The sequence below is a fragment of the Benincasa hispida genome, chromosome 1 (genome assembly GCF_009727055.1).
Source record: "Benincasa hispida cultivar B227 chromosome 1, ASM972705v1, whole genome shotgun sequence".
NCBI classification, from domain to species: Eukaryota; Viridiplantae; Streptophyta; class Magnoliopsida; order Cucurbitales; family Cucurbitaceae; genus Benincasa; species Benincasa hispida.
This window is the reverse complement of record NC_052349.1, coordinates 44,892,584-44,964,535: the sequence shown is the minus strand read 5'-3', so window position 1 is coordinate 44,964,535 and position 71,952 is coordinate 44,892,584. Positions and strand designations below refer to the sequence as shown.

General features: G+C 36.1%; 3 protein-coding genes across 4 annotated transcripts; 2 read left to right on the top strand and 1 right to left on the bottom strand.

Moving 5' to 3' along the window:
- Positions 1-11,554: 11,554 nt before the first annotated feature.
- Positions 11,555-37,068, top strand: LOC120067213. The gene is made up of 16 exons (XM_039018726.1): positions 11,555-11,807; positions 11,966-12,092; positions 12,462-12,556; positions 12,646-12,759; positions 18,588-18,692; positions 18,944-19,015; positions 32,280-32,392; positions 32,706-32,840; positions 33,154-33,222; positions 33,648-33,735; positions 33,827-33,898; positions 33,991-34,091; positions 34,596-34,713; positions 36,240-36,299; positions 36,413-36,523; positions 36,700-37,068. The coding sequence occupies exons 2-16, from the start codon at positions 11,999-12,001 to the stop codon at positions 36,805-36,807; spliced, it is 1,455 nt and encodes a 484-aa protein (XP_038874654.1). The 5' UTR covers positions 11,555-11,807; positions 11,966-11,998; the 3' UTR covers positions 36,808-37,068.
- Positions 37,069-54,279: 17,211 nt separating this feature from the next.
- On the top strand, positions 54,280-58,937 carry LOC120081846. Its single transcript, XM_039037024.1, has 15 exons — positions 54,280-54,670; positions 54,748-54,839; positions 54,928-55,041; positions 55,348-55,452; positions 55,632-55,703; positions 56,323-56,435; positions 56,517-56,651; positions 56,821-56,889; positions 57,094-57,181; positions 57,315-57,386; positions 57,466-57,566; positions 57,725-57,842; positions 58,232-58,291; positions 58,442-58,552; positions 58,639-58,937. Exons 1-15 carry the CDS (start codon positions 54,469-54,471, stop codon positions 58,750-58,752), a joined length of 1,566 nt encoding a protein of 521 aa, XP_038892952.1. The 5' UTR covers positions 54,280-54,468; the 3' UTR covers positions 58,753-58,937.
- A 24-nt stretch (positions 58,938-58,961) lies between these two features.
- LOC120081857 (UPF0496 protein At3g19330-like) lies at positions 58,962-60,498 on the bottom strand. 2 transcript variants are annotated; one of them, XM_039037042.1, is made up of 2 exons: positions 60,201-60,498; positions 58,962-60,112 (listed from the first exon to the last, which is right to left on the bottom strand). In XM_039037042.1, the coding sequence occupies exon 2, from the start codon at positions 60,100-60,102 to the stop codon at positions 59,110-59,112; it is 993 nt and encodes a 330-aa protein (XP_038892970.1). In that variant the 5' UTR covers positions 60,103-60,112; positions 60,201-60,498; the 3' UTR covers positions 58,962-59,109. The 2 variants fall into 2 exon arrangements, with proteins under 2 accessions (XP_038892970.1, XP_038892963.1); XM_039037035.1 differs by having other exon boundaries at positions 58,962-60,107.
- Positions 60,499-71,952: the final 11,454 nt, after the last annotated feature.

Below are 71,952 nucleotides of genomic sequence, written 5' to 3'. Positions count from 1 at the left end.
GGAGACCATTTATATGGTGCCGCCCGAGGGATTCATAGCCCAAGGTCCAAGAGAAAGTTACAACTGAAATCGTCCATTTATGGGACTGAAACAGGCTCGCGATCTTAAATATACGGTTTGATACTGTGATCAGTTCGTATGGCTTTGAACTAAAATGTGATGAAAACTTGTCTCTACAAGAGATCAATCAATGCTTTAGTATAACACCGTTCATGACAGAGACTTCACTTCACTAGGATGACCATAGGTAATATGACCTCAATCCTGAGTGAGTTGGGAGCTCCTGCCATTGAGGGCGGTCCTTTGATTTGTATGGATGCGAGTGGCCAGGTCGCCGACTCAAACTAACCATTTTGGGGATTCGTCTAATTTGGGAGCTAGGAACTCAGCTACACAAGATGAAATTCACTCCTTCCCCGAGGCAGAGGTAAATAGATAGATAGATCCCTTAAGGACTGATTCCAGGGCTTGAACGATGTGGCGCCAAATACTTTCTCTTGGCCCGAGAGGTGTTCACACATAGTTGGACTATGTTGTATTGTTCATTAAAGGAATAAATGGTACTTAAGGAGTGAGATGTAACTACAGGGGTAAACGGTAATTTGGCCCAACTATACTTACGAGCATCTGTGAAGGGTCATCGTACTCATGATTGGTTATATCCGATGGATACATAAATATATCTGTGGTAAGAAGAGTTCAGCTATTGGTCTTTAGTGGAATGCCTGACAGTTAACGGATGGTGGATCTCGTGGCTAAAGAGTTTAGTCAGCTATTCACGAACCATTAGAGCTTCGAGCCACAGGTCCATTAGGTCCCCTAGGTAGCTTGAATAAAGTCGAGAACCAATGTTTAGGTTAATTTGAAATGTTTAAATTGACAAGAGGAAGTTTGATTATATATGATATAATTGGACTAGTTAATTATACATGATATAATTAGCTAAATGTATGAGATACATTGTTTTGGAGGAAATTGGATATAAATATGATTTATATCAAGTAGAGGAGAAAATACTATAGTAGATATGTGATATCAAACTATAGGATAAAAATATAATATGATTATATTTATTAATATTTTAGTTGGAAATTATATGATAATTAACCCAAAAATCACGTTTGGACGTGGGTTAGTGGGAATGAGTCGGTTATTGTAACCGATGAAATAAAAATGAAATTGTTTCATTTTTTAATGGTTCATCAATCGTCCAAAAGAAAAAGTGAAGCACGTGTTGGTAGAATAGAAAACGATCACTTAAGAAAATCGAGAGCCTATACGATAGTTGCTCTGCGTCTAAACGATCGTCCACCTCGTGCCTAAACGATCGTTTAAGCATTTCGAGAGCCTATACGATAGTTCCTCTCCGCCTAAACGATCGTCCACCTTGCACCTCAACGATCACACACTATTTCCTACACGATCGCATAGCTTTTCTAAACGATCGTATAGTGTGCCGATTTTGTTAAACGATCGTATACCATTTCCTAAATGATCGTTCAGTAAAACCTACACGATCGTGTAGCTTATCCTAAACGATAAGCATTTTGCTATACGATAGCGTCTTTTTCCCTCCCACTTGTTTATCGCCTACACGATCCGTGTTTCCTTCTTCCTCTACCAAATTCACCAAAGACCACGCTTTGGGTTTTCACTCCGATAATACCTGGGGCTCTTTTCTAGTGGTGTTGTCCCCGCAACGTTCATGTTCGTGTGGTTGTTTGTAGTGTTGTTGTTGACGCTGCTGCTGGGTGTTGGTAGATCGCTTGGAGGGTTTCGCTGCGTTGAGTTCCGAAAATTAAAGATTGTCTTCAACTGGTATGGCAACTTATCTCTCTTGTTTATCTTGTTCATAGCATGCCGTTAATTAAGATTTGTTTGCATAAATGTATGTTTTGAATGTATATTATTGTATTTCGGTCACTGTGAGATCAAAGTGATCCGAACGTGCTCATGGAACTCTTCGGTAAGAGATCCTTCAATTTCATGTAATTTAAACATGTAGATACATATAAGTGGATCTTGTTTAAAAAATAACCTAAATGGTCTGTAGTAGATGGATAAGGCTGGGTACCTTATCCTAGTGACATTATAGATACGACTCACTTTATAGGTGTTATAAGTATTGTAAAGTGCTACAAATGATTTGATCCTGATCATTCATATGGAGACATGTGAGCGTGGGAATCCTATACAAAAGAGTTTGTATAAGACCAGACCATGAAATGATTAGTCTCTTTATATAATGTCGTTAATAATAAAGACTTACATTTCACTAGGATGACCATAGGTGATATGACCTGAATCCTGAGTGAATTGCGAACTCTGCTCATGAAGGCGTTTCTTTGATTTGTATGGGTGAGAGTGGTTAGATTGCTAACTCAACAAGCCTACCATTTGGGGATTGTCTGACTGGGGAGCTGAGAACACAACTACACGAGACGAAATTCACTCTTTCCCCGATGTAGGGGCAAGTAGATAAATTGCTCTATTAAAGGCTGATTCTGGGGCTTGAACATAGTGGCCACACCCTCTCCTGGCCCAGGAGAGACTTGTTCATAGTTGGACTATACTATTGTTCATTAGAGAGATCAATGGTACTTAAAGAGTTAATGTTAACTATAGAGGAAAAACGGTATTTTTGCTCAACTATACTTACAAGCAATTTGTGAAAGGGTCATCGTACTGTTGATTGGCTTATATCCAATGGACACAGAAATTATTTGAGTGCGAAGAGAGTGCAGTTGTCGTCTTTAGTGGAATGATCGGACAGTTAACGAATGTTAGGAATTTAATTAAAGAGTTAGTTGATTATCCGAGTACCCGTGGAGCTTCAAATCTAACAGGTCCATAAGGTCCCCTTTGTAACTCAACAGGGATTTAATTAAGAATTAATTTTGGATTAATTTGAAAGTGTTCAAGTTAATTGAAGGAATTAATATATATGATATTAATAATTTAAAATTAATTATATATGTGATATAATTAGTATAATGTGTTTGATACATTATAATATAAGGTAATATGAAGGAATTTGAATATGATTCAAAATACTAATTATATGAATGAGATTCATGTAATTAAAGTTTAATTAAATATGATTATATTAAATACCCATAAATAAGTTGAGATGAAATTAAAATATTTGGTAATGATCCAAATATCAATTATATGAATGAAAGATTCATATTAACGTGAATTTATAATTAAATGATGATTTATAATTAAAAGTCATGTATTGTGTTAAGAGAAAATACATTTAAGTTATATTGTATATTTGATAACAGAATATAACTATATAGATCATGTGTTTATATGAGATATATAAATATAGTTATAATACATATATATAAGGGTTATTTATATGTATATAAAATTATTATTAAATATTAATTAAATAAAGGGCAGGGCAGTTAACAAACTCCCCCCCCCCCCCCCCCTCTATTTACTCTCAATCAAGTACGTATGAGGGGGTTAGAGAGATGATGTTGTTGGATTCATCTTCCTCCTTGGATGACTGATAGAATGGTTTCTCTCTGAAAGAAACACATAGAAGATAAAATTCTCTGAAAAATCCCCATCTTCCTCTCTATCTCCTTTCCTCTTCCAAGGATTCAAGCAAAGCCCACAACTCTTGCTTGAATTCTTTGTCCTAAGAGAATACGGAGGGTTCTCAAATGGTGGTGTCCTTTTTGGACAAGGAGACCCGTTCATGATTTGTTTGAGGATCTTTAAGAAAGTGTTCTTTAAAGGTAAGGGTTTCTGACACCCTAAGTTTTTCCTTTATTAAAGCATGCTATAATTTAGTAAATGCAATATCTTGTTCTTGTTATATGTAGAACTTAACATTCAAAATGAAAAATGGAAATTAAGTCGATCTTGGCTTCCATTCAAGGATCTCTCCTCAGTTAGAGTTCCTTCATTAGCTAGAGTTTAATAAGTAAAATAAAAACCCCTAAATAAATTAGTAGATATACTATAGTGGGATATATCAAATTTTAGCTCTCATGCTCCTTAAGAGTTCAACCCGTGAAGATTCTATGCTCGGCTTCGTTTCGTCTGGGTGTTGGTCTCCTTTCAAAAAGTGTTGCATGGTCGATGCTAGGTGAATAGGGAAAATGTTCATAGTAAGTGGGAGAAGGACTAATGTCAACGTATCCTACGGTCTCCTTCTAGGTTGCATCGTGAGAGTCATATGGTCTACCTGCATGTTGTCTTGGAGAGACCATCCCTCCGGAGGGCCTGATCATAGAATTCGAAACAACGTGAACTCCATTAATGGATAGAGTTTCTTAGGTTAATGTTCAACAATTGTCTTTCCTTATGGTATCTTGTTCAAGCATGCCTCTGGGATCTGAAAATGGTAGGATCACACTTACGGGATGAATTAAACCAGTTAATTAATCCTTGACCGAACAACGGTAGCTAAGAACTATAGGAATATGAGTTATTTTGATATTAGTAATTAGCTGAAAATGTCTCAATTCAGGGGAGAGGTAGTTGATCACCATTCGGTGACTGTTGCTCTAAACCTCTAAAGTATCATAGCAAAAACCAAATCAATAGTTTAATTAGGGTTCTTTGATTACTTGTTTTTGCTAAATTTATTGGATACTTGTTTTTGAAATGGGTTAAGATAGATATGACTAATACGGTCAATTGTTCGTTATTTGTTTCAACATGTCTTCCACAATCATTTCCTTGCTTAAGAACGAAAAATTAACTGGAGAAAATTATTCGATGTGGAAATCTAACTTGTATACGATTTTAGTTATAGATAATCTACGGTTCGTCTTAACGGAAGAATATCCTCTAATCCACGCACTTAATTCATTCCAAACATTAAAGGATGCTTATGACCATTGGACGAAGGCCAATGACAAGGCCTAAGCATATATCTCGGTAAGTCTATTTAGCATTCTTACCAAGAAGCATGAGGCTATGATCACTGCACGTCAGATCATGGTGTCCCTTCAGGAGATGTTTGGGCAACCGTCCTCTCAGATCTGGCACGAGGCCCTCAAATATGTTTATAACGCATGCACGAAGGAATGCCAATCAGTTAGGGAACATGTTCTTGATCTGATGGTCCACTTCAGTGTCGTTGAGACGAACGGTACGATCATCGACGAGCTGAGTCAGGTGTCCTTTATTTTAGAATCTCTTCCGAATTTCAATTTTACAGTAATGTGGGTATGAATAAAATAAAGTACACCATAATTACCCTATTGTATGAGTTACAAACTTATTAGTCTCTTATCAAAAATAAGCGACCAGCAAAAGAAGAGACAAATGTTGCCCATTCCAAGAACTTCCATAAGGATTTATCCTCTGGAACTAAGTCTATTCTATTATCTTCTGATTCTAAGAAGATCCAGAAAAAAAAATGAGTGAAGGGGAAGGCTCCCACTGCTGTAAAAGGCAAGGGCAAGGGCAAGGTAGCTGACAAGGGAAAATGCCTCCACTGCAATGTGGATGGTTACTAAAAACGCAATTGCCCTAAGTACTTCATCGAGAAGAAGAAAGAGAAGAAAGACAAATATGAATTGCTGGTCTTAAAAACTTGTTTACTAGAATAGATCATAATGCTTGGATACTTGATTCGGGAGCCACTAATCACGTTTGTTCCTTTTTACAGGGAATTAGTTCCTTCCAACAGCTCAAGGAGGGTGAAATGACGCTCAAGATTGGAATGTGAGATGCCATTTCAACTCGTGCAGTGGGAGCTACTAAGTTATTTTTTTTGAAATAGATACCTGTGTTTTGGAAAACTATATACAGTTTCTAAAATTAAGAGGAACCTTGTATCTATTTCTTGTTTAATTGAACAATCATATTTTGTTTCTTTTTCAATCAATGAAACGTTCATTATGAAAAATTGAGTCATGATTTGTTCAGACTAAACTAAAAGACAACTTATATGTGTTAAGACCAATTGAATAAAAAATACTTTTAAATCGTGAGATGTTTAAAACTACGAATACTCAAACTAAAAGGCAAAAAAAATTTCCAAGTAACAATAATACCTATCTTTGGCCTTTGAGATTAGGTCACATAAATTTCGATAGGATCGAGAGACTGGCAAAGAATGGACTTCAAAGCGAGTTAGAAGATGATTCATTACCTCTATGTGAATCTTGTCTTGAAGGAAAAATGACTAAAATACCTTTTAGTGGAAAAGGTTATATAGCCAAAAGCCCTTAAAGCTCATACATTTAGATCTTTGTCGTTTGATGAATGTAAAAGCTCGAGGAGGGTACAGATACTTCATCTCTTTCATAGATGATTATTCGAGGTATGGATACTTATACCTAATGGGACATAAGTTTGAAGCCTTTGAAAATTTCAAGGAGTACAAGGTTGAAGTTGAAAACCTGTTAGGTAAAATGATTAAAACACTTCGATTTGATTGAGTTAGAAAGTACACGAATTTAGAATTTCAGGACTATATGATAGAACATGGAATTCAATCCCAACTTTCAGCACCTGGTACACCTTAGCAGAATGGTGTATTATAAAGGAGAAATAAAACCTTGTTAAACATGGTTCGTTCTATGATGAACTATGCTCAATTGCCTAACTCGTTTTGGGGGTATGCAATAGAGACTACAGTATACATCTTGAATAATGTTCCCTTAAAGAGTGTTTCTGAAACATCTTTTGAGTTATGGAGGGGGTGTAAACCAAGTTTACGTTACTTCAGAATCTGGGGTTGTCCTACACACGTGCTGGTGACAAATCCTAAGAAGTTGGAACTGTGTTCAAGGTTATGCCAATTTGTTGGTTACCCTAAGGAAATGAGAGTACTACGATCCTCAAGAAAATAAGATATTTGTATCGACAGATGCTACATTCTTGGAGGAAGACCACATGAGAGATCATAAACCACGAAGAAAATTAGTATTAAATGAAGTTACTAAAGAATCAATAAGGGTTGTTGATGCAACTGATCCTTCATAAAGAGTTAATGAAGAAACCAACACTTTAGGTCAGTCTCGTCCTTCTCAATCATTGAGAGTGCCTCGACGCAGTGGGAGAGTTGCATCATAACCTGACTGTTACTTGGATTTAACTAAAACTCAGGTTGTCATACCAGATGATGGCATTGAGGATCCATTGTCCTGTAAACAAGCAATGGATGACGTAGACAAACACCAATGGGTCAAAGCCATGAACATTAAAATGGAGTTTATATACTTCAATTCAATATGAGAACTTGTAGATCTACATAAAGGGGTTAAATCCATAGGGTATAAATGGATTTATAAAAGAAAGAGAGATGTTGCTGGGAAGGTACAAACCTTCAAAGCTAGACTTGTAGCAAAGGGTTATACATAGAGGGAAGGGGTTGACTATGAGGAAACTTTTTCCCTTGTTGCTATGCTTAAGTTTATAAGAAGTCTTTTATCCATAACCACATATTATGACTATAATATATGGCAAATAGATGTCAAGACTATCTTTTTGAATGACAATTTTGAAGAGGATATCTTTATGTCTCAACCCGAGAGGTTCGTAGCCCAAAGTTAAGAGCAAAAGGTTTGCAAGCTGAATCGATCCATTTATGAGTTGAAGCAAGCGTCCATATCTTGGAACATTAGATTTGATACTGCGATCAAATCTTTTGGTTTTGATCAAAATATTTATGAACCTTATGTCTACAAGAAAATCATCAACGGTAAAGTAGCTTTCTTAGTACTTTATGTTGACGATATCCTACTCAGTGGGAATGATGTAGGGTACCTCATTGATATTAAAAAATGGTTGGCGACCCAATTTCAAATGAAAGATTTGGGATAGGTACAGTATGTACTTGGGATTCGAATTATTAGGGATCACAATAATAGAACATTGACTTTATCTTAAGCAACTTATATCGAAAAAATGTCGACTCGATATTCAATTCAAAACTCGAAGAAGGGTTTATTACCTTTCAGCCATATGGTTCACTTATCTAAAGAACAGTGTTTTAAGACACCTCAAAAAGTTGAGGATATGAGATGTATTCCCTATGCCTTAATTGTGGCACCTTAATGTATACTATGCTCTATACTGGGCTAGACATTTGTTATGTAGTGGGAGTAGTCAGTAGGTATTAGTCCAATCCAGGGTTAGACTACTGGACAACGGGTAAAAATATCCTCAAGCATTGTATGAGAACGAGGGACTGCAAGCTGGTCTATAGGTATAAGGATTTGATCCTTACGGAATACACCGACTCTGATTTCCAAACTGACAAGGATTCTAGAATATCTATGTCAGGATCAATGTTTATCCTGAATAGGGGAGTTGTAGTATGGTGTAGTATCAAACAAGAATGCATTGCAGACTCCACTATGCAGGTGGAATATGTAGCTGCTTGTGAAGCAGCAAAGGAAGCAATTTGGCTTTGAAAGTTCCTAAGTGATTCGGAAGTGGTCCAAATATGGACTTGTCTATCACTTTATGCTATGACAATAGTGGGCAGTAACCAACTCTAAAGCACTCCGTAGCCACAAACGAGGAAAACATATTGAAAAGAAGTATCATCTGATATGGGAGATTGTACAACGAGGAGATGTGATCGTCACGAGGGATTGTCCTTTGATTTGTATGGGTAAGAGTGGATAATTCACCGACTCAATAAGCCTACCATGTTAGGGATAAGACCGAGTAGGGAGCTGTGAACATAATAATACAAGATGAAATTCACTCCTCCCCAATTTTAGGGTAAGCAGATGAGTATTCCCTTAAGTGGTGTCTCGGGGACTTGAACAAAGGGCTCTACCCTTTCACTGGCCTGAAATGGATTTTTGTTTAATGGTTGGACGATAAACAGGTTATTCATTAGAGGAGCATTGGTACTTAAGAATATAGAGGTAACTCAAGGGTACAACGGTAATTTGATCCAGTTGGTGTTATGAACATTCGTGAAGGACTAACTTGCTGTCATTGGTCTATATCCTGGACACAGGAATATATCTGTAGTGAGAAGAGTGCAGTTGTGGGTCTTTAGTTGAGTATACCCATAGTTAACGAATATTGATTAATTTGGTTAATGAGTTTAGCCAATTAATCTCATATCGTTGGAGCTTTTGATTTGTAGGTCCACCAGGTCCCTTGTTAGCTCACTATAGGATATTAATGAGGAATGATTTGAATTGTTCAAATCAATTGAGAAAATTGTATATTGATGTGATTAATATATAATTAATTATAGATGTAATCTATTATTCAAATTATGTAAGAGAGATATATTCAAATGAGATTCAAATATTAGATTTATATGAATTGAATTCCTAAAGAGATGTATACATATAAATATGTGATATTTATATGTTAATTAACTCTATATTTAATATGATTTAATATAGTTACTTAATTGATTAATTAATAGTTAATTAATTAATTAAGAAATGATGAGAGGGGAATAATATAAACATGTGATGTTATATATATATATATATATATATATTATATATAAATCAACTATATTTAAATTAGTATTAAACATGGTTATTAATGTTTAATTGATAATTAAAAAGGAGTTATTTAATTAATTGTGTTGCATCAAGGGCGAAAAAGGGGAAATGTTGGAGAGGGGTAAACCCTGCTCCAGTAGTATAATCATCTTATTAGCCCATTTAGCCGGCAGTTAGGTTATCCGGCTGAAACAACATACCTTGAGTCTCCACAAATCAAAATTCCTCTCTGTACACCATACTCTCATACTACAATCTCATTCTAGCCTATTCCCATTTCTCTAACATAGGTTGGAGACCACTCATCCAACTCATTGGTTACCTAGAGAATAAACAAGGATTATCTGTGGGTAAGTATTCGATGCGATTACTTGACGGGACACTCGCTTCCGTGCCGGAAAAGAACCCAGAGACTGGACCATTTAGAAGTGAAGCTTGGAGATCAATCTGAATTTGAAGTTAATGCAACGGGTTCATTCCGCTTTCGTTCTCCTCTTCTAAAGCAGTTGTAACTACATAAATGTTGCTTCTTTTTATCTTTTCATAATGTGTGTAGCTTGTGTGCTTTGTCCTTCATTTAAATGGATAAATCAGAATACAAGACAATTCCTGAAAACTCCGCTCGAGATTCGATCCTACAATATCATCCTTATGGTTTTGGTCTATAAACTGCCTTACCAGACCTAAACACTTGGAATACTACTTGAAACGAACCCATCAGACATCCCTTTAATACTAATGACTACTTGACAATTATTTTATCCCAATATCTCACTTCTTCGACAATCGCTTTAGCAAATGGAATAATAATTTCCACATTATTTTCCAAAAGACTTTTTTTTTTTTTGGATCCCCTAATTCGGGCGTAGGGTGCGATCTCATCTGCGCAGCTGGGTCGCCAGGGCCAATCGCCGACATGGGGGGGGATGAGTGAGATTTCCCCGCGCCTTTGAAAATTGAGAATTTTTACTCTTGCGCCCGATGGAATGAGCTCTTTGCGTCTCTCACCCACTTTCCCCTCTCACATATCGTTATTCTCTTTCTCATTATCTTGCTCTCTCGCACTTTGGCTCGCTCTCCAATGAGCAGTCTTGCTCTTGCAACACAAATTGAAACGAGGGAGTAAAGGGAAGACTGGAAGTTGGTCGCATAGACTTACCAAAGGAAGTTGGTCGCTTGCCGAATCTAGTTTGATTTGGTCGCTCGCCAGATAAGAAGTGGAAGAAGAATAAGAAAAAAGAAATAAAGAAAGAAAGAGAGTGTGAAGATGGAGGAAGAGAGAAAAAAGAAAGTAAGGATAATTTTGTAAAATTGCTTGAGAATGATGTAAGTAAGAGGTCAAAAAACTTAGGGAGAGTTTGACCTACTGAGTTAGATTAATAAGTCTGGGGGTTAATATGTTGAAGTTAGTAAATTTGAGTTTGGGGTATAGAGTTGTAAGATGAAGTTTCATGATAATTATAAAAAGTAGATTAGAAGGAAAAGATAGAATTACTCGATAAATGTGAAAAGTAGAGTTATAGGAAACGACGAAATTACTTGATAAATGTGAAAAAGTAAAAAATGATGAAAAGATAGAGTTATTCGATAAATGTACAAATTTCAAAAGTATCTACTATTGAAGTTAAGTTGTTTATACGAACTTAAAAAATTATCGTACCAAACAACCCTTAAATTAAAAAAAAAAAAAGAAGTAGAAAATCATTTTCGACTTGAGAAATGATCTTTTAAGCAATTTCCTGTATTTTCAAGTAGTCATGGAGACAATAAAAGGATGGCTAGGACATACAAGTCATTTCACGATAAAACGTTCAAATAATTAAAAATCGGGAAATTGGAGAATTTTATTCGGCCCTCCGACCTCGATTGTGTCGGTCGGCATGTCAGCCTGACCCACTAATCCACTCATAAAAGAAAATTGCATTATTCGAATTTATGGCTAAGCAAAATCCACGCATTTCTTACTCTGGAAGCATTAGAATGAAACAAAAAGGAAAAAAAATAAAAAATAAAAAAACCGAAAATGAAAAGGGGCGTGGGAGCGTACCACTTGGCACGTGGCGATAAATTCTATAAATAAATAAAAAACTTAGGAAATTGTCCGACAGGTGTGAACAATACAAAACAGCATTTCCCTCCGGAGCGGGGATCGGTCAGTTTCAAGAGAATTTTTTCTGGTTGAGGGAGAGACAAATTTTGTAGATTCAAAACCTAAATTACAGTGTGTAATTGTATTCATAGAGAAGATAATTGCGTCTGTTCATCCTAATTATGATTTGATTTGTTTTGGAATCGACTCGGGACTGTTCTCCACACTTTCAGACGTTACAGTTTGCTGATTTGGAGGTTTCTTCTTTCCTTTTTTGGCTGCCTTGTTTTCGAAGGCATAAATCCAACATTCTCATCTCAAAAACCTCTGTTCTATATCAACGAATCTTACTGTATTTTGCTTCTGTAATTGGTCATTCCCTCGGGTACTATTGTCTCGGCTCCCCCTTTCTTAGGCCAGTGGCGTACACTCGTTGAGCTTCTGAACAATGGGGAAGAACAAGGAAGTAATTCGGCTGGAGCGTGAATCTGTCATTCCGGTGTTGAAGCCGAAGCTGATAATGACCTTGGCGAATCTAATTGGTTCGAACACTTCTCGCTTTGTGATTTACGAATTTTGGGGTTCTTTCTTTTTACGAATTTGATGGGTTGTATGAGTTTCTAGGATTGTGGTATTCATAATGGTTGTCCATGTAAATCATCATTATATCAGATAGTCTGCTGTGCCGTAGTGTGATTCACTGCCTGCGTTTCTCCGCACTCTAAACTACCCGTTTCTGTCAAATTTGTAAAATCCATTTTGAATAGGCTGAGTATCCCCTAGTAGAGGTATAAGAATGGTCACTATTGATTAAATTTTTTCCTTACCTGAGTGCTAAACTGAGATGATTGATCCTTGAGAATTATGTTCTATTTATAATTGGGGTTGCTGATTATTTCCTCGTTTTCTAGAACATAGTTCTGATCGGGCTGAGTTCTTAAAACTTTGCAAGAGAGTCGAGTACACAATTCGAGCTTGGTACCTTCTACAATTTGAGGATTTGATGGTACATTTCTCCATGGATGAAAGACCTTAATTTCACTGTTACCATTCTGCTTGTTAACCTCAATTGACACATATCTGTTTTTATTTCAGCAACTCTACTCTCTCTTTGATCCTGTTCATGGAGCCCAGAAGCTGGAGCAGCAGCATCTATCCTCTGATGAAATTGAAGTGCTTGAACAAAATTTTCTTTCTTACTTGTTTCAGGTTTGTATAAAGTCGGTGCTTCTTTCATTTTGTTTGTGGTGATAATTAGTTTCTCAAAAACTTTCCAACCGTCATGGATTGAACTAAAAAAAAGGCAAAAAGACTTTGGGGAATAAGTTTGAACCTTGTGTGACCACCTACATTGGTTATTAAATTCCTACAAGCTTTATGACAACTGAATGCCGAAGATCAAATCTTGTCCGGATTGAAATCAGTAATACGAGGAATGGGAAATGTATGTTTGTCAAATACTGTGAAGGGGAATAAAAGTGAACTAGTGAGTGGAATATACCCCACCAGCAAGTGGGGTTTTCTCCGATAGTTAACTGGGACAAATATGGCATTTTGACTTATGATTGAAGATGTTCACAAATACATTGTTTTTGTTAGAAAACACATTGACCTGTTACTTTGGTTCTTGCTTCACTCAATTGATATTTTTGGCATCAGCTTTTGGTATAAATCACACCGTCATTTAACTTAATGAGTTGAGATCACTGCTTCTAAATGTTGATGTCTATAGCTTTTAAGTTTTAACAATTAACTTATTTTGTCCTGATTCATCGAGGAAGATCTATGTGGTTCTTCTTCTGAGCATTTATCCTTTGTTGTTTTCAAATTTGTAAATATGACGTTCTGCATGACTTTGTACAAAGTACAGGGCTTTATATTTTGCTCGTTTCACCAATGAGATATGTTTTGCAAAAGTGATGGAGAAATGTGCAAGGATTCCTCCTTACCATTTGATTGAAATTTAAAACCAAACAAGAGTTCCAAACAAGAACGATACATTACCCAATCAATTCAAGAGGGTTGGTAAGTTCTTCATTCAAAAACACTGTACGATTGGCAAAATAGAACCCAAACCTCCCTTACTTATCAACATACTACCGATACACCCCTTTTCTCCCTAGCTCTGCTACCCTTACAACATTCACCACTAACAAACCCACTAAATAACTACCATATGGTCTTTTCCCTTATTACTCTTCCTTACCTACACTTCCACCGTAGGAGGCCTAACAAAATTTTGAATAATCTGTTTTTCTATTTCAATTGTGCATGGTTGATTTGGTTTAAGATTCTAGGGAGCTTGAATTAGTATTTGGTATTTCTATAACATGTTGCTTTATCGTGCAAGGATGATTTTGGAGTGAAGCGGTCAGTGAGTAGACTTTGAAAAATGTTGCTTTCCCATATTGTTCGTTGAAAAAGCTTTTTATAATTTTATTTACTGGGGTTTCCCCATCTCTTGTGATTTCATCATATAAATGAAATTAGATAAAAAGGGGTTTGGGTACAAATTGAGGATGTGGATGTGGAGTTAGGTGAAAAATGTGAGTTATTCTTTCCTATTTAATGGGAGCCGTGGGCCTCGGGGAAAAGTTTAGGCTTCTAGAGGTCTTAGACAGGGAGACTCTTTATCCCCTTCCACTTCATGGCTTTTGTGGGCGTCCTAAGTTGACTTTTACTAAGAGGGTCGCAGGTAAGATCATTGAGTCCTTTGATGTTGGTAAAGAGAATGTTGCTCTTTCTCACCTTCAATTTGATGCTGACACTATTTTCCTTTGCTCTAGGAATGAGGTTTCGTTCTTAATCTTGAATCATTTCCTCACTTTGAAAAATTTTTGGGGCTTAGCTAGATTATGGGTCTTAATTGTGAAGAAGAGAAGCTTAGGAGGTGGGTAGAAGTGGTGGGTGGCGAAATTGGCTCCTTTCCCCCTTCTTATCTGGTCCCCACTCTTGGAAGTAATTCCATATCCATTTCCTTTTGGAATTCGGTGGTGGACAAAATTAGGAAAAGATTGGCCTCTTGAAAGAATCGTTTTCTCCAAAGCTGGAAGGCTAACTTTGTTTTGCTCGATTTTGAGTGGTATCCAAATTTATTATGCCGTTTTAGAGTCTTTTGTGCGGTTTTTAAGAATATTGAGAAGCTTACGGACAACATCCTTTGGAAAGGAGGGGAAGAACTAGGAAGGAAAATGGTTGCACTTGGTTAGAATGAGAGGTTGTTGAGAGGCCAGTTTCCTTGGAGGGTTATAAATTGAGACTTTAAGGACTCGTAATAATGCTTTGTTAGCCAAATGGCTTTGGGCTAGTTATGAATTGAGACTTTAAGGACTCGTAATAATGCTTTGTTAGCCAAATGGCTTTGGTGCTTGAGCCCAATGCTCTTTAGCACAAGATTATTGCTAGCAAGTTTGGTCCTTATCCTTTTGAGTGCTTATCAGGTGGGGCTAACGACACTTCTTGGAACATATGGAAGGGTATTTATAACAAGCTCCCTTTTTTCCCACTTGGTTCATTGTGTGGTGAGGTATGGAAAGGATCTATATTTTTGGGAAGATCGGTGAGTATAGACCCCTTTGTGTTCCCCATCTTCATCATTTGTCTTCATTTAAAAATTGTGGTGTATTCTTTTGATTTGGTCGAGGATCTTGTTTCCTTTCTTCTTTAGGTTTCGTTGATCATTATCTGATAGGGAAATGATGAATGTTCTCTCTTTTGGCTTTGATTGGGGAGTGTGCTTTTAGGCTTGGGAGAAGGGATGTCCGTGTGTGGGGTCCCAACCTATCTCTCTTGTAAAGCTTTTTTTCATAGCTTGGTGGACCATTAACCCTTGCATGAGTCTATTTTTCTGATCTTTGGAGAATTAAGATTTGAGGAAAGTGAAATTCTTTACTTGACAACGTTTACACAGAAGAGCTAATTATATGGATCAATTTGAATGGAAGTTGTCGTTAGTTGGCCCATTTTGTTGTATTCTCTGTTGGAAGGTGGAGGACTTGGATCACATTCTTTGGCGATGTGAATTTGTGACGTTTGTGAGGAATCATTTCTTTTAGGTTTTTGGCTTCTTGCTTGCTCGGCATAGGGATACTAGTGGTATGATTGAAGAGTTCCTCCTCCATTTGTCCTCTTGCGAAGAGGACAAGTTTTAATGGCTTGTTGGGGGGTGTGTTATATTGGGGAATCTTTGAGGTGAGTTGAACAACAGGGTGTTTAGAGGGTTGGAGGGAACTCCTAGCGATGCTTGGACTTTGACTTCGAAGTTCTGTTATAACTGTTCTGTAGGCACCATTTTGTATGGTTGTAGCCCATTTCTCTAGTTGAGCTACCTTTTTGTTTTTTTTTTTTTTTTTTTTTTTTTTTTTTTTTGTATTTCCTTATATTCTTTCATTTTTTTTCTTAGTGAAAGGTAGTTGTTATAAAAGAAGTCACATAAATGAACTTTGTATCTTATTCACAAAAGATGCCTTATTTATTTATTTAATATTTGTTAAAGGAAATTAGGGCTTATTCCTAATTATTTTCCATTATTATTTTCCTTATGGGTATTTTTCATTTATGTATTTTTCTTTAGTGGCCTCTTGATGTCTATTTATTCACCTTGTAAAAGGTCGATTATGTAATCTGATTTATTCAATAATATACAAAATTAACATGGTATTAGAGCATTAGGTTTTGTCTCATTGAACCCTAGCCACCAAAGCCCCATCTGTTCTCTGCCTCCATCGATCGACTTCGACGGAGGCATATCGTCGCCTTTTTTCTGCTTGTTTTCTCTCTGCCCATATACTAGGGTTTTGTCTTCTTCCTAAAAGCATGCTGTTCGTGCAGATCCATGCATAGATCCGCTGCCCAAATCCATCTCCAATCCGTTTATGCTCTGCCGTATACACAAATCTGAAGTCCTCCATAAATCCCAGCCGCCGCCTCTGATCCGCACTCAACTACCCAACACCAGGTGCAAGTCGTGCCGACCCCACCTAGATCCGCGTCGGGACACTCCTTCAAACCCAGACCCACAGATTCACGTCATTTGTCTCAAATCGCATTCGTGCCCTCTATCGTCGAAGTCGCTGCTCACTTTTCCCTGATGTTGAAGCCACGAACGCTCGTATTGCATGGTTATCTATTTTTCTTTGAGGGGCTGGTTCACTATTTCCGATTTGGTCCATTTATGGTTTGGTTTGGTTCAATTCAGCATCTTGCCCAACCCATTTTTTGGTTCAGCAACGGGTCAGTTTAGTTAGTCCGGTTTAGAAATTTTACTTTGGTTCAGTTTAATTAGTTTGGTTCACACCGTTTGGTTTGGTTCAAGTTGGTCTAATTTAGTTTATTTGCAATTATGGCAAATCCGCTATTAAAAAAAGAAGAAACAAACTTTTGTGGGTCTTTGTACTGTTTTCAAATCGGCTGTTCGTGGGTTTTGTTTTAGATCTCTCTATGAGGATCTTTGTTTTCATCCCAAAAGTTCTTCTTAAGTTCTAATATCGATCTCTTTATGAGGATCTTTGTTGCCAACCCAGAAGTTTGTTTCCGTTCTTCTTGGGTTTGTGTTTCTAACTTACTTTGTATTTTCATTCTTCGTGGGTTTTTGTTTCCCTCCCAGATTTGCTGATTTGACTTCGGCAGTTTTCTTCACAAACTCAAGTTGTTCTTCATTTTACCACCTTGAGTTTGAGGGAGGGTGTGAAAGGAAATTACGATTGATTCCTAATTATTATTTTTCTTTTTGGGTATTTTCCATTTATGTATTTTCCTTTAGTGGTTTCTTGATGTCTATTTATTCACCATGTAAAAGGTCGATTATGTAATCTGATTTATTAAATAATATACAACTTTTTTTTCTTGGAAAAAGTTGTGTTAAGGACAATCAATCTCCCACCTATCATTACAATGATGTGATATTGTCCACTTTGGACATAAGCCATGACCTTACTTTTGGTTTCACCTAAAAAGCCTCATACCAAAGGAAATAATTGTCCACAATTTGTAGACCATGAATTTCTCCCCTCTTTAGCCAATATGGTGCTTTTTTTGCACTCTTAAGAATCATCGCTCTGAACGAAGTACCAGTTGAGCCTCCCCTCAAACAAAGAATAAGGAATGTTCAATGTCTGTTCTACTTCTTTCTTAATCTTGAAGTTTGAACGTCTCAAGTTTTTCATAATTGATGCTTTTCCTATGGCTTCTGACTATATGTGGGTATATCTTTCTACTGGAATTTTACTGCTGCTCTTAGACAGAAGGAAGCATTTTGTTGTCAGACAATAGATTGAGCTTGTCTTGCTGGTTTTTATAAGGATGTTTTCTTATCGTTTAACCTTGGGATAGGATAGATTTTGCACGAGTTGGGTGTATATGCTTTATGGCTTAGGGTTTGAGACCTTAGGTTGTATTGTGAAATTATTTTCATGTGTTATCCACCAAGTTGGCCTAGTGGCATTGAGACATGTGAACAAAGTAAAGGGGATAGGATATTAAAATCCTATTAATTTTTTGATGATCAAATGTTAATGAATGGTTGTTTCATATGATTTATCAAGGCGTGCAGAAGCTAGCCTAAGATACTAAACAGATATAAAAAGGAAGATTTCTTTATCATGTTTGGTATATGTATTATTAGACATCTTTACATCGCATGTTTAACAATAATTTAATATGACCAAAACTACTAGTCCTCAACCCAAATATGTTTGAACTTTAAAAAAAATTTAGTGTATTTACTAATCATCCAAGTACGACGGAGACTTGTTCTCAATCTGGGTTCCTAAACTTGGTACTTTTTAATGTACCTTGAGTATTAGACTCATTTCATTATATCAATGAAAAGGTCTTGTTTCCTTTAAAAAAATCTGGGTTCCTAAACTTGGTGATTTTTCTCATTTGAAAAGTACCTCTTCTAGGGTTAAGTACAAGGGGTACGGGTCACAAAGGAGATCAGCAGGTTGAGTGAGTCTTATAATTATATGTGCATACATGTTGAATAAAGAGACAGTAGTACCCAATGATCATTTTGGAAAGCCTTCAATTTTATACAGGTTATGGAAAAGAGCAATTTCAAAATAGCAAGTGATGAGGAGATTGAAATTGCACTTTCAGGGCAGTATCTCCTGAATCTTCCTATTACAGTTGATGAGTCCAAGGTTTGTATTTAATCATGCATGTTTTAAGATCTCAAATGGGAAATGTATGTGTAAAAAATGCAAAAATTTATTTCCTGATTTGAGCATCATATTCTTGTACTTCGTTCTTTCTTCAAGATTTATATTTTTATTAGTTTTTGTGGTAGACAAAAAATTTAGAAAAATATCTTGGTTGAAACATTTAATTCATATGTGAGTAATATACTTCATATTATCTTCTTTGATCTCATGTTTATCTTTTTACTTTGTAGCTCGACAAGGTTCTTTTAAAGAAATATTTCGCTACACATCCTCAAGGCAACCTACCAGACTTTGTTGACAAGGTATATACTTTATTTGCACATAACTTTTGAAACTTCAAAGTTTCTTCAACTCGTTAAAAGATTGTTTCTCGACTCCAGAGTTCTCCACTTATTAGGTTTATGATTTATGATTCAGGTATAGTTCTCTCTCTAACTTTTCTCTCAAAATGTGAGGAAATTCAAGAGATGGGGAAGGTCATTTTAGATAGGAAATTTTTTTCTGGTAGCCAAGGCAAGGAAAGGGAGGAATATTTGCATTGAGGGAAGGCACGACAAGAAATCAGGTAAATTGGACTTGGAGTTAGGCATCGCAACATGGGTGACGGATTGTCTAGTGGCTGCAGCGGAGCTAAGTAACCCTTTGGGTTTCTGGCGAAGAAGAAGGCTTGAGAATGCGATCATCTTCTTTCAAGTACTTGAAAACTCGAGGGGGAGATTCGCTTTATTATCATTGGAATTCTTTAAGGGGAGGCGAGGAGGGTTTCATTCCCGAAGGCAAAAGAGGAAGTGGGTGGAGATTATTGGTGGGGGAGGTCTCTGAGCTTCTTCCTTCTGCAACTCTTGATAAACAACCAGTGAAGGCAATGAAAGGCGTAGGTAGTAAGGCACCATGCCGAGTAGCTAAGGGTAAGTCTGGAAGGGAAAGTGCTGGCAAGAAAGGACAAAGACCTTGTGATCGAGGTTGTTGTGAAAGAGGATGTAGAGGAACGTTTGAGGGAGTTTGATTTTGTGGTTGATTGTGATTCGACGGTGATCATTAAGAAGAGTAATGCGACAGTTGATTGGAAGATTATTGAGAGGGTCTTTGATTGACCGTCGTTTCTTAACTATGGTCTTAGAATCTTATGTGCAAATTTAGCAGTGGGGATTTGCAGTTTGGCTCATTATTGCCGAGATAATGGTCTACTTCTTCACATTCACCGTGCAATGCAGAGGTCCTTATCCGAACAGGTTTGACTCTTAGCTCTCAAAACTTTATCTTCCAAGCCTGAGATTTTCGAACGGTGGAAGAAGAGAGAAAACAGGAATTCAAAGGCGGTTGGGTTGTGGCATTAGACGTTCCCCCTTCCTTAGAAACAATAGAGTTTATTGCTTCCATGGCTGAGTGGTGTGGAGGGCTTCTTGAGGAAAAGAGTTCTTACAGTGGTGCGAGTTGGTTGAAGCAAGTATGCTTCAAGGAAAAAGGAAATGATGATGGCTTTATTCCGGTGGGTTGTAACGTTAACCACCTAGATTTCACTTTTCCGGTGAGATTTTGTGTCGATCGATACGAGGAAGGTGGTGATCAGACTTGGCCAGAAGGGTCTTCGATTAAAGTTGGTGCCGTCAGTCTATCGCTAGGGCATAAAGGAAATTAAAAAAGAAATCATGTGAGTGACTTTGAGAAGAAGAAGAGTGATAGGGCTATTGAGGCTGTTGGGCCGGATAGTAAAAGCCTTCAAAGGCCCATTTTGGCCGTTAAGTCTGCTTGAGGTGTTGAAATGAGTAGTCTTGTTTAATGATATTAGTGGGTGTGAAGCTTTGAATTCAAAAGGAAAGGAGAATTGTGTTGTTCGACCTTCATGAAGTGTAGGGCCTTCGTTTAATTCTCTTCATTTGGAGGAGCCGAAGAAGAGTGGTAGGAAAGTGGAGCTGAAACAAACTAGCCCACCTTATGAAGCACAGATACTTCATGTGAGGCAAAGAATCCGTATCAGACACGTATCGGATACCGATACTTCCAGATACTTCTCAGATACGTATCTGACACACGATTTGACGTATCTATTTCTACGCGTACCTTTTTTCAGAAAAAAAAGACAAGCAACGACTCATCTAATCTTTCTCAATCTAAAACTAGGCAACCTATTTAAAAAGCTCACTACTCGAGTCCAAAACTGAAAGGAAAAAATAAATAAAAGATCAAACTTAGAATCATCTAATCTTCATCTTCACATTTGAGTCTCCACAAAGTCCACCAAAATATAAACCATTTGAATATCTTCAACAATTCAATGAAGTTCTTTGTTTATCTTCATACTTCTCCCTCTAATCTTCTTATTCTTCTTTGTAATATGAGTCACTTTTCTATTGCATTTTATTAACTATTGTACTTCAATATCTTAGATGTTTTTTTGTGTTGTATTTCAGTATTTGTATTCTATGTTGTGCTATTGTTATTAACTTGTATGTTAAATTTATCTATATCCTAGATTTTTTTAAGAAAAAGAAAATGTATCTTCAATGTATCAGTATCCTCGTTTTTTGGAAATATATATATTAAAAAAATATATAAAAAAGACGTATCTTTAGATGTATCCGTATCTTAGTTTTTTAGAAATTGACGAATCGTCATATCCGATCGTATCCGTATCGTGTAACCGTATTTGTGTCTGTGCTTCATAGAGCCCACCCAAAGAAGTGGAAAAAGGGGAAGCTACGTAGGTAAAGGCAAGGCCCAAGTGTTTGATGCTGTCAGGTTTGATCCGATTTCGGGTGAAGCGGGTGATCCAGATTTGGAGTTAGTGACGACCCATGTTGAAACGGGTTATGATCCGTCCGACGTGTCTTTAATGAGTTATTCCAATGAAAATTTGTTCCTCTCACAGCGTTCATTCTAGAAAATAGTCTGCCGTAGGAATGGGGAAAGTTTCTGGTAATCAAAGGAGCTCTGAGTGCGAAAGGAAGGGAGAGAGTTGTAATATTCCAATCGATGAGCAACAATCTAGGTTGCAGATTATCGAAGGTTTGGAAGTTAGGCCCACGTTAAGTCCTATTTCTGAAGGAGAGCTTCAGCTGGGTCTCTTCACGGGGCAGAATCCTCAGTCTTTCCAGCAGTCCGAGGCGGCTGAGCCTACCGACTAGGTAAGTTTCCCTTATCTTTCTTTGGGCCTTAATCCTGGCGTGGTAAAGGAAAGGGGAGAGTCTTCAAATTTATCTGAGAAGGGGAATCATGTGCCTTTGGCCGTGGGTGAGTTTTCTGAGTTGGTTGTGAGGGGTAGAGAAGGTTTTCCTCTTCGTGTTCCTTCTTCGAGCTATTTCCCTGATTCCGGGGGTGCATTTTCTCTTTTGCCAGTCTATTCTTTAGGTGAAGGAGGTCTAGAGGTTGCTTCTTGGTCTAACGCCGTAGGAATGGGACAAGGAAATGCTCTTTGTTGTTGTCTAACGAGGTTTTGCTTGGGGATTCTTACTCCTTTTCTAACCCTCTTCTGGTTTCGTATCCGATGCCTAGCGGGGAGTTTTTTGGCAGTTGGCCTTTTGGTTGGGGGGCGTTGGCATCTGTGGGAGTTAAGAGAGTGGAAACGGAAGAAACAAAAGCGTTAATGTCTCCTAAAAGGAAGATTATGGGAGGGAGAAAGGCTTGTGGGGAAGGTTTAAACAAGGTTGATAGAGAGCTTCGAAAGCTATAGAGCTCGGTTAACTATGAAAGGAAAAAGGCTTCTAAGGAAGCGGGTGTGCCCTATCCTCAATGTTGAAAATTATTTCTTGCAATGTGGAGGGGTGGGGAGTCAGGATAAGAGAAGGCTTATTAAGGACATTTTGAGGCAAGAGAATCCTGATATTGTCGTGTTGATGGAGACTAAATGGAGTGATTTTGACCTTCTTCTCGTTGGCAGTTTGTGGAAATTCAGAAGAGTGGAGTGGGAGAGCATTGATGCGGTGGGGAAGTCAAGAGGTATTTAATGATGTGGAATAGCCGTACGCTTGATGCTTTAGAGGTGATTAAGGGTGTCTTCTTGTTGTTGGTGTCTTTTGGAAGGAGAGATGGAGTGCTTTTGGGTCACTGGAGTGTATAGTCCTCCTAGAGTTAGAGAAAGAGATCAATTCTTGAATGAGTTGGGGGATCTTTTTGGTCTTCGTGGGTTGATTTGGTGCCGTGTGGGCGATTTTAATATGACGAGGTCTTAAGCTGAGAGAGCTTCTTTGGGGAGAGGCGATAGATCGATGAGGATGTTTAATGATCTTATCGAAGGTGGGCAGTGAGTTGATCCTCCTCTTTTGAATGGGTCGTTCATTTGGGCTAATAGGAGAGCTAGAAGTAGGATTGATAGAGTCTAGCTTTCTTTGGATTAGATCCGTCTGTTCGGGGAGTATAGGCAGGTGGTGGGGCCTAGAGTCACTTCAAATCACTAGCCTGTTATCCTAACGTCAGGTTGTTAGAATTAGGGGCCGTGTCCTTTTAGGTTTGAGAACATGTGGCTGCAACACCCTTTTGTTAAGTCCCAGGTTCCTAGCTAGTGGCGAGAGACGACTGTGGGGTGTTGGGAGGGATACAAATTTATGGGTAAGTTGACGGCGTTACAAGGGATGCTAAGAAAGTGGAACGGAGAGGTTTCTGGTGACGTTAGAGTTCAGATATAGGAGCTTTTGGCTAAGATTAAGGGGTTTGATGACTTGGAGCTGGAGGGCCTCTTGGATGAGTCCATGAAAACGGAAAGGGGGCTCTTTAAAGGTCCTTTTTGTGGAGGTGATTCGAAAGGAGACTTGTAGTTGGAGGCAAAAAGTGAAGTCAGCGTGGGCTAAGGATGGGGATTGCAACTCCGCTCTTTTCCATACGGTGGCGAGTGGCGGAAAGAGTAGGAATGGGATTGGCCTTTTGGTCTTTGATTCAGGGGTGGTCATTATAGAGGATGAGAAGATCGAGGAGGAAGTTGTTAGCTTCTTCTCTAGGTTATACGGTTCGGAGGTTTCAACCAAACCCTCTGTTCAAAGGATGGAGTGGAACCCTATTTCTGAGGAGGATAAGGAAAGTTTGTCTGAGCCTTTTACTGTTCAGGAGATCCAAAGGGCAGTTTTTGGAAGCGATAGTTCGAAATCCCTAGGGTCGGACAGGTTTACAATTCTTTTCATCAAGAGAATTGGTCCCTTGTGCAGGAGGGCATGGTCAAAGTTTTTCCAAGAGTTTTACGAAAGAGGATTTTAAATAGATCTATGTCGGAAACTTACATCTGTTTGATCCCAAAGGAGGAGTCTGTGACAAGATTTAAGGACTTTTGTCCAATTAGTCTCATCACAAGTGTACAAAATTTTGATGAAAGTTTTGGTGAATCATCTGAAGAGGGTGCTCCTGTCAACTATTTCTGATGAGCAAAAGGCCTTTGTGGCAGGGAGGCGAACTCTGGATCAAATCCTTGTTGCCAATGAGGCAATCGAGGACTATAGAGCTAGAAAGAAGAAAGGGGTGTTGTTTAAGATCGATTTTGAAAATGCTTATGACCACATGGATTGGAACTTTCTGGATAAGGTTTTAGATAGGAAAGACTTTGGTTTTAAATGGTGTATGGCGTATGTGGATGTGGGGTTGCCTGAGGAAAGTGAGCTATTCCTTTCTTATCAATGGGAGCCCTAGGGGTAATGTGACGGCGTCGAGAGGTTCGAGGCAGGGAAACCCTCTCTCCCTTTTTCGTTTCCTCCTTGTTGTGGATGTGCTTAGCAGATTGGTGACAAAGTGTGTCGAAGGTAACCTAATTGAGCCCTTTGAGGTGGGTAAGGATAGGGTTCCCCTCTCCCATATTCAATTTGCGGATGACACCCTTTTCTTCTGCTTTGAAGTGTTGATTCCTTCTCAATGCTAAATCACGTTCTTGCTTTCTTTGAGGAGATGTCAGGCTTGAAGATAAACAGGGGTAAGTGTTGTGTCATGGGTATCAATAGCGAGGAAGATAAGATTAAAAGGTGGGTAGAGTGGACTAGATGTGAGGTGGGAAGCCTACCCTTTTTTTACCTTGGTCTCCCTCTTAGGAATTGTCCAAAGTGTGTTTCTTTATGGGACCCTGTGATTGACAAAGTTCGAAGTAGGTTGGCTTCTTGGAAAAAGAGTTTCTTTTCTAAAATGGGTCGTCTTACTCTCACTAAGTCCGTCCTAAGTGGCATTCCGGTTTATTTCTTCTCTTTTTAGAGCTCCGAGGTGTGTAAGTGTTTGGAGAGGTTGATGCGTGACTTCCTCTGGGAAGGGGTTGATGAAGGGAGAGAAATCGGCTCACATCTTATTAGATTGGAGATTATGGAGAAACCGTTGTCTTTTGCGGGTCTTGAATTTGGGATCCTTAGGACTCGAAACAAAGCCCTTTTAGCCAAATGGCGTTGGCACTTTTCCTCTGAGCCCAATTCTCTGTGGCATAGGGTTATTGCTAGTTGTTAAAAAAGAGAAGAGGGAAGAGAAAACAACAAGATTACGTGGAAACCCTAGTGCAAGGAGAAAAACCATGATATAAAGTCTTTTCTTATTAAAACTGATACACTAAATACACAGGGACTCACTGTATAAATAGACAGTAGGAAGCCCTAGGGGTCTTACACAATTACATAAATGTTCCTAGGTTAAAAACCCTATTTCTAACACTCCTCTTCAAGTTGGTGCATAGATATCAACAAGCCCCAACTTGCTTACACAATAATTAAAATTTTGTCTCAATAACCCTTTTGTAAGAACATCAGCAACTTGTTGATTCGAAGGAATATAAGGGATACAGATGTTTCCACTGTCCAACCTCTCCTTAATGTAGTGTCTGTCTATCTCCACGTGTTTAGTTCTATCATGTTGAACTGGGTTGTTTGCAATATTGATGGCAGCTTTATTATCACAAAATAATTTCATTGGAAGCTCATTATCTTGCTGGAGATCTGAAAATACTTTCTTCAACTAGATTTCTTCACAAATTCCTAGACTCATGGTCCGATACTCTGCCTTAACACTACTTCTAGCAACAACTCCTTGTTTTTTACTTCTCCAGGTGACTAGATTTCCCCAGACAAACGTACAATATCCAGACATAGATCTTCTGTCAACAACAGACTTTGCCCAATCAGAATCAGTGTAAGCTTCAACAGATCGTTTATCAGTTTTCCTGAACATTAGACCTTTACCAAGAGTTCCTTTCAGATACCGAAGAATACGTTCAACTGCTATCATATGATCTTCACAAGGAGCTTGCATGAACTGACTCATAACACTTACTGCATAAGAAATATTTGGTCTTGTGTGAGACAAGTATATCAACTTCCCAACTAACTGCTGATATCTTTCTTTATTAACAGGAATTCCATCATTCTTATCACCGATTTTTGCATTGTATTCTACTGGCGTGTCAACAGGTTTACACCTAGTCATACTTGTTTCCTTTAGCAAGTCCAGTATATATTTTCGTTGAGAAACTGATATACCCTCTTTTGAGCGAGCCACTTCCATTCCCAGAAAGTATCTTAGCTTCCCGAGGTCTTTAATTTCAAATTCTTTGGCCATCTCTGTTTTTAGTCTTGTGACTTCTACATCATCATCCCTAGATAAAACAATATCATCAACATAGACAATAAGAACAACAATTTTCCCTGATGTTGATCTTCTTACAAAAAGAGTGTGATTAGAATGTCCTTGAACATATCCCCGTGCTTTCACAAACGTTGCGAACCTGTCAAACCAGGCCCTTGGAGACTGTTTCAGTCCGTATAGTGATTTCCTCAATCTATACACTTTATTTTTAAATTGACTCTCGAACCCGGGAGGGGGACTCATATAGACTTCCTCCTTAAGTTCCTCATTCAAAAAAGCATTTTTAACATCAAGTTGGTGTAGGGGCCAATCTTTATTCACAGCTACTAACAGAAGCACTCGGATCGTGTTAAGTTTAGCCACAGGTGAAAACGTCTCAGAATAATTCACTCCATATGTTTAGGTGAAACCTCTTGCAACAAGTCTAGCCTTGTATCGGTCAATCGTCCCATATGACTTGTACTTTATAGTAAACACCAATTTACATCCTACTGTTTTGTGCCCTTCAGGCAAAGTCACCGGTTCCCAGGTTTTATTCTTTTCCAGAGCTCTTATTTCTTCCATAATAGTAGACCGCCATTCTGGTTTTTTCATTGCAACATTTATGTTATCTGGAACCACTTCAGTGTCCAAGCTAGTAGTAAAAGCCTTGAACTCGGATGTCAGATTACTATACGTCGTGTAACTATGCATAGGATATTTAGTACATGAACGGGTACCTTTCCTCAGGACTATAGGAAGATCAAGTGACGCATCACGTTCTTTCACCTCTTCAGGCTTCTCACCATGATTTACTATCTGTGTATCAGAAACTTCAGTAGTAACTTCCACATCATCATTAGCACGGACTATTTCATCCTCCGTAACTTCGATCATTCCATCCTCTACAGTTTCCCTTTCTATTACTCTCTTAGTATCACTGCTTCCTTCCCCCTTGTCATACCTGCCTTCATCATCCTCCATACATAAATCAACATCATTAGGAATACACGTGCCTGGACCTGATGACAGGTCTGACTCCTGCACTGGAGCCGACAGTTCTGGTTCAGCAGGTGACACTGCTTCCTTCCTGAGATTCTTCCTGTAGTACGTTTTCCAAGGAACTTGATTGGTAGGAAGAACCAGACTATCATGATCAGGATTAGGTTTAGACAAGGTTTGAATAGGCGCTGACTCTAAAGGAATAGCATAAGAGGACCAGTTAGTCTCTTCTTCATTTATGTTCTCCCCTTGAAGATGACTAATGGGAAAGAACGACTGATCCTCAAGAAAGGTGACATCCATAGAGACATAGTACTTTTGAGATGACGGATGATAGCACTTATATCCACGTTGATGGAGTGGATATCCAACAAAGACACACTTCTGAGCACGAGGAGAAAATTTCGTGCAGTTTGGACCATGGGAGTGAACAAACGCAACACAACCAAAAACCCGAAGAGAAACATCAGAGATCAACCGAGTAGTAGGAAAAGACTCTTTAAGCAACTCTAAAGGGGTATGAAGATTAAGAATACGAGAGGGCATCCGATTAATGAGATGAGCAGTAGTAAGAACTGCATCTCCCCAAAGGTATGACGGAAGGGTGGCAGATAACATAAGAGATCGGGCTACTTCAACCAGATGCCGATTTTTACGCTCAGCTACTCCATTTTGTTATGGAGTGTAAGCACACGAACTCTGGTGAACAATACCTTTAGAGTCGAGAAATTTTCTGAAAGAGGCATTAAAGAACTCTCGCCCATTATCACTTCTTAAAATCCCAATCTTTGTTTTAAATTGAGTTTCGACAGTTGTGTAAAACTGTTGGAAAACAGAGGACACTTCAGATTTATCAGTGAGCAGGAAAACCCAGGTGAGCCGGGTGTGATCATCTATAAATGTGACAAACCACCATTTTCCCGTGGAAGTAGTAACCGGTGAGGGACCCCATACATCACTATGAACAAGAGAAAAAGGACTCGAGGGTTTATAAGGCTGAGAATGAAAAGAAACACGATGTTGCTTGGCATGAATATAAACATCACAATTAAAAGAAGTACTAGCATTACGAACTAAATGAGGAAATAAGTATTTCATATATTGAAAATTTGAATGTCCCAAGTGAAAATGCCATAACATAACATCATTTTCAGAAATAGAGAAATTTAAAGACATAAACCCCGATTGGTGATCATTCCTAGAGGAAGCCTCGACAGAAAGGAAGTAGAGTCCCCTATTGTGTCGGGCAGTGCCAATCGTCATCCCCGATTTCAGGTCCTGAAATAAAACTGGATCAGGTGAGAAAATCGCCTTACACCTCAAATCTCTTGTTAGTTTACTGACAGATAACAGATTATATGATATTTTAGGCACATGTAAGGTATCACGTAGAATTAAACCATGAAATGGAGAGATATTGCCCTTTTCTGCAATAGGGGCAAAAGACTCGTCTGCAATTCGAATCCTCTCATTACCAGCACACGGATTATATGACATAAATAACTCTGAGGAACTCGTAAGATGATCAGTAGTCCCTGAATCCACAATCCATGGTTTCTTACCATTCACACTAATTAGGCCAAAGGAAGGAAAATTACCTGACTGTGCAATTGCACTAACCCCAATAGTACTTGAACTGTGTTTACCGTCACCAGGAGATTTCTTCTGAGTTTGACCATCTACTGAATCACTTGCTAGGGCACGACTAGTATTAAATTTTTCGTGAGACTGTCGTCGTCTACTATTTGGGGGCTTCCCGTGTAATTTCCAACATTGATCCTTCGTATGCCAAAGCTTTTTACAATGTTCACAAATGGGAGGAGGTTTCTTATCACCATCAGTACCGGATGGCTTGGCAACAAAAGCTGCTGCATCAGTAGTTGAGGTGGCATTATTCATGGTACACGACCGATCTTCTTCCAGCCTTATTTCATTAGTAGTCGAAGTGAAGGAATCGGACGCTGGCCCAAGATCCGACTACGAACCCCATCAAACTTTGGATTTAATCCAGCCAAAAACACATAAACATGATTTGCTTCCTCAATCTTCAAATATTGGGCCCCATTCTGTGGACAATTCCAAACAATTTCTCTACACAAGTCCATTTCCTGGCACAGCATCAACAGTTTGTTAAAATAAGAGGTAACATCCATAGACCCTTGTTTGGATTCATGAACCTGTTTATGGAGTGTATATAGCCGAGAGGCATTCCGTCGTTTAGAATATAGATCTTGCGCCGCCTCCTAGATATCCTTGGCTGTGGTAGCATACAGTAACGGTCTTCCTATCTGGGGTTCCATACTGTTCACCAAGACAGAACGTAGCAACGAATCTTCTCCTTTCCAAATTCGTTCTTGTGGATCACTTGGGGCCGACTTTGGAATTTCACCTGTCAAATATCCAAACTTGTGGCGCCCTTTCAAGGCCATCCGGATCGATTGAGACCAAGAAAAATAGTTCTGGCCATTTAATTTTTCTCCGACGATAAATCCTGCAGAATTACCCATCGAACCAGGTAAGTAGGAAACGTTAGGCACTATAGGTAATGAGTTTACCAGATTTTCTGAATAAACCGGTTGAGGATTTGCACCAAACATTGTATCCAGATCAGAAATCTGCTGTTGCAGGTAAGCCAACCGTTGTCTTACATCGTCTGGGTAACGAGCTAAACCACAATTTATCGGAACAGGTACTGGTTGCTCGAGACCTCGGTTGTTGGATGTGAAAAAACCATTCGTTGAGCTAATTGAAGGAAACCGGATCACCGGGTCGGGCTGGATGGGCTGAAAGTGGATCGGCTGGTGCAAAAAACTGGGTAGAAGAGCTTTCGGGTCAGACAGATGAGCTCTCAGGTCGCGGGTCGGATCGCGGGTTAAAATGAAGGGATTGCGGGTCGGACTGAAACACAACGTTCTGCCTTGGGTCGGATTGGTTCGGGTCGGAATTAAAATCAAAATACTGGTGACTAGCCTGCCCTGGTTCAACCCGAACCGATCCGGTTTGCTCCAGACCGGTACTAACCCTAATTTGATCCTCGCCCCCGATACTGCTTCCTCTGCCTTGATAATTCCGATCGATGGTCAACACCTCCTCGCGGTCAGCTTGTTCCTCACGTCCGAGACCGCCGAATCTGCCGTGACCGCCGCCGACTCTGCCCTGGTCATGATAGCTCCGATCGGGAATCGAAGGTTCCTCGCGGCCGGCTCCAACTCCGATCGGATTCTGACTTGTTCTGGAATAGTGATACCCGGTTGCCTGAGGACGATTTTCCAAGGATTGTATCTGAACGGCAGATATTAATTCCGGTAGGGCGTCCTGAAAACATTCCTTTACCGCTGCCCGGATTGCCGTTCTCATGTTGAAACTTGAAGACCCATCAACAGAGGAGGATTGAGGTTGATTTTCTTCCATAACAACTAGGTTTTCGTCACGACGCTTTGATACCATGTAAAAAAAGAGAAGAGGGAAGAGAAAACAAGTTTACGTGGAAACCCTAGTGCAGGGAGAAAAACCACGATATAAAGTCTTTTCTTATTAAAACTGATACACTAAATACACAGGGACTCACTGTATAAATAGACAGTAGGAAGCCCTAGGGGTCTTACACAATTACATAAATGCCCCTAGGTTAAAAACCCTATTTACATGGCCTCCATCATTTCGAGTGGCTAACTAAGAGGATTAATGGCACTTACCAGAATTTTTGGAAGAAAGAGCTCCTCGCTTTTGTTCCTTGAGTCCGTCGTGTGGTGAGGGATGAGAGAGAGACGTATTTATGAGAAGATCATTGGGTGGGGGAGAGACCTCTTTGTGATTCTTTCCCCTAGTTGTATCATTTGTCTTTTAAAGATCATTTTGTTACCGATTTTCTCGTATGGACAGGGAGCTCTTGCTCATTCTCCCTCGGTTTTCGTCATGGCCTTTTCGATAGGGAAATGATGGATGTGGTTGTCCTCCTTTCTTTTCTTGAGAATCAACCCTTTCACCTTGGGAGGAGAGATGTGAGAGTTTGGAGCCCTAATCCTTTGGAAGTTTGGTTAACCCTTCTCCTGTGGGTGAGTTTGTCTTGTTGTTGTGGAGGATTAAGATTCCTAGAAAGGTAAGATTTTTTACCTGGCAGGTTCTCCATAGCAGTGTTAGTACGTTGGATAGGCTTGTTAAGAAATGTAGCCGTTGGTTGGTCTTTTTTGTTGCATTCTTTGCCGGAAGGCGGAGGAAGACTTGGACCATATTCTTTGACAATGTGATTTTGCGAGCTTTGTCTGGGATTCTTTTTTCTAGATGTTCGGTTTGATGTGTGCTTGTCAAAGAGACATTAGAGATATGATCGAGGAGTCCTCAATCCGCCATTTGGGGAGAGAAGCCGTATTCTTTGATTGGCTAGTGTTTGTGCTATTGTTTGAGTGTTGTGGGATGAGAGGAATAGAAGGGTGTTTAGGAGAGTTGAGAGGGAGGCTAGAGATAGTTGGTCTCTCATTCGTTTTCACGTTTCTCATTGGGCTTCGATTTCAAAAGTTTTTTGTAATTATCCTATGAACATGATTTTGTGTAGTTAGAGTCCCTTTCTTGTAAAGGGATTCTCCTTTTTGTGGGCTTGGTTTTTGTATGCCCGTGTATTCTTTCCTTTTTTCTGAATGAAATTGTTTTTCTTATATAAAAAAAAAAAAATTGATTTATGACTCAGGTGCCAAAGTCTGGCTCTATTTCCTCCTTTCAACCCCCTCAGTTTCTTAGGTTGAAGTATCCATGCAGAGATTCACAGACAGAAATTTGGCTAGGATCGTAGTTTTAAACTACTTTGCTGTTCTTTTATCATGTTCACAAGGTCGGCCACAAAGGTTCTTGTCGTGTGTTACACGAGTCGGCCATTGGTATTAAAAATGGAGTTTCTTCGAGAAACTAGAGATATTTGGTGGTAGGGAATGTTGTTTCTAGTTTTGTGCATGGGATATTCATGAGTGGTATAATCCTTTGCAACTTCGTAACCTTATAATCACTGTAAATGGGTACAGGCCTCTCTGTTTCTCTCTCATCTGTACCATTTTTTTCTGTCAGTATGTTATTTTCAGGCGAGGAACTGGAATTGACCGAACGAGTGATTTCTTTTACATGGAGAAAGTAGACATGCTTATTGGAAGATTTTGGGCATATCTCTTAAGTTTAACGAGGTAAGTTAGTGCTTGAAATCAGTGAACATTTTATTTCATTTACCATCAATTGTAGACCTGTGAATAATTTTTTTATTTGAGCTATTTTAATTTTGCTAGTCAAACACTGAATCACAGAATTATGTTGCATAAGCTTGTTATAGACCAAATATTTTGCCATCATTGGCAGTTCCTAGTTGGGATCATGAAAAGGAGATTTCTGAGCGCATGACATTGATTTTTACCATTTGAGCACCATTCAGAAGTATGAAACTGCGTCTGTTTGAGCACCATTCAAACTATGTTTTTTCTCCCTTTGGTTTGGTGGTTGCAGGTTAGAAAAGATTTTCTCCAGACGGCCAAGTACACGACTTACGGAAGATAGGAAGAAGAATGATGAGATTTCCCCTGATGCTGAACAAGATGACCTAAATGTTGAAAGAGTTCGTCTGGAGAATATGGAACTGAGGTTGTGCATAGTTTCTTACCATTGATGCCTGACTGCAGTTGGATCATGGTTACACAATTTTTACGTTGATGGAATGAAGAAAAAAGAAAACAACGAAGCAAAAGATTCATCATATGTTATTCTGGGGACTAATAAGAAAAATGCAGTTCACTCATTGTATTTCCTAGTTCTTTTCAATAGCTACTTACTTGAGATCAGACGTCATAATTTCTTCATTTTATGGATGGTCAGGATTAGTTGATTTAGAAAAGCAAAAAAAGTAAATGTTCTTTTGGAAGATTAACCTCTCGATTTTTTTTTCTTGTCTTCACAGTGCTCGCAATTTGCTGGGCAAGGTTACTATTCAAGAACCAACCTTTGATAGGATTATTGTAGTTTACAGGTACTGCTCTATTTCTTGGAGTTGGAACTATGGGTGCCTCATTATATTTCGAAGTTTCATTTTAGATTATGTAGGATCTGATTACAATGCTTGATTCTTTTTTGGCTAAATGGATTGGAAGTCTTGGTTTGAGGTTAGACTGAGAGGTCTATTTAATTACATCGTGTAGTTTGTAGTCTTTAATGACAGGAAGGCTATATATCAATGATTTTGCATTACTATTGTAGCTATGGCCTATGTTATTATCTGTGCATATTAGTGGAAATTTTATTGTACTTTTACTACTAATATTCAACAAGCTTTTCAGATTTTCTTGTCAAAGTGTATCTATTGCCATTTCAGCTGATTGTGCAGTAGAAAATGTGTTTTTCCAATTATTCTGAAATACAGTTCGTTGACATGTAAAAGGAATGGTAATTCTTCAGGCGAGCAAGTACAAAGTCGAAACCTGAACGTGGAATATATGTCAAGCATTTTAAAAACATTCCAATGGCTGATATGGAAATAGTACTTGTAAGTTAATTTTCTCCTTTTTAATCACCGTTTCCCTTTTGCTCCTTGAAAAGTTTGAACCAGAAGATTGATGATAAATTTTTTGTGACAGCCTGAAAAGAAAAATCCAGGACTGACTCCAATGGACTGGGTTAAGTTCCTTGTATCTGCTATAGTTGGGCTGGTTAGTTTTAAGTATGTTTATGCAATGTACTATTGTTGTCATTAAATTCTTAATATTTTGCTTACTTGTTTTTACTGTGTATGTATTTATAGGTTGCTGTTGTGGGTTCAGTTGAAATGCCCAAGGCTGATTTTTGGGTCATTTTCGCTGTTCTCTCTACAGTTATTGGTTACTGTGCAAAGACATATTTCACGTTAAGTATCTCTCTCTGTTAGATGCATTTTTAAAATTAATCATTAATTTCTGTAAACCCTCGTATTGCACTTACTTGCTTATTATTGGTTTAGATGTCTGATTGACTGTTTTTTGGACGGTTCCAGGAAGATAGTTTCTCCTTTGTATTAATATGGTTAATATTGTGTACCTCAATCATGTTATAGCTTGTTCTCAATGCTAAACGTAGCTGCAGAGATAATTGAGTCCTCACTGCCCCCTTATTTTTTTTTTTTTAATTTTATGTTTAAATTTTTTGACTTCAATAAGGGGTGATGAGAGAATTCAAAATTTTGACCTCGTGGTATAGCACTTAACAAGTTGAACTATGCTCAAATTGGCACCCTCGTTATGTGTTTCACTTATATAACTTGCAACTGGGGAGGTGATCATAAATAGGTAGCTTCCTTTGATTGTCAGTTTGGTATTCTCTTGATTTCTCTAATGCATGTATAGTCTCTGGCCATTCTTTTTCAATCTATAGGTTTCAGCAAAACATGGCTACATACCAGAACTTAATTACACAATCTATGTATGACAAACAGCTAGATAGTGGAAGGGGCACACTTCTTCATTTGTGTGATGATGTGATCCAACAGGAAGTAAGTATATTATGTATTTCTTGTCTGTCAAATGTGAACATTGTATCCAGATATAAATTTCTACATTTGAGAAAAAAAGAGTAAAATGCATGCTATATTTGTAATTGGACTATTTTTTTACTTGTCTATCTCTGAATCTCTGAAAGGAGTCGGCACTCTAGAATGATGGAATGCTTCCCTCGTCATTTTCCAGCTGGGACCTTCTGGAAAGCCAATGGCTTCCAGTCATTCTCATGAAATTACCCTCTAGTTTGGGGCATTTGTTGGTTTTGTAGGGGAATTACACTGAAAGCCAATCATTTAATCAACTATTATGTTGTCTGAGTAGGAGCCTTGTTAGTTTGTAATTGAATCATTGGAAGCTATGTTTCTATAGGGCAGTGCTTTGCTCATTTTTCAAGAAGCTCGGTTTTCTGAGGGATTTTTCCTGTACTGTATGTATCATTTTGTCCGCCTGATAGCCTGATTGATAGATAGAAAAGTGGAACACATGGAAAAATGGAACTCCAAAAGCCAATCTTTGAGTCAACTACTGTTTTGTTTAAGTACGAGGCATGGTAAATTGAAGGGGATGTTTTCTTAGAGGCTAGTGCTTATGTTGCAAGTAGCTCACGTGTCTGTCTGAGGGATTTCTTCCCGTACTGTTTTGTATGGTTCAATCCTTCTGTGAATTGAAAAATGGGATAATTCATGGGAAAATAGGGAATGCTTATTATTATTATTATGAGAAACTTTTAATCCTAATTTCATTGATAATATGAAATTACAAAAGGGCAAACATGGCAGAGAGATTACATGTTGGTATTTCCCTGCTATAAGGGAAGTAAGATTGTAACCACAAAAAAGGGGTACGATAGATGATCTATGAATTGTGAGAATTCAGTTTCTATACAGTGATTCCGTTCATTCCATATGAGCTAAAAGAAGTCTTTGATGATGAAGTCCCACATAATTACCTTCTCTTTCTTGAGTGGATGACCATAGTGAATGCGTATTATGACTCACTGTTTTAGCTTCTGTTGTAGTCATTACTTCGGTTGCTTTTGCTTTGACCATTCAATGGTGAATGTTGAGCAACAAATAGAGAAAACGATGAATGTGCATGTACAATAGTTGCATTTCTGAAATCAAGATGCAGAGGCCTATTGATTTAGTCTTTCTTTGGGTTTGCTTTAAGCCACAAATTGTCGGATCCTACGTTTGAGGTAATATAGTTGAAGATGAAAACCCTTCCTACTGCTGATAAACGATGACAATCATAATGTTGCCCTTCTCTTGATTAAGAGCGACATTCTGTTAAGAAACATGAAAGGATTCCTAAGGCGCTTGGACATGGTGGTAAAATTAAATGTTAGCTTGTTGCTCTATTTTTCTAGCTCTTTTCTGGAGGTTCATTTTTACATTATATCTGTATAAACTATGCTGGATTGTGTTCTGGGGAATGCAAGTGGTATTTGCAAGTGGCATACCTTTATGCATATACTGTTAGTCAATACTTATAATGCCTTTTTCCCCTTGGTGTGAAGGTCAAAGAGGTGATCATTTCCTTCTTTATACTGATGGAGCAAGGCAAATCTACTTTAGAAGTATTTACTCCCGTCTCTTCTCTGTTTTCATGCTTTCTTTGATTATAATTGAAAACATTGATGTGGATTATCTGAAATTCACGGTGAAAAGTGATTTTCTGATGGGCAAGTAGGATCTCGATCTACGGTGTGAGGAGTTGATCAAAGAAGAGTTTGGTGAGCACTGCAACTTTGAAGTGGACGATGCAGTTCAAAAGTTGGAGAAATTAGGAATCATTTCTCGGGTAAGTCATAAGCGTTATCCTTGCTGATGAAAATTGGCTTTAAAAAATAGCTTCTTAACCTTTAAAACTACTTTATTTATATATACAGCATTTAATGTTAAGTTGATAGTGTATGGTGCATGTGGAAGGTGTCCATCATCTTCATCTGATTCTTTCTCCATTGACTTGAAATTTAGGATACAATTGGACGTTATTATTGTGTCGGATTAAAACGTGCCAATGAGATCATAGGACCGACTACAGAGGAGCTTGTCCTGAAAGCAAGGCAGGGTGTCAATACTTGAGAAATGAAAATGGCCAAACCTCTTCCTGCCTTTTTTTTTTTTTGGGAATGGATCTTAGCTTTCAAATTAAATGCAACTGTAGATAGTGTTGGCGGGGTAAATGAAGAAAAAATGATGGTGTAGAAAGTTTTCCACTTCAACAGTTTAGTGATGAGAGCTTGCTTCATGTATTTACCTCTTCTGAATTCATAATTTTCAAACTTGATTCGGATCTGGAATGCAGTTATAAATATAATGTACTTGCAAGGTTTGCTTTTATAAGTTATTTTCTTATTTTGGAGATCTCACCGAGGATTAGGATATTATACTAACATGGTTGTTTTTCTCATGATTATTGTGTGGTTCAAATATGAAGAAATGGCATTCATGTTATGCCGATTATATTATGACCTTTTGTGCCAGTTGTGTCACACAGATGGGTTTAAAAAGTTCAAATTGAGAGATCTTATCCTTTTTTTTTCTCTCCTTTTTGACCTTTCAACTTGTGGCGCTTTGTTCGGAGCATATACTCTTGTAACTTTTGGTCGTATTTTCAGTTAAATTTATGATCAATAGGTCTAGGGTATGCATAGTCGTATTAATTGAGCTATAACCAGGTTACTCATTTCATATTTATATTTTTTAATTTTAATTTTTTATAATTATTATATAATACATATGAGCATCTCTTGAGACTTTAGACTTTGCCCAAGTGTTTTCTCGTGTTTTGTGAAGTTAATGGTTAAGGTTCCATTTGTAGTGATGAGGAGAAAATCTTAATTGTTTACTTTGTTTAGTAAAATAATTGATTTATTAATTCACTTTTTAATTTTAATTAACATGTAAAAATGGAGAGATACTAACTTCTAGGTTTAGTTTCCCTAAAATTTGCTAACTTCTTAATTATATAAATAAATATATTATAATAAGGGGTCTTTTTAAATATAATAAAAAAGTCCAAAATATTTACATGCAATTTATGAATCTAACCCAAAAGAACTAAATAAGGAATTTTTACATAAAACTCCTCTTTAGGCCATACTTTTAAAAGATGTCTTCAAGTTTGAATGTTTCCAAAAAGACTTTTAGTATTATTTTTGGACAAGTTTATCATTTTTATCATTTTTATTTTTGATTTATTTATATATAGAAGTTTTCTTAATGATGAAGAAAAAAATTGCATTTATTGTGGAAAGAGAAAATGCATTTAATATGATTTCTTAACATTTTTAAATGGGGTGAAAATTTGATATTTTTCCTTTATTTATTTTAATTGGAGAGTGAAAATGTATTTCCTATTGAGATTAATGTGGTCGAGTCTTAAGTGTCAAAGATAAGCATTAGGAGAAATTTTTCGCTTTTTATTTTGAGTTTCAATTGTTTTAAATATCTCTATATTAAAAACAGTTTTTGTTTCAGTTGGTTTTAATATATATAAATTATTTTTCAATTTTGTAGAACATGTTTTAATGCCCTTTGAAATAATGAACATTTCATTAACTTCAAAATAAAATGTATACTTTCGTTCCAGCAAGCATGAGATAGATATTAAAATTCTCCTCGTGGTCAGAACATAATAAACATTTTCAAGTAAAATGAATCTATCTTCAATAAATAACTTTATATCTCCCACTGCTTCAGTTAAGACAACATCTTCAGTCCCTACCTTAAAAGTTGTCTTGCCTTCTATAAGATGTCTCCGGGAACTAGTTTCCTGAGCGAGTGCACAAGTATGATTAGCAGCACCTGAATCAAGTATCCAAGTTAATTTATCATTTTCCACTAAACATGTTTCAACAACCAGTAAATCATATTTACATTATTGTGCTTTCTTAGTTTTCTCGTTTATGACATTTCTGTTTATTACTTTTAACATATCTAGAACATGTTCAATAACATAGGTTTTGTCATTTATGTTTAGTTGTAACATCTTCGACAAATTCTCCAAACAACATCTGTAACGAATCCATGATTTCTCTAGCGAAAACTGGATTCTCGAATTTCTTAGCTGGTATATCAGATACGCTTGCTAATAGAGAGCTCGATGGTAGAGCGGTCAGTATATAGATTTGAACCTTATTATTTGCTCTAATCTATCTGTCATAAGCATTTCAAACTATTTGGTTTGTAGATGAGCTGGGAGTTAAAAGACATCCTCGGTTAAAACAAACCTTAAATCATCATCTGTTAGTATTGCATTTATATTCGATTTCCATGTTGAATAATCTAAACCGTTAAATTTATCAGAAGCAAGTGTTTTAGAAGAATTCAACATGCTGGAAACATAAACAAATTCTAATCAGTAAATTGCTTTTCAAATCCAATCAAATTTTAGCAAAAGTAATAATGTACACAAATTTGACTATTTATTTGCAACGATACTTTAGTGAATCAAAATAGATGCTACCGAGGGGTAGTCAAATACTCCTTCACTGAAGTAAGACATTTTTGAATAAATACTAATTCCAGAATAACTCTTTATTCCTTTAGATATTTAGTTACCGTTTTCGGTTAAGAACTTACTAACACTTAGTAATTCTTGTAAGCGTAACTCTCTATTTTCAGATCTTAGAAGTCGGCTCCAACGATGCAACCGAATTGGAGAGTCAAGGTTGGGAATGAACTTAAGAGATCCTTTCCATTTCTGGAGTTTGAGTTGTTACAAATCTCATGTTACAACCCTCCGAGAGGATAGTCCCTGAAAAGACGACTAGCTAATGTTGCCTAAAAACGACAAACAGGCGTAACATAAAAATCTCACGGTCCAAACTAATGGAAGAGACTGCAAGGTATGTTGACAGACATCCTTTACCCACTTACTACGAACAACTTCCCCCTATTCACCTTGCTATTGACCCATGCAAATACTTTTCGAAAGGAGGTCACTCCTAGGATGACTTATGCTGAGCATGAATCTCACGGTGTGAACTTTTAGGGATGTAAGAGCTAGAAACAATGTATCGTATATATTATTAATCTCCCACTAAAGTATTCTATTTATTTCCAGTAAATATTTACTTAGGTATATTCTGACTAAAAACAAACCTAAGTCTAGGTAACTGTCCAAGTATAACGACTATATTTAGATTTAACCTACGATATCTAAGTGATAAACCAATTTATTACCTCACATTGCTCACGCATGCTCAGAAGATCGAGTTAACAACACTCAAGAACTGGTTAAAATCCCCAGGTAGCATGTGTTCCGTAAACCGTCAACTTAAGTATCTCCAGCCTTAGACAGGATTTTAACTCGGGTGAGTTTGTAACCAAAGTTTTACAAGATAACAACCTATTTTAACTGTTTAAAACAAGTTGTTATTTGTTAACCCTAGATGAGCATGCATCTTATCTTTGTTATAGATTTTAAATGTCTAATCCATTTTATAATACTTTATAAAATATAGACATGCTTCCAATCTACAACTTTCATCAGGTCATTCCACAATTTAATATAACACTTTATATTAAACACATGGAACCCTAACACATGCATACTATATATTATAACCATTTATAACATACTTTTAATGCATGCTACATGCTTCATATGGTGAGATTTTAAATCTACATGACATATATTATGCACATACAAGATTTAATTTAATTATAACATACACCAGATGCATAAATAATTAAACATACTGAAATGGACTGGTTTTGACATCCTCATCATGCAATAAACTAAATTTTACAAAAACAAATTAAAAAACAACTTTGGACCACTGTTGGACTACCCGAATTAATCTGAACAGGCTTCAAACCACTCGAACCGAACTTCCAAGGCTTGAAATTGGGCTTAACCGGTGAAACAGGGCGGAACTAGTCAAAAGGAGCCTGAACCGGTCGAACCAAAACCACTCGAACCGGTCCATCCTTGTGCACGCATTTCTTGGCTGTTAAAGAACAACGTTGCAATGCTCTATGAGCAGCGCTGCAACGCTGCGAGGCGGAAACCATTTCTGCTACTTTTTGCTAATGAGCTTACTTCAGATCTTCTTCAATAACAACCTAATTGCAATTCTATTGACTCTAACAATTTATAGGCTCTTAATCATACATCAAGGCCCATAGACAAAGAGCCAATTACAACAGTTACTATATAATTGAAGAGGAAATTTGATATCAAAATCGTAATATATCCATTTCAGCCCCATTTCATACTACTTATGAAAAAAACCCACCAAACTAAAATTAATGTAAATTGAGTGCTTAAATCATGCTCTGATACTAGTTTGTTGGTGTTGACAAGCAACATGTGGAAACAATTAAGATCTTAAGCACTTTAACTTTATCAATTTTAGTGATTAAGACATGTTCATCAACATAAAAGTAGGGTTTAAAAAACAAATACCTTTGAAGAATCTCTTCAATACAACAACTCTTTAGCTTGATTCTACTCTCCAATGCTTGCAGACCACCACTTAATCTTCCCTACTATTCTCTAGGCTTTTAGATTGGATTGTGGGATCCAAAATGAGAGTGGATTTAAGGAAATTTGGAGATGTTTGAGTTCTGGTCCAAAACATGAGAATGAACCCTTCTTTCTAAAAAATCTTCAGTTGCATGAATGAATTCTCAGCTGATTTTTCCTCAATTTTATCATTTTGAACTCATGCAAACACAAAATCAAGAGGAGTTGACACACAAACCATTTGATATTAGGTGGAAGATAGGTGTAATCAATTGAAAGAAGTGGGAAATTCCCACTCACTTTCAATTTTTTCATTTTAAAATGAATTTAATTCAAATTCAATTTTAAATATGAAATCCAAATTCAAAATTAAAAATGAAAAAGTAATTTTATAAAATATTAATTCAATAATTAATATTTAAATAAAATTTCATTAATTTTAAACAAAATTAATTCTAATAGTTAATTTTAAATAAAATTAATTCTAAATAATTAATTAAATAATTTTAATTAATTAAATTAATTTAATATCAAATATTAAATTAATATAACACATATTTCAAACATGAATCCATATTCATGTGATTAATATTCAAATCATATTTAAATATTTTCTATCTCTCCAGTTTTGTTTAATTCGATAGTTAAACTTTTAATTATATCGTATATAATTAATAATTCCCTTAATTTGAATTTGAACATTTCAATTTTTCACATCACTTTATTCTAAGCTTTGGTCCGTTAATGAGCTAGTAGGGGGACTTAATGGACCCATAAATCACCGACGATCTGAGATTAATTTGCTAAACTCTTTTAACCGAATTAACCAACATTCGTCAACTACCGAGTCACTTTAAAGCCCAGTAGTTGCACTCTTCTCATTGTAGATAAATTGACCCTTCACAGATTGTTCGTATTTACAGCTAGGTCAAAATTACCGTTTTACCCCTATAATACATCTTGCTTCTCAAGTCTCCACTAATCTACTAATGAACAATTGGTTTATGGTCCTACCAATAAACTAAGTCCCTCTCAGTCATAGAGAGGGTAGGGCCCCTTGTTCAAGACTAGGAGTCAGTACTTAAGGGAACAACCTATCTACTATCCCTAAATTGGGTAGGAGTGACTTCCATCTTGCAGGACTATGTCCCCCGCTATCTACCCGGTCTTACCCCTGAAATGTGAGGCTTATTGAGCAGTGCTATTGAGCCACTCTCACCCATGTAGATTAAAGAATAATCTCAAATAAACAGGAGTTCATAGTTAGCTCAGGATTGAGATCGAGTTACATTAGGTCATCAGATTGAAATAGTCAGTTTTAACAATAAACGGTCGTTATAAAGAAAATTGACTATTTCGTGGTCCGATCTTATGCAAACATCTTTTGCATGCCCCCACTTACATGTCTCAACATGAACGATTTCGGGATCACTTCGTTTGTATCAAATATAAAGTAGGCCACATCCATAGTATCCCCAGTATAAGTTACCCAATTTTATCCTTATACTTATAAACCGTTTTGGCTATGTACTGAAACTTGATCCTCTTTTATGTCTTCACATAAAGTTTAAGTATTCATGTTATAGTCAGGGGTTCGTTATTTGATTGGATTTAGGGTTTACAAGTGCAATTTACATATTCACTAACAACATCATTGAATAAACCTCAATAACATCTTTATTGCAAATAAAATATGTTTAATTATATAAATAGCGAGTTTTAGGACATACAACCCAACAAGATAGACATTATCTTTGGCAATCACTGATAGTTTTTGTGCTTTTTACAATTCCATTGAAAAGTGAAGATACTATTAAAAATATTTACAACTCAAGAACATAATAAATAAAAAATATCATTCATAAACTCTAGTGTCAATCCATATGTCTATACATGTATTACAATGCAAAAATAATGATTATATCATTTGATTAATTGGTTCAAGTTTCCAAGTCTTATTATTGTGACCTTTACGATTATGACAAGTACATTTTGATGAACTTTTAAATTCACCTACAAATGAAACTCTTTGTTTTCTAGGTCTTCCAGCTTTATGTTTAACAATAAGAGGTAATATTTTCATGACATCATCTTTAGGTCTCCAATCCAAATGAATTCTAGCACGTCAACACAACTACCGTATTCTGTTGACAATGTTCTTCTATAATAAAAGTTAGCTACATAAGAATAGGTAGCTAAATTAAGCATTCGAAGAACAACAACTGCATGTACACATGAAATTTCCTCAAAATTCTATACTCGACAACTGCAAGATTCCAAGTCTAGCTTCACTATGAACTGTTTATCTCCATCTATTATCTTGTATTCAGTACTGTTAATGAGATCAACCCAATAAATAAATACGAGAAAGGTAATCAATATCAACAAGTATTTAAGAAAAAAGGTAATCATTGTCTATCTGAGATAGACAAATAGACCATATCAGTCTGATAGGCCACAATAGAAACTGGGAGAATCTATCTGTGAAAATCAGAGATAGACACTGATAAATCATAAATTTTTTATATCCAACAAAAATAAGAAAAAGACAAAATTCTTACCAAGAAACTTCTTGACTTTTTGTGTTCTCATCATAATATGTTCTCAGCCAAGAAATCAAAAGAGTTTTCATTGCAAAAGTAACTTTATTTGATCATAAAACCATTTTTGCGATATATCTCTAATTGAACTAAGCAAGCTAGCCATAGGTAATTATCTGACATTCTTAAAAGCTAAGTTTACACTTTCTGCAACATTTGATGTCATCATTCCGTACCTTCTTCTTCGTGAATATATCTGAGACCACCTTTCAAACCCAACACTACTAAGATATCTTCTAATATTTGGACAAGTTGACTTTATGGATCTCATGTGGTACTCAAAGTCATCAGCAGTGTAGGCATTAGCACAACTAAAGAAATACTTATCAAGTAATGGATCTTTAAAATGAAGTTTCAAGTTTCTTAAGAGATGCTTATGCACACATAGTACTCAACATTAGCAAACACTCATAAAACTCATTTAGGAATTCTAAGACGCCTATAAAAAACAATGACTAAATTCTCTTGTTCTCCAGAACTACTTCGTATGTTTTCAAAAAACCATGTCCATGATGCGTCATTTTCAGAATCTATGATAGCAAATGCAAGGGAAAAAATTTGATTGTTACCATCTAATGATGAGGTTATTAATAGCATCCCACCAAACTTACACTTAAAAAATGCGCCATCAATAAATATGATATGTCTACAATACTTCCACCCTTCAATTGATGCACCAAAAACCATGAAGCAAAACTTGAAATGATCACTATCATCGTAGTGCAGGTACTTGTAAAACTACATGAAAACATTTCTATAAGAGTAAATAGTAACAAAATTGTATAGATTGACAGTGATAGATGTCTATCCCTGTCTATCTAAGATATACTGTGTTAAACAATTATCACTGTCTATCTAAGATAGACTGTGATAGACAATTATCACTGATAGATAGTGATAGTTGTCTGTCACCTTCTATCTATGATAGAAAGTGATAGAATTTTGCTAAGAAAAATGGATCATACCTAGATTCATTTCATTCAACTTTTCAAAAAAGCTCGGAATCAAGATGTATGATTCAATTGCATCACCTTGTAATATATTTACTATGTGTTCTTTTGCCCTCCAAGATTTTTGATAACTTGTATTAACCCCAAGTTTTGTACGAGCCTTATAGATAATGTCTCTAGGAATGGATTGATCAGTAGACATGAACCTAAAATCATCTATCAAGCAATTGCATATTACTTATGAAGAAGCTTGCCTATGACAACTCTGAGTTTTGTTCAATGGACATTCATAGTAAAAAAATGTACTTCCGAAGTATCCACAACTCACTATTCTTATACCGAGATGCCCTAATTTACCATTTGTAGCCTTCTTGCAAACATTTAAACTCAACAGACTTTGAATTTGATCTTGTAGCCCTAAATTGGAAATTATTCTTCACTGCTTTTATGTTAAAACACTTTGAAAGTACTTCTTTACTTTCAAATAAATTTTTTTTACTTCAAATCACCATAAAAAATATCTCTTATAACTTCATCATTTGAAGAAGAAGAAGAACTTAAATATAACATTTTATCACCATCATCACCTACACTACTAATAACAATAGAAAACCCTTCCAAATAACAAAGCACTTACATGAGTAACAAATGGATGTCTACTAATTGCATCTTTAGCCAAAATCAGATACCGAAAAACATCTTTATCCTTTTTTATTGAAACCACAATTTGAATACTATTTGTACCAAAATCTAATAAAACTGACAAATCTACCAACCCATCCAATTGATTCTCTTCATATATAAACCAATAAAACCACTGAAGTCTATCTAGTCATGTACAAAAATTCCACCAACCTCATAATTCTCATAGAAGTGATAATCACTCCATTGCCCTCCATAAAAAACAACTAGAGGAATAGTCATGGTATTCTGCAAAATGAAAAAAAAAAAAAGATTATATAAGAAACTTATAATGAAAATATCACTAAGATTATGTAAGAAGCTCATAATGAAAATATCCAATAGTGATAGATAGAAATATAGTTCTATCTTTGTCTCAGTGATAGACAAAGATAGAACTCTGTCACTGTCTATCAGATAGAACTCTATCAATGTCTATCAGATACACAGTACTAGATTTCTATCTCTTTCTATCGTTGATAAACCAATCACAATGATGAATGATAGACAGAGATAGTGATATATCGTTGTCTATCAATGAATATTTCTATCTCGCTGATAGAATACAATATAAAGTAGTGAATTTAAGTCAAGACAAAGAGATATGCAAAGATAGGCGCCTATCTTTATATATCAAGGATAGACAAAGATAGAGTGTATCTCTACATATCACTGAAAGATAAAATCATAATGATGAGTGATAGACAGAGATAGTAATATATCATTGTTTATCTACCACTGAAAGAATCTTTTACGCTGATGCAATACAAAGTAGTGAATTCAATTCAAAACAAAACAGGGACAAAATAAAGAGATAGACAAAGATAGGCGTCTATCTTTGACTATTTGTAATAGTCAGAGATAGAGTTCTATCTCTGTCTATCACTCTATCTCTGTCTATCAGTGATAGACAAAGATAGAGTTATGATAAAGTAGTGCCTGATTTTAGAGAAAACCACCAACAATTGTGATAGACATATCGATACAATTCAAAACAAAACAAGGACAAAAAAAAAAAAAAAAAAAGAGAGAGAGAGACATTGATGAAAAATAAACTAAAAGTTGATGCTCTGTAGAAGAAGGAAAAGAAAAGTAGAGATATAGAATAAGAAATATATAAATTTGGCGTAAAATTTTGTGAAGGAGGAGGAGGAGGAGGAGGAATGAGTTGTTGAGATGAAGAATGATGAAGTCGATGGAGATAGATGAAGAAGAATGAAATCGACAAAGAAGGAAGAAATCAGTGATTCTACGTGCACAAAATTAAAATATGTATGGGGGTAGTTTTGGAATTTAAAAAAAATGAAAGTTGCTTTCCGTTGGTCCATTTTTTTGCTATAGTATGTAAATATTTTGCATACTTCCATTTTTGACAGTTTCCCTTATAATAATATCCTTTCATATTAATATATTTTATCATATATATTATCAAATTTCAATTACATTTCTTATATATTTTTTAAATATTTTATCGAATAATTTAGATTAAATAAAATTAGTTGAAATTTAAATGTTATACAATTTTAAATAGATTATAAATTAATCATGCATGCAAAAATAATCGAAATAATAAGCCTAGTTTGGTTCATATAACTAAATTGCACCAGTTTAATATTAATTTACCAAACACCATAACTAGCTTTTTTTAATTTAAAAGTAAAATTTATCAAACATTATTTTACTTGCATTCATAACCAATTCTTCTAAAAGTATCGCTACCAACAATTAAATACAGTAATCTCAAGCAGAACCTCAGAGATGCTCGTAAAGATAAGATATTTTTATAATTAGTACTAATACTAGTTGAATGAGAATAAAATTAAGGAGGTTTAACTTCCAACGTCCAAACTTTTTAATTTACACGTGGTCTTTATTTATTTATTTATATTCATTTTTACTTCTTATGCTTTCAAAATTTTATATATTAGTTATACTAAATGTAATATTAAAATTTATCGGTAAGGATTAACATATATATTTATGTTTTCTCAAAAACATATATATTTATGAAGAGCCAAAGCATAATATTTGACATGAAATTCTGTTGGATAAATAAGATGAATGACAACTTTCATTGTTTCCACTTTATATGGATTGTGGAGTAATGAATTTGTCATAGTTGGTGCTGCTTTGTATATAAACTATTTTTATGGTAAGATACTCTGATTCAACTAGGACTACAACAATTAAAAGAAAATTAGTGCTACAACAATAATCTATTAGATCATGTAATTAGCATAACAATGCATTGATATCACATCTCCATGTCTAGGGTTATAAACCAATGAAGCAAAATAAATTATTAACTAATTCATTGGTATAAGTGATCTTATTGATTAAAGACATCCGTAGATCGATAAAGTTATTATTCTCAAATCGTAATACAAAAAAAGTTGTGATACTAAACAACGTTTTGCTAATTAATCAACCAATATTTTATACGTAAAAAATTTACTTACAATTACTAAGGTCCTGTTTGGTACTAATTTTGTTTTTAGTTTTTCGTTTTTAAAAATTAAGCCTATTTCCTTCTCATTTCTTATCATGATTTGCATCTTTCTTAAGTTCAATAGTTGAATTCTTAGCCAAATTCCAAAAATAAAAACAAGTTTTTAAAAGTTACTTGTTTTAGTTTTCAAATCTTGGCTTGGTTTTTTAAAATATTAGTCAAAAGTAGATAACAAAGAAAAAATTGGGAGTGGAAGTAGTGTGTATAGGCTTAATGTTTATAAACAAAAACTCAAAATTCAAGGCCCCATTCGGTAACCATTTTGTTTTTTGTTTTTGTTTTTGAAAATTAAGCCTATGGACACTACTTCCACCTCCAAATTTCTTCCTTTGTTATCTACTTTTCACAAATGGTTTAAAAAACCAAATCAAAATTTGAAAACTAAAAAAAAATAGCTTTCAAAAAGTTATTTTTGCTTTTGGAATTCAGCTCCATTGTACTTAAAGAAGATGCCAAATGTGGATGAAATAAACTTAACTTTTAAACAAAAACTAAAAATCAAATTATTATTAAACGGGGTTCAAATTGTTGCCAAACGAGACCTAAATAATAAATTATTTTTAAAATTTAAAAATCATTCATCAATTTTAAAATCTAAATTATAAATAAGTGGTTTTAACTTTTAGATATGTTTATTTAATGATATATTTAGTCCGTATGAATCTAGTGACTATTCACATGTTTAGTTGGACGGTAGCTGTTAAGTTACTTATCTTAGAATATGGACATAAAGGACAAACATTTATGCAAAGTATGTGACCATCAATTTGATGACCATGGAAGAGAAAATATAACATGTTACGATAAATGCTTCATTCTGAGAATTAAAAAAAGAACTTGTTTGTTCTAGAAGTAAAAGTTGTCCCGAGATAAGAGTAGAGGGTTGGAGGAAACAACATCCCTAGTTCTAAGAAATCAGTATAAAAAATTTTCTGCTGGCTTTACCAATTTATTTGTGAATTAGAATAAAAGGGATAAATGTAAGGGGAAATGGTATATATAGAACATAATAATACACTAGTAAACTGATTACACCTCATTTATTAGAAACAAAGAGTTTGTATAAGACCTGACCATGAAGTGTTAACGTCTCGTTATATAACACCATTCATGATAGAGACTTCACTTCACTAGGATGACCATAGGTAACATGACCTCAATCCTGAGTGAGTTGGGAACTTCTACCATTGAGGGCGGTCCTTTGATTTGTATGGGTGCGAATGGCCAGGTCGCCGATTCAAACTTACCATTTTAAGGATTCGTCTGATTTGGGAGCTGGGAACTCAGCTACACAAGATGAAATTCACTGCTTCCCTGAGGTAGGGGCAAGTAGATAGAAAGCTCCCTTAAGAGCTGATTCCTGGGCTTGAATGATGTGGCGCCACACACATTTTCTTGGACCAAGAGGTGTTCACACATAGTTGGACTATGTTGTATTGTTCACTAGAGGAATCAATGGTACTTAAGAAGTGAGATGTAACTACAGGGGAAAAAAGGTAATTTGGCACAGCTGTACTTACGAGCATCTATGAAGGGTCATTACTCATGATTGGTTATATCCGATGGACACATAAATATATCTGTGATAAGAAGAGTTCAGTTGTTGGTCTTTAGTGGAATGTCTGACAGTTAACGGATGGTAGATCTCGTGGCTAAAGAGTTTAGTCAGATTCACGGTCTGTTGGAGCTTCGAGCCACAGGTCCATTAAGTTCCCTAGGTAGCTTGGATAAAATTGAGAATCAGTATTTGGGTTAATTTGAAATGTTCAAATTGACAAGAGGAAGTTCGATTATATATGATATAATTGGACTGGTTAATTATATATGATATAATTGGCTAAATGTATGAGATACATTATTTTGGAAGAAATTAGATATAAATGTGATTTATATCAAGTAGAGGAGAAATTACTATAGTAGACATGTGATATCAAATTATAGGGTAAAAATATAATATAATTATATTTATTAATTATTTAGTTGGTTAATTATATGATAATTGGCCTAAAATTTCTCCTGGACGTGCATTAGTGGGAGCAGTCGCGTCGGTTATTGTAACCGAAGAATAAAATGAAATTTTGTTTCATTTTGCAAAACGTTCGAAAAGTTCGGAAATTTTGGCAATCGTGTGGAAATGTAAACGATTGCTTAAGTCGAGAGCCTATACGATAGCCGCTCAGCGCCTAAACGACTGCACACCTCGCGCCTAAACGACGTACGCTAGTTCCTAAACAATCAGATAGATTTCCTAAACGATCGTATAGTGTGTCGTGTTTTCTAAACGATCGCTTACCTTTTCCTAAATGATCGTTTAGTAAAACATACACGGTTGTGTAGCTTCTTCTAAATGATAAGCACTTAGCTGTACGATAGTTTCCTTTTCTCTCCTACTTGCTTATCGTTTACACGATTTTTTCTTCCTCCTACCTTTACCAAACTCACCAAATACCACACTTTGTGTTCTCACTCCAAGAATACCAAGGACTCCTTTTTGGTGATGTCGTCCCTGCTGCGTTCATTTGTTCGTGATTGATCGTGCTGCTGCAGCCGACGCATTTGCTGGGTGATAGTAGATCGCATAGAGGTCTTCCACTGCGTTTGAGTTCCAAAGCTTGAAGAGCATCTTCAACTGGTATGAGAACTCTTTTCCTTATTCTTTAGTGTTTAAAGCATGCCATTAATTATTGTTTATTTGCATAACTGTATGTTCGAATTTATATGTTGTATTTCGGTCATAGTGAAATTGAAAAGATCTAAACGTGCTTATGGATGCTCTTCGTTAAGAGATCCTTCAGATATATCTTCAAATCTCATCAAAACTCAAGAGGGTTAGAGAGAGTGGATAGAAAAGTTCAAATTCGTTTGAGAGAGAGAAGGAATTTACCAAAATTGATTTTCATTTAATTTCAATAAGCTTATTCTACACGGCAAAAGAGGTAAAGATTTCTTACTGCACATGTCTCTCATTCAAGCTTTTGACATTGTCATCACTCTACCTTTGACACACCCCCTCCCGAGCCTACCTTTAGAACCCGAAAGGAGGTTTGAGGACAACAAATATCACTCTTTCATGATACCTACTGCCCCTCTGAACCTTTTGCACTCATTAAACTTTAAGCCAAGGATATAAACAACTATTTGACTAAAATCATTTTATTATAAACAGTATAACGTTTAAAATTCCTAGACTTAACTACAAATTTTACATCAACAACTTTAAATCGGCAGTGTGGCTGTGGCATAGCAGACCTTGACCTTAGCAGCACCCTGTAACTCCTTATCTTTTGCTACCTGGAAAGGAAAACATGAAAGAAAAGAATGAGTTTCAAAAAGCTCAGTGAGTGGTAAGTAACTTCTAGAGTCTCTTTCAACTCATAATAATACAAACATATCACAATTACGAGGTTAACATCCAAACCTCTATCTCGAATGAGTCTATTCTCAACCCTACCTACACACACGGTAGATAGTTAAACTGATGCCAATCATAAACACATACTCTCCTGTGTTCCCTATGTGCACATAGATCCCCACTTATGGGCTCAGAAGCTAGGCCTATTGGCCCTCTGACCATTCCATACGAGGTTCTTCCCACAGGCTCATAAACTAGGCCTTATGGCCCCCTGACTATCTCGTGAGATTCTGCTCTGGGCTCAGGTAGGTCTATTGACCCCCTGACCATCCCAGTCACATATTCTCATACTCGTTCTAACTACTCATTCACAACATAACATAAATATATACTCTAAAATATATTCTTAAGACCTTAAAGGAAATACTACTCACCTTGATTGGCAGGAACTTCTCTCTTTCCAAGTTCCTTGGTTTCCTCGGGCTCCTTTTTGAACCCTAAATTTTAGATTCATTTTGAAGCTCAGATTACTCATCATTTCAAACCTTATTTTGAGACATTTCCTTCTACAAACAGGTTTAGAAATTTCTTAATTTACTTACCTTAAAATCTCAGCTTAGAACTCCTCATGGTTTGGTTGGAATCCTTAAATCATCAAAACTGGTCCAAGCTTACCTAAAAGCTCGACCATTATGTATTTTCTTCATTCTCCAGCCTGATTCTTTTTTTCTTCTTCTCTGGCACCCTGCTTTGAAAAGTAGACTCTCAAAGCTTTCAAGTGGCTTTGAAAGCACTCTAAATGCACAAGTAGTTTGGGAGAACTCCTCATTCCAAGTTGATGCTACTTCATGTCCTCACTATCTGATAGCATTTCCACCTCTTGGCACCACTTGATCAACGCATAGTCTTGCTATCAATGCATGTTCTTCATGATTAACATTAAGCTTCTTCTGAATCTGCCCTCAAACACTCTTTCTAATGTCCTTTGAAGAGAATTTGTGTTATGAACTGAAGAGAAACCTTGTGGTGGTATTTATAGGCCTTTGGCAACTGATCCTCATCATCTCTTAAGGCCCTAATGCATGACACCTCCTACTTAGGAACTTTTGAAGTGTCTTCACCTTGCTTTGCCACCACCTAGTTTTATACCACTCACCTACTTCCATGCCACTTCCTACTTGCATGAAGTTTGAGTTGTCTTCCTCATGCATAAGTCTCCTTTGCGTGAAATCCTATTTGTCCACCTCATACTTACTTAAGCTCAACCTCTTCTCGATTTAGCCACTTGTCCGGGTGAATTCATCAGCCCATAGCTCTCTCATCATCGCATGCCCTTCCAATTACATGGCCGCATGCTTACTTGATCACATGACTAACCTCAAGGCATCGCAAGTCCTTACTTGGCCACATACTCCTCTCCTCACATGGCTCACCCTTGGCATATGCATTCAACTAGGACTATGACCATCACATCCTTCCATTGCATACTGCTAGCCTTATCATATGCACCCATATGCCCTCGGATGTCCTTGGCGCATAATTCAGCCTTAGCGCATAGCATATCACCATCGTATACCAACCTTTAGGTCAAGCTAGGTCTCAAGTCAACGCCTCATGGTTTGTCTTACCATCGCCTAGCCTCTTGCTAACTCCTACCTTATGACGCAAGCATTTCCTTGTTGCTTGCCAATGCCCATAGCCACTTGCATAAGACCAATGCATTCCTACCTAACCTCGCAAGCCTTGTGTGCCGCAAGCCCTATCAACGCATAGATACTACACTATGTGTCCATCATGGCTTGGTACATCGTATAGCTTCATTGTGTAGCTCTTGCACTCATCGCATAGCTCATCGTCTAGCGCTCTCGCTTTTGGTCATCGTCTAACGTTCACGCTCTCGCCCATCGTCTAGTGCTTACACCCATCGTCTAGTGCTCACGTCTCTCTCATCGTCTAGTGCATCGTGAAGCCCCGTAAGCAGCTATGCGATCGTCTGCACGCAACGCTCCAACATGTAGCGTCCACGCTCGCATACAACTGAATGCATCCTTGCTCGTACCTGGCCCATCCTTGTCACTTGATGGCCCTTCCTTGCTGCTTGCTCATGCAACCTCTTGCCATCCCAACACATGTGTCCATACCTCACAAGCTCAACCTATGGTTGTCCTTGGCTTCAATACTTAATCCTTTATAACCTCTACAAACTTGACCTCATTAGAGCCTTATGTGTTAATGCTCCCTACACCCTACACATGGTTTCTTTTTGGCTTCATACTTGGCCAAATTTTTACTAGTTAAGACTCAACTCAAAGCTACTCAAAAAGTTTATTCCAATACTTGGAATTTTCCTTCCCTTCAACATAAGATTTAACTTATACTTGGTTAATTTCCTTAATTACCTGCTTAAGTAGGGGAATTGAGATCTGAGTTTCACAACCTTGCATTTTACCTATCCTTATTCTTCGTGGATCAGATTTCACAAGCTTCAGTTTTGGGCCTGCAGTTCAAACATCAGCCCAACAATAACCTATCTTACAATATGGGTATAAAAGGGCAAAATTTATGGAAAGCATGTGACCATCAATCTAATGACAATGAAAGAGAAAATATAGCATGTTACGACAAAAAGCTTCCTTTTATGCATAGAAAAAAGTTGTTTGTTCCAAAAAAAAAGTGGTCTCGAGATGAAAAAAATACATGATAAAATCCAGTACTTCTAACTACTTTACTTGCCTAATATCATGATGAAAGCATACGTAATATTTTAAAATTGATTGATAGATGACTTAATCTATTCGATTAGATTGAAAGAGTCAAAATATTTCGAATGTCATCAATCTTGTTGGATTTGAGTCATTTCAATCTTATGTCTAATAGGGTGTCATAAACTCCTCGAGTTGCTCCTAACTTTTGAATTTGTCTAAATTAGCTCATTAAATAATATTTGAATAATAAAATTGTCATATTACTTAAAAGTTAAATTGACTGAAAGTTTGAATGACATTGAAAAAAAGCCTTCAAAGCAAGGGACAAAATTCACGCGCATAACATATGGAAGTTATCAGTTTATTACAGCTAAAATAATATTGCATATGATTTGGTGGTAGGACTGAACAATCCAGGAGAATTTCCCGCCGAATAGACCGGGAGGGTTTGTTGAACGAATATGGGGAGCCATGGCCATGGATTTCATCTGCCACGAACTGGTAAACCAGATCAGAGCTCCATCAATTGGGATTTCTGTTTATGGTGGTCGTTTTGCATTTGGAGGCTTCCGAACAATGACCAAGAAGAGGAGGGAAGTCATTCGCTTGGAGAGGGAATCGGTTATCCCCATCCTCAAGCCCACGCTTATCAACGCCTTGTCCAGCCATCTCGGTACCTTCCTACTCTTCTTCATCGTCCTCATTTTCTGTTTCTCATCTCTTTTCCTCACTCGGTTTTCTGGACTGAAGATACTGAAGACCGGTATGAGTTTCTGATGTTTTGCCAGAGAGTTGAATACTCAATTCGAGCTTGGTATCTTCTGCAATTTGATGATCTTTTGGTATTAAAACGTTTTTATTACTGTTCCTTCTTCTACAGAATTATTCTATATTTGGTGCGATAGGTAAGATTGATTCATTTATATGCAGCATTTATATTCATTATTCGAACCTATACACGGGGCCCGAAAATTGGAGAAGGAAAATCTCTCGCCTGAAGAAATCGATGTTATGGAACAAAAATTTCTGGGGAAACTGTTTCAGGTACTGTGGCTATAGCATTTGCTAGCTTTTATCATTCAATGGTTCCTCATTCACCAATCCTTCAGTTTAATTCTGATTATCTCTCTATCGTTGCTTGAGAATCTTTATCTCTGAATTGCGACGATCCATTTCGGGTTCAGTTTTATACTTTTTTTGTTGAAAAGGCACAACATCATCACATTGTGACGGGTACATTCAATAATCTTTGTGGTGGCACCACTAACTATATTTGTAGGAGTTATTCTGTTTTGGCTTGATTTTCTATTCCATGGTTCGGTTCTTTCTCCAATAGTTTGATTTCGTCAGGTTATGGAGAAGAGCAATTTTAAATTAACAACAGACGAGGAAATCGCGGTTGCACTATCTGCACAATATCGTCTAAATCTTCCCATCTCTGTGGATGAGTCCAAGGTGCTATATTACTTTTCCTTTTTGATAGTGCCAAATGCTAACATAATATTTCAGAGGAACATAACTAATTAACTACTGATATTTGTTTTCTTCTTTTGGAAACAGAATTAACTACTGATAGTCATTTTCTATGAAGTGTAAAAATTGTTTATCCTATGGTTTTATTTTGACTCATGAAGCTTGACAAGAAGCTTTTGACGAAATACTTCACGGAGAATCCTCACGACAATCTTCCATATTTTGCTGATAAGGTACCAAACCTGGTTAATTGGCATTAATTTAAAACAAGATGTGACCAGGAAATGAAGCTATGACCAAGTACTTAATTCTATTGACGCATTGCTTCAGAGTACATTTTTTGTATCTGTCAACAAATTGATTGTTTCACATCGGTTGGGAAGGGAGATATCATGATATATAAGTAAGGATGATTATCTTAATTGGTATGAGATATTTTGGGTGGATTTTCAAAAGCAAAGTAATAAGAATTTATGCTCATAGTGGACGATATCATACAATCGTGGAGATAGGTAGAGGTTATGTTTGGCATATTAAATTGATAGCTCGAGAAAATGATGGGTTTTGCTCCCACTCTTCAGCAAACTGTTCAGCAACCAGTTACATCACATTCTTCTATTGTAAATTATGTTTTCATTGTGATTTACACTAGGACAAGTATGCTAGATGTGAATGTATCCGTTTTCATCACCATCCTCATCGGTCATTAAAAATATATGCTTAATTATCTTCCTTCTGTGTTTTTCACTTGAATCTGCAAACAGTTACCTTTTCACTCTCTTTTAACAGTATCACTTGGGCATTATTCAACAACATAGAACTGACGTGAATTGATCTATTATACTATTGTAGTACATAATTTTCCGCCGTGGTATTGGGATTGATCAAATGAACGATTACTTTTACAAAACGAAAGTAAATGCCATCATTATGCGAATATGGATGTTCTTTCTCAAAGTCACAGGGTCAGTACAGACATTATTATCAGTCTCGTGAACTTCTTTGTTTTCTTTACATGTCACTTGTCTGTTGCTTTATTTCTACAGGTTAAAGAACCTTCTATTTGGAGCCTCAAGAAGCCGCCAAAGTCAGGTATTTTCAAAACAAATTGACATCAGTACAGAGTCAGAGGATGATGGCTTGTATGTAGAGCGCATTCGTGTTGAGAACATGACATTTGGGTTTGAACTCTACCACTCCATAATTTGGCTTCGTGCGTCAATGGTTGGATTAGTTTAACTAGGGAAGCCCCTTGCTTTCTTCCTAGCAACCGGGAGGTCAAGCATGGGCAATTATTTGTCTTTCAGATTCCTTGATTGCTTGCTTATAATCTATTGTATGTCATCCCAGGATCTCTATGCTATTGAACAAGATTACGATCCAAGAACCCACATTTGATAGAATTATCGTTATTTACAGGTTCTTTTTCCTTCTTGTTTGTGAGCCACTTCTGAATGGAAAGTTTTTAAGCTCAAATGAGATTCTTGTTTTTTGTTTTTCTCTCTCTAACATGGTTGGAGTGCACGGGTTGAAATGTTATTGACTTCTTACGAACATTTTCCTTTATCTGCGACTTAAAATTAGAAATGTTTATTGACTTCTAACAAAGATATAATTGAATAGGCCAGCAAATACGACAAAGGAAATGGAACGGGGTATCTTTGTCAAGCATTTCAAGAATATACCGATGGCAGATCTTGAGATTGTGCTTGTAGGTTTCGTAATCCACTTCTCGTTCATATTTTCCTCTGTTTTTTTTGGTATTCAACGTTACCAATGTGCGGCCACTATTGTATGGAACTTCTGAACTTGGTTATTTCTGGAAAAACGTGAACTTTTTACAGCCGGAAAAGAATAATCCAGGTTTAACTCCAATGGACTGGGTGAAGTTCCTCGTGTCTGCTGCAATCGGGCTGGTTGGTTGTTTTAGTCGAAAATTCTGTATGGACTTATGAACGCAAATACACCTCTCACCCTCCCTCCCTCCTCGGACAGGTTACTGTTATTGGCTCGCTTAGCGTCCCTAAAGCAGATGTCAAAGTCATTTTTGCTATCCTCTCTGCAGTCGGTGGTTACTGTGTGAAAACATATCTCTCGTAAAGTTACACGGCCTCCTCTCTTCCCATTTCTGCTAATGGGTGTGACTAATGTTACTTATTTTCTAGACTATAGCTTTATATTGCTTCAAAGAATTAGTATTGCATTTCCCCATTACCCCTTGAGCTAGTGCTAACTTATCTCCGATTTCCTGTAGGTTTCAGGGTAATTTAGTGTCATATCAGAGCCTAATCACAAGCTGCGTGTATGACAAACAACTAGACAGCGGAAGGGGCACTCTTCTTCACTTGTGTGACGAAGTTATTCAGCAAGAAGTAAGTAGCACGCTCTCTGCCACAGGATAGGGAGTATTAGTTGCTTTAGAATATTTCCACACTTGGTGTGAAAAGATTACTTTATAGCAGATCTATTTGCTCATAAAGCGAATACAAGAATAGTATTCTTTATTACTAAAAGTTGGAATTAACTATTCAAGTAGGGGTACAGAAAACATAACATAATCTTTATCCTTCAAACTCCTTTTGATATATTTATAGATACAAATATAGTATAGAATATAGTTATAGAACTGATTGTAGCATAGATTAGCTTGGTTTGCAGTTTCTAGTGGAGGAAGATATCTTTCTTCTAATCCTCATTCTGAATGCTGTTTTTGGTGTTCGTTACACGTGGCTTATGTTCCCACGTCTCTGTTAACTTTTAGGTAAAGGAGGTGATTATTTCCTTCTACATATTGATGAAACAGGGAGAGGCGACAAAACAGGTGCATACACAAAACCTTGTTCCTCTTTAGACTCGCACTATGATGCGGAGGAGTGACTGGTTGCACTATATTTCATGACTCACAGAAGTGATCATGAACGAGTAAGGTGTTGTCGATGCTTTACTTATTTTTCTTTGGTTATGTAAGCAGGAGCTTGACCTGCGGTGTGAGGAGCTGATTAAAGGAGAGTTTGATCAGAGCTGTAATTTTGACGTGGATGATGCAGTTCACAAGTTACAAAAGCTGGGGATCATTGTCCGGGTGAGAACTCATCAAGCACAAGAGAATCTACTCATGTTGTTTAATATCCCTTTGCCTTCTCTAACTTGGAAAAGAACCAAATACAGGGTGCGGATGGGGCATATTCCTGTGTAGATTTGAGGAGTGCTAACAAGATCATAGGCATCACCACAGAGGAGATAGTTTCCAAAGCCAAAGAAGGCGATGCCTCCACTACTTGATACCATAATTATACAGAAACTGTATGTCCTATTCTGCTTTCCATTCTCACACAAGGAAAGCAGTATTCTAAAATTACTTAATAACTTAAAATATCAATGCATAGTTTGTTTCTAAGAGCTATGTATTCAACCCATCAAGCACAGCACGTGTATAACTTGATTACGAAATGATTTCAATTTTCAAACTGCAGTCTACTGTGAGAGTTTCAGAAGGTATGAATTTATTGAGTATCTATTATTGGTGTAAACTGTAAACTGTAAACTAAACGGGTTAAAGACAAGTTGAATATTAGTTTAGGAACAAAACTACATTTAGAAAGAAAAAATAGAGTGAATCCCAGATTCAGTTGAGTGTAACTATTGGGAATGAGAAGAGCCCAAACTAGTTTGATGAAGTAGAATCTCCTTGAGAAGTTGAGATCTTGAGAGGTTGACAGTAGTGAAACAAGTAGTTATCTTCTCCTCAAGAAGATCAAGGTACTGCTCCGAAGTCCGGTGGTTCTTCCCCAACTGTTTGAGCACTAACTGAACTGCGTGCTTATCATTCCCCATATTCAAACCCAGTCGAATGAAACGCTTGTCGTCCTCCACGGTGTTATGCAGGCGGCCGACAAGGCTATCAAGCGTGTCAAGGTCAGTCTTCAGAACATAGGTATTTCTAGATGCAACTTTAAGCTGAGCTACATACGCCAATTCTCTCCTGGCGAACTTTGGAGGAATGTAGGCCGTAATTGCAGCACTGCTGCCGCAGCAGATGACGGTGTTGGAGTTGGGGTTGGGAGGGCGAACAAGGCGAATTCTGGAGCTGGACTTGCGAAGGCGACGCTCTAGTTGGTGCTTGAGATTGCAGAAATGGTCTCGAATTGGGTCGAAGGTCTGTGAGTCAGGGCGGGGAAAAGGGTTAGTGTCATCGTTGAATTTAAGGAATTCTTGGAAGACGAGGTCGCAGTCAGGCTGGGAGAGGGAATCAATGGGAAGATCACCGAGGAGGGTGTGAATTGGGGAATAGAGTCGACGGGCTTGAGCAACGATACTCCGGAGGGTGAGGCAGAGACTGGTGGTTTTCTCGCTGTAATCGAAGTAAGAAGAGATAAGATTGAAAAGGGAAGTGGAAGTGGATTTGGAGCAGTGAAGGGCATTGAGGACGCGTTCTCGATCGGGGCTAAGAACTTGGGTGAGCATTCCGGAGAGGTCTTGAAGTTGATCATGATCGGCGGCCATAAGATCCATGGAGCTGGTGATTCTCGACATCTCCTTGAAGGAATTGGTTTGAAGAACAGCGGAGTAGACGTGAGAGAGACTGATGGTGGTTGTGGATGGGAGAGGCGAGGAGGAGGAGGAAGCATCCATGGGGCCTGTTCTTCATTGAGGCAAATTGACAAACAGTTAGAGGGCAGACCAGAAAAATGGGGTTGAATTGAATGGAGTAAGAAGAGAAAGTAGCAAACCTTGGTGCATCGGGGAGAAGGTGGGAGATTCCGGAGGAGGAAGGCACTCCAACATTTTTCTGCTCAGTAATGAATCGCAATTCGAAGCAGGAAGAAGAGAAGAAAATGGATTCGGGGGAAGTGGAGACGGGTGACGCCTTTTAGCCTTATAAGCCTCTTTTTATGTACATATGGTGTTGACCAATTCATTGGCTGCTAATAATGCCTTGTGGTCTTTTACTATTTGTTTGACTACAACTCGCTTCGTAAGCTTCTTGCGGCGAAGCATGATTTCTCGGCAAGCATTTTTTTTTTTTAAAATTTTTTTTTTAATATTATTCACTTTATTTATTTATGAGCGAGTCTATGATATTTGGATCTGTGTTTATTTGATTTTGGAGTTTCAAAATCAACAACTTAAGATTTGAGAAATAATTCAAAGTCTAATAACGATGAGATAGTTAAATTTCTGATCGTGTGGAACTCGTTTGGTCAAATATAATAATATAAAAAATAACTTTTTTGTTATTAGGTTTTGAATTTAAGTTTAATTTGTCATTTCAAAATGTTACACTTTAATCCATAAATTTTGGATTGTATTTTAATTTAGTTTATAAATTTTAAAAAGTTATGATTTTATTTTTTAAAATTAGAGTTTTGTTTCTATGTAGGTTTTCAGATTTACACAATTTAATTATTTTAAATTAATTAATAAATACTAATAACTTCATTTAGAGATCTCGAAAAGTTGAGTTATTACATTAGGTATAAGAGCACCCAGTTATGGTTTATATAGACGGACTTATATAGTAGTTCCAGAGCGTCCCTGTAACTCATCGATGGGCTCCTTTTCTTTGTTAGATACGTCTTATTAGTAAACAATTGGGAAAAATATATTTTTAGTCCATGTGTTATTAGAAATAGGTGCATTTGGTCCCTCAAGTTTTAATTTAGCGATTTTAGTCCCTTAATTTTGTAAAATAGATTTAAAAGGACACTTATTAATTAATTAAATATTTTTATACTATTTTTAATTTTGATATGAAATTTATAAATTAAAAAATAAAAAATATATTTCCTTCTCCTCTCTCTCCCATTCTCACTCTTCTCTCTATCGTCCTCTTCCTCCACCATTCTTCTCTTCTAATGAAAATCTAGATGGTTCCTTCTGTCTCTCACTTGGACCAACTGCACCATCTCCAATTTCTACTTTAAATTTATTTGGGCAATTTCTAGAGAAATAACCATATAAAATTCTTAAATCGAGAAAATAAGTCAGCGCCCTGGTCGCAAAAATTGACACCCACATTACACATATCATTCGGCGGAATCACAAGAGCAGGTGGACATAGAGGGATTGTGGAGCTGGAGAGCGGGTATGATGGCCGATGGGCATTTGGAAATGGAAGCTTTGAGGATAAAAGAAGGGGAAAGGCTAACCGGATGTTTCCACGTAGGAGAGAGGAAATAAATCTTGTATTTTTTTAATTTATAAATGTAATATACAAATTAAATAGTATAAAAGTATTTATTTAATTAATAAAATGGAAATAAGAACCTTTCAAATCTATTTTGCAAAATTAAGAGATTAGAATGACTAAATTAAAAGTTGAGGGACCAAATGCAAGTTCAAGAACTTAAAACATAATTTTCCTTAAAAACATTTTATTAAAGTTGTACATAAAATTATTTATTTAGTTTATGTAAAAGTTGTTTGTTACTGTTTGTTTATTGAATTGACAAAGGTTAGTATGGGTTGATTATTCGATTATGGTGTTGATGATAGAAAAGATAGTACTTGTTTAAGCCACGGAGTAAAGTTATTGACAAGGCACATACTTATGTACAAGATTAAAGCTATTTGTAGAAAAGAAAGAAGAAAAATAAAATTAATAAGAGATTGTGAATTTTAAGGGAGTTAATAAGGATGATATCTCTTAAGAATGATTTTTGAAAGGATTAATAGGTTACGATCACTTTTGTGGTATTAAAAGTTAATGGACGGAGTAAGGTATTTTGTATTTGTTGCTCTTATGTTGCGCCTAAAAGAAAAAAATGTTACTAGTTGTTAGTACAAATGATAATTTGAATAACTCTTTTGTAGTACCTCACTAAGTTGATGTCATCCAAGAAAGCAAAAAGTAGTTGAAAATGACTTTGGACTAAAGGGGACAAAAATAAAGTGTTATTGGTATGAATTGAGGAATTATTTTCTAGTACCTAGATCAAATTCGTACCCTTGTTGTGATGAAGCAACCTTAGTTTGGAAAACTTGATCAAGAGAAAACTTATGGAGTTTAAAATTAATGACTATTGGTGAAGGAATATTCTACCAGATAGAAATTTTGAGTTAGAAAGGTACGACTTTCGTCCTTGAAAGTTCAAGTCCTTAAAGGCTTGTGATACTTAATTATTGTCTCATCCTCATGTTCCCAAATTGCTTCTTCAGACTAATAATATTGCCAAAGAACTTTTAATTAGCGCTAACTCCACGTTTCAGAAAGTCTTCACTTCTTACCATGAATTGTATAACTTATCTGAGACAATATCATGTTACTTTTTAATCTTAAAACAAACACATATCACCATTTAGACCCTCCTATGCACGAGTCTGAAAATCTCACTTAAAATGAGGCTCTTGAAGTCCCCATGTATTGTAGAGCATTTGTCATTGCAAAATACATCACCATAACCTCATAATAGTCGTAACCATTACCTGATGCCAGTTTCTAAGATAAAGAACTTCATGATTGCATACATCTATATTGAGAATGTTCACACTCCATATAGTGAGTCACCTCACTGTCCATGCAACAGAAAACATATCTCTCATGGCGTCTCAAGTCCAGGATTTTGAATTTGGATTCAGCACCTAAGTGCTCTGACAATCCCCTGCAACCAAGATATACTATCATATTCAATCCGTAATAGTTGATAGAAAGTCGTGTGAATCATCTTTTTTTCCTAATAAACAAAGCTGACGTGCTCCAAGAAAAAACATTAAGGTGCATAGGAACACTTTGCTAAATGGTTCTTGTATAAGTGACTTAGGCTATTCCAACTCTGCTAGAGTCCTTCTATGAGGAGCCTTAAAGATAGGAGTTGCTCTCAACTTAAGTTCATTTCTAGTGTTAGGGGTTATTCTGGGAGATCAAATTTACTCAACCTTAATACTCATATAACTTGTTTCTTACTTAGAGCTAGATTACTTTCACCTTCAAATAAAATCGATGGTTTCATTAATTCCTTGTTCTAGGTATTCGTGTCCACAATCAAAACCTCTAAACCTTACTATACCTTTCAACGTCTTCCCTCTCTTTAACGAGGCCTTACCCCTTCCATTTCCATAGTTTCTAGCAACTATTACTACTAAACATCATTTCATAAAACATTATTTCCTCTGACTCTCCTATAATTTGAAGAAGATTTCTAAGCACTCTTCCAATGCGTGATAGTTTAGCTTAATCAAATTCTCATGCTAAAACTGAGTTCCATGACCAAAAGCTTAGGTAGGATATCCATTCAACCAACAAATACTAAGATTCATAGTTCTAAATAGTAATGAGATTGTTCATACCAACTCTAAAGGTTCGTAAACACATATTTCCTATCTTGGACACCAAACCAAACCTTTGTTCTTAATCTCAAACATTAATTCCCCTTACTTTCTCAAAACAACAAAATATTTCTCAAACCCTTTCATCTTCCCTTATCTTTTCCAAGACCAATAAATCCAAGATGCTCTATTTCACTTTCCTATTGAAATTTATCTGTACCAAAACATGTGATTATTCGAATCCCCTTTCACAGTCTACAATCCAACAACCTAAGCAAACTATATATTTTTTTTCGAACAATGCATACTGCAGTGCAAAGTTCCAAAGGGTAATGAGAGATTCATATTTTACACCAAACCATGCCTTGTATCCACCCATATCATGTCTTAAAATCCAAACCATTCTTAACTATTTGAGAATCTTGAACACATTAATTTCCATTTATCTCCCCAAATGAATAAAACCTTTCCTTAAATACTATTATTTTCTTCACATTTATTCTTGTTCAACCCAACAACTTGAAGGTGCACTTTTCACTTTCCTAGTGAAACATAATCCCTAAACCAAGACATGTGACCCTTTATAACCTTTTCCATAAATCTAAAATTTCATTCCAAACTTAGAACTTTAGTAGGGTATCCCCACAAGATAACATTGCTTTTAAACTTCAAAACTTTTATCCTTCCTCTTAGTATGGTTAATTAAACTTGAACTTTTCATTGCGACAAATACATAGTTCAAACCCAAGCACATTAAGAATTTTTCAATCCAACAACTCGTTTTCTCCCATCTAAAGGCAACTATAATTTCAACCATTTTGGCATTCCTTGACCAATTCATTTTACCTAGGTTTTGTAAAGAGTTCCTCATACTATCGCTTTATGCTCAATCTAGCAATTCTTCTTTCTTTTAGGCACATTACATAAAGAACCAAAACACCATACATTACTTAATCCACCAACTTCGATACCACGAAAGTGATCATGGCCTATTAATCCTTTCAAAATTTTTCTTGGAACATTTTGACTTTAATATCTAGTAATCCTTAATAGAATTTATAGTCTCTTCTTCACGTCTTTCTTATCTTATAAAGAAACTTTAATCTCATAACTAAGAACATGTGCCTTGTGATAAAGTTCCTTGTAGCACCACTAGTTTTATTCTCATAATGCAAAACATAATATTATTCCCCAGTGAATTTCCAATTCACCTACCTTATTCTATAGCTTAACCAAATACATCCATTTCTTTCTTTCATGTCATAAGTGCATAACACTTCATAGTTCTATCAGGTTTCAATATCCCTGAACAAAAATATATGTTCGTTTCTAACAGTCCTTCCATGATTAAACTAACGCCAAATGGCCTTATTATGATCCTTTTTTCTTTCCATAACACCAAAAAAAAAAAAAAAATAGTCATCTCATATTAACTTCTTTCAGGTCATTAAATTGGCAATAACAATCAATCAATACATAAAGCTTAGACATGAAGGCTTTGAAACACATTTTTCATAAAACATTTAATGAAAGAACATACCTAGCGATGACAAAAGATCTCCATTTGTGGCCATAAGAAACAGTTTGGACTCACGATGTAAGTCAGTCTACAGAACCTAAAACTTGGGCTCTGATACCAACTGTAACGACCCAAATTTCTAGTATGTTTCTAGGATGCTACTTTATGTATGCATAGGCTTGGCAATACATTTTCTCAAAGAATAATTAAATAAAAGAGATAAAATTTTTATTTAATTAAATAATGCTCAAATAAGAAAAGAAGAGAAAACCTAAGAAAAATACTGTTCGGGGTAGCCCTAACCCAACTTTAAAATAAATTGAATCAATAAATAAAATCAAGGAATATTTCATAAGATTTTAAAATGCCTGACTCCTAAACTAGACTCTAGTACATGAAACCTAAGTGCAGAAGCAGTAATTCGTCCAAATGACCAGGTCACGGATCTCTCTTGTCATGTGTAGGTCTATCTTTACCCTTACCTGAAAAACATGAAAAGAAAAGGATGAGTATAAAAATATACTCAGTAAGCGACCTGCTACTGGGCCCATTCAGTGATTTGTTAGTCTTTCCATTGGGACAGAAGTGCACAAGGACATCATAGGCATAGGCATAAGGGGCAAACCCGAAGGCACACTTTCATAAGTAGTGACCCCAGAGGTCACAAACATAAACATAAGTGGTGGTCCCAAAAGAACACCGTACATAAGCATAAGGTGTGGGCTCGAAGGCTCACAACATGCGATGTGCATAGCCAAATGGCAACACTAACAGTCATTGAAATCTCATAGAGACATAAGCGTACAAACAGGGTCATAAATCATACTAAGATCACCCAGCAGCTGTCTCTTATACACATCTAGATGTGTATAAGAGACAGTGGCTACCCTAGATCGGCAGCGGGTGTTGCTGTCAGACGACAAAAATTGTTTAGGCTAGCGGCTGGTAGTGAGGGTCTTGCATGAGGAGGGTTTGCGAGAGTGAGAGATAAGGGGAATTTCTAGTTTTACAGATTTTATTCAGCAGAGATTACGAACAAACTAGAGCTTTAAACAACGATCCAACCATTCAAAATGAAACTCTATATGTCTTGAATAGACTGACCAAATTTTAGCACGATCCAACGGTTTAAACTCTAAAAATCGATAATTTTGTGAAAGTTGTCGTTGAAAAACCAAATTGTTTTCTCTCAAATTTTTGGCCTCTTTTCACTCTCGTTTAATTTTGAAAAAATCTCAATTCTTTTATTTTTTTTAAATTTTGAAAAGATAAATAAAATATTTTATCACAATATCTCCAAAATCTCCAAAGATTCTATTAAATTAATAATCAATTAACTTTTCAAATTATCTTAATTTAGGCTTCAAAAACCAAAATTAAATGAATAAAATCCATCAATTTGATACAAATTAAATCCTTCCAAATATTTAAATCAATTCAAAACCACATGAAATTAATTATCTCTTTATTTTTTTTTTTAAGTTGGCCCTAAAATCTAAAATCAAAGGGAAGCAAAATTCAATATTTTCAAGATAATCAGTTCGAATATCTAATCAATTAAATTCAGTTTAACCAATAAAAGTTTTTCAAATTATTTCAATTTAATCCCAATTTTCCAAATGAAAGGGAAATTTAAATTCAATAATTTTAGATAATTAACTTAAATTTTTCTGAAATTCGGAATGTTACACTTGGTTAAGTAATTTTTGGTTTAATTTGGATTAAATTAGTTTTGTTAACTGGAGTTAATTATTGGACGTAATTGGGTTATTTGAATGATTGAAATATAACTTGGGTAAATTAGATTTAAAATAGATTAAATTCAAGTAATAAGTTTTTAATTTTGTGGACTAGAAATATCAAATTAAGTCTCAAATTCATAATTTGGAGAATTTAATATATTCTTTGGATTGTTGGGACCCAAATATTTTCTAGTTTGGATTCTTATATTGATGTTTTTGGAATTAAAGATTTGATTAGAGTTTTGACAATTTTTGAATTTAAGATTTGATTAGAGTTTTGGCAATTTTTTTTTTTATAAAGGTGCTCTATTTATGAGGTCATAAAGAAAGAAAAAGAAAAAGAAAAAAAGCAAAGAAAAGAAAAAAGAAGAAACCCTAGTCTCCATCTTCTTCTTCCTCCACCTTCAGTCGTCGGTCCCCTCCTCGGTCTACTTCTCTAGCAACTCTGCGGTGATCACATACCATAGATTCTCATGATCAGTCCTCAGATATCATATTGAAGGGATCGAATCTCACAGCAGAAGCGAGTGAACTGCATTTAATTTATGTTTCGAAATTATAGAGAAGTTTAAACATATTTCATTAAGCATGCTTTAATAGTGAAGAAATCAAGGGAAAAGAAATTACCTTTGAAGACTACTTCTTCAATCTTCTCCAAACCTTCACTACGATCATGATCTCTTTAATCATGAATAGGACACACTACCAAGATCTTCACCACTATTCTCCGACAAGGAAAAGGTTTGTGGGAACCTTTTTGGAAAATTAAGGGAAGAAGAACACTTTATAGAGAAACTATTTCTCAATATATTTTTATGAGAGTGATGAGAGATTGAGTGTTGAGAGAGAATTCTATGAGTGTTAAAAGTTCAAGAAGAACATGTTGAGTTTTATGTCATAAAACTCACTATTTGTAAAATGATAAACATTTTCTATAGTCAATAAATTTATTATTGATTTTATAAATTGTATACATGAAAGTCTAAATCCAATAAACTAAAACCCATGACTATTACATGAGTACTTGAACTTTATGTGGAGATATAAGAGTGGATCAGGTTAGAGTAAGCAGTCAACATTTTAGAGTAAGTAGTCAAAATGATCTATAGTATATAAATACGGTTGGGTACCTTATTCTAGTAACACTATTGGATGTGGCTTACTCTGTAGTTGTTACAAAGAGTTGTAAAGTGCTACATACGAAGTGATTCTAATTTGTACATGTCATGACATGAGGAGTGGGGGCATCCTATGCAATGAGTTTGCATAAGATCGGACCACGAAATAAGTCACTCTTACTTTATAATGCTATTTACTGTATAAGACTGACTACTTCACTTAGATGACCTAGGTAACTCGATCTTAATCCTAGGCTAACTATGAACTCCTGTTTATTTGGGATTATCCTTAGATTTGTATAGGTGAGGGTTAGCTCAACAGCGTCGACTCAATAAGCCTCCCATTTTAGGGGTAGGACTGAATAGATAGCTGGGGACATAGGATGCAAGATGAAATTCATGCCTACTCGATCCAGGGATAAGAGAAAGGTTGTTCTCTCAAGTACTGAATCCAGGTCTTGAACAAGGACCCCACCCTTTCACTAGGCTGAGAGAGTTTTGGTTTAGTGATTGGATCACAAACCAGTTATTCCTTGAAGGATCAGTAGGAACTTGAGGAACAAGAAGTAATCTCGGGGGTAAAATAGATATTTGATCCAGTTGTTATTACGAACAACCTGTGAAGGGTCGACTTACTAAATATGGTTAAATCATGTGGACGTAATATATCTACAGTGAAGGGAATGCAACTATGGGCTTTAGTGGAATGACCCATTAGGTAACGAATAGGGGTTAATTTGATCTAATGAGTTTAGCCAATTAATCTATCATTGGAGCCCATGATCTGTAGGTCTGCGAGGTTCCCTTACTAGCTCGTAAATGGATTAGTTCTAGCGTAGCATGATAAGTTAATTTGAAATGTTCAAATTAAAATTAAGGGAATTTATTATATGAAATATAATTACGTGTTTAATTTGGGATAGGAGAATTTATATTTAAATATGATTTAAATATATGAAGGTGGATTGTGTAAAAATTAATTTAATATTTGATATTAAATTAATTAGAACTATTTAAATTGTTTAAATAATTATTTATTAATTTTATTANAAATTAATTAGAACTATTTAAATTGTTTAAATAATTATTTATTAATTTTATTATAAAAATTAATTTTGTAAAATTAATTATTTTTTCAATTTCATAAATGAAATTGATTTTTGAAATCAATTTGAAAAGTTTGAGAAGATGAAAAACACATAAATGGAATTTTTAGTTATTCATTAATAGTTTTGAAGTTGCTCACACAAGATCCATCTCTTTTGTCTTCAATTACTCCAAGCATGAGCTGCATCTCATACAACTATCTTCTTTGCATGATGATCTACAATATATTGAAGAGATTGGAGTGAATTTGAGGCATGCAATCGATAGAATTTTTGGAAAAATTTTGGGTTAAAGAAGGAGTTCTTCAACTGGACTATTGTTATGAGCTCTTCTTAGAATTTCCTCTATTCAAGCTTGTTTTGAGTCCCATAATTCAATCTAGATCACCAAGAGAATAGTGAGGAAGATTTTGAGGTGGTCTACAACAAGATTTGGAGAAGTTAGCAGCTGAAAATCGAGCTTTGAAGAAGTTCTACAAAGGTATGTCTTGAAACCCACTTGTTTCTGCAAGAGCATGCTTTATATTTTACCAAAATTAATGAATTAGAGTGCTTAATGATCCTTGTTGCTTCCACTGTTGTTGATACAATCCTACATAACATTTCTACTATCTTCCTAAAAAATGTAGAACAATTCTTCATATCCAGTGAGGGAGATAATTCCCTCAAACCATTCTTTAACTCACGTTAACTCCCCTATGATTACAAGGAGTTAATTTTAATATTTAAATTAAATTGAAACAAATTTAATTTAAGAAAAATAAATAATTATTAATTAATCAAATATCACATATTTAATTAATATCGCGTTTGAATTATATTCATATGTATTTTCCTCGCATAATCTATAGTTTTAATATGAATCTCATTTATATTAAATTTAATATAAAGCTTTAATATGAATCTCATTCATATTAAATTTAACATATAGTTTTAATATGAGTCTCATTCATATTAAATTTAGCGTCAAGTTTTAATATGAGTCTCATTAAACTTAACCTATAGTTATAATATAAATCTCATTCATATTATTTAATATTTGAATCTTATTCAAATACATTATTATCTCATATTATATAGTTTAATTTTGAATCTCATTGTTCAAGACCTGGAATTAGCACTTAAGAGAGTAATTCATCTACTTATCCTAAAGATAGGAAGAAGTGAATTCCATCTTGTGTAGCTATGTTCCCAGCTCCCTACTTGGACAAATCCCCACTCCCTACTTAGACAAATCTCCAAAATGATAAGCTTATTGAGTCGAGACTCGGGCCATTCTCACCTATACAAATCAAAGGACTGCCCTCATAGATAGGAGTTTACAACTCATTCAGGATTAAGGTCGAAATACCTATGGTGATCCTATGAATTGTTGATCTCTTCAGTCAATAGTGTTATAAAGAGAGATTAATCCTTTCGCGGTTCAGTCTTGTGTAAACTCTTTGTATAAGATACCCCCACTTGTATATCTCAACATGAACGATTTGAATCAAATCATTGTAATAGTTACAACTCTTGTAACATTTACAAAGTAGGTCGTAATTGTAGTGTCACGAGGATAAGGCACTCAATGCTATCCATAGACTACAGACCTTTCAGGTTATTACTTGAACATGATCCACCTGTATGCCTACTACATACTATTCAAGTTACATAAAATGCTCTTGGATCTTAGTTTATTTGATTAAGTTACACAAGTCTAATGGTCAAATAAAATAACTCCTTATTTTATTACAGAAACGAATTTTGTTTATACATTGCAAACCACGATATTTAGAGCATAATCCCTCAACATATACAATTAACATAAATTCCCTTAAAATTTGAATAATTCAAATTCTTCTAAAACTAAATATTCCTTGTTTTATCCTTAATGAGCTAGCACGGAGACCTAATGAAGCTACAGATTAAAAACTCCAATAGTACAAGATTAAATTAATTAAACTCTTTAACTAAATTAATCAACGTTCATTTATTGTGGGTCACTCCATTAAAAATCCACAATTGCACTCTTCACACATTAGAATATTTTTATATCTATGGATATAACCAATTATTAGTAAGTCAATCCGTCACGAATTACTTGTAACTATAATATGGTCAAAATATCATTTTACCCCTATAATTACCTCTTAAGTCTCACTGATTTTCTAATGGACAACCTGTTTATGATCCTACTATAGACAAATCCCCCTCAGGCCAATGAGAGGATGGGCCCCATTGTCCAAGACCAAAAGTCAACACTTAAGAGAGCAATTCATCTACATATCTTAAAGATGGGAATGAGAGAATTCCATCTTGTGTAGGTATGTTCCCAGCTCCCTACTTAGAAATATCCTCAAAATGGTAGACTTATTAAGTTGACAATGAAAGAAACCATTGAAGGTCCTTGAGCGGAAGACGGGATCGAACCTAAACCCAAAATTTACAGAATTAAAATTCTATAGCAAAAACAGATCATGCATTTAAAAATAAAATTACAACATTCTTGAGAAGATTAAAACAGAAAAGTAAATGAGTTTAAGAAACCTTACCCTTGAAGAACCCTTCTTCATGAAATTTCTACTCTGAATCTTGTCATGTACATATTAAGGTCGATGCCCTAAACTTTCGTTGGGTCCTGTAGTTTGTAAACACTATATTGAACAAACGCTTGTGATGTAATAATATATGATATTTTCTTCACTATTGTCTATGAAACATGGCATGTTTTATTTGCTTTACCACAAACC

Excerpts from the sequence above, each read along its gene's own strand:
- LOC120067213 (XM_039018726.1), top strand. The coding sequence starts at position 11,999 with ATGGGGAAGAACAAGGAAGTAATTCGGCTGGAGCGTGAATCTGTCATT. Across the intron at positions 34,092-34,595 it reads TGTGCAAAGACATATTTCAC|GTTTCAGCAAAACATGGCTA; the intron begins GTTAAGTATCTC and ends TTCAATCTATAG. Across the intron at positions 34,714-36,239 it reads ATGATGTGATCCAACAGGAA|GTCAAAGAGGTGATCATTTC; the intron begins GTAAGTATATTA and ends CTTGGTGTGAAG.
- LOC120081846 (XM_039037024.1), top strand. The coding sequence starts at position 54,469 with ATGGCCATGGATTTCATCTGCCACGAACTGGTAAACCAGATCAGAGCT. Across the intron at positions 55,042-55,347 it reads TTCTGGGGAAACTGTTTCAG|GTTATGGAGAAGAGCAATTT; the intron begins GTACTGTGGCTA and ends TGATTTCGTCAG. Across the intron at positions 57,567-57,724 it reads TGTGTGAAAACATATCTCTC|GTTTCAGGGTAATTTAGTGT; the intron begins GTAAAGTTACAC and ends GATTTCCTGTAG.
- LOC120081857 (XM_039037035.1), bottom strand. The coding sequence starts at position 60,255 with ATGTTGGAGTGCCTTCCTCCTCCGGAATCTCCCACCTTCTCCCCGATG. Across the intron at positions 60,108-60,200 it reads CTTCTCCCCGATGCACCAAG|GCCCCATGGATGCTTCCTCC; the intron begins GTTTGCTACTTT and ends AATGAAGAACAG.